Below are 72,089 nucleotides of genomic sequence, written 5' to 3'. Positions count from 1 at the left end.
GTTCCCACCTCAAAGATCTTGTCCTCTCCTCATTGACCTTCCCAGGTCCAAATAGCTATACAAACATTGATGTATGTATAGCTTCCAAGTTTATGGCCGATTCCACAACTTTAGTGTGCATATCTAATACGAATATGTCTTGCGATCCAAAAAGAAACATAAATCAAATATGACCATGTAGTTACATCAAGTGGACTTCTAGTATAATTTACACTTTTATTCTAGGATATAGACACTTAACTTGATCGTGGAATTTTGTTATATTTGAGTCTCAAATCACCCTTTTTGGTTAACCAACAAGAATGTAACACTTGCTACCTTCTTATAACGAACACTAGTGTTCATTAGGTCATGTACTCATATGCCCTGAATTTCTATAAGTTCATCCATGCTTCCTTTATTTCGCCTCCATGAGTTAATACAATTATACAAACACACCTTAAGTCCAAAGTGAAATGTTCATCTCGTGACACCAAGCGGGCATTCTCGTATGAATGAGCCATTATGTCGTTGTCTTGAAAATTTCATGCATATTCATATACCGTATGCATATCAATACATCATTTCAATCATCTTAATGACATTGTGAGTCCACTGTATATTAATCTGAACCCAAACTCCACCCGACATCAAGGCTATGTTAACCTGTTGTGCCATTGCTTCTATGTACACCTTTTGAATTTAAAGCATAAAACACCCATCACAATTAGTTCCTTGTTATTAAACGTATAATAATATATGAATATGTCAATGACTAATGTCTACATCAAACTATAATTCACCCTAATTCCACATTATATAAAACCAAGAGTGCTAGTTAAAGACTAACTAATAATTTCTAAATTTTTAAAAACATAATTTAACTGAAATATAAAATATTGACACTCCTCTTTTATTACTGTCTAATATATTCAAGATCCCTGGCACAATTCCATTGTCGTCCAGCGGTTAGGATATCTGGCTTTCACCCAGGAGACCCGGGTTCGATTCCCGGCAATGGAACATTTTTTGCCAAATTCTAAGAAAAATATTTTAAAATTAAACAATTAATATTCAGTGTTTTTTGGATAATCAGTTTTTCCTTATAACCCTGGATAATCGGTTTTTTCTTATAAACCATAATATAACAGCTTGTCAGCTTATAACAAATGTTTTATATGAATTGTACAGCATCGATTATAGAGCACATTGTGATCCAGCCTAAAAACATTTTCCAAACGGCGAGCAAACTACATCACTCGAGCTCACTTAAACGCGCATGATCTGAAATCCTGAATCGAATCCCACCTTCAAAAAACAAGAAAGAGATTCACTGTTACAATCTGTAAGTGACCTTTTTGTTGGTAAAACCCGTCTAGAGAGTATACAACTGACCTGCAAAGGGTCAAGTATTAGCAAATGAATATCTGATAATCAGGCTCTGCAGCTCCTACATTTAGGTAGTTAACATCAACTACCGTCTCTCCAAAATACTCTACCAAAAATATAAAGAAACATGTATCATTATACTAGTAATTATATAATAGTACTTTAAGAAACGCGCAAAACAGGTAGCCAAAGTCAACAATCAGTAATGTAAACTTCAAACCTTCATATATAGTTCTTGCATAGTTTGCATATTCAGGTATTATATCACGGTAAATGATTCCTCCGGGACGTGCATCTAATACCACTAGTACCCCTGTCATTAACATAATCAACAAGTCAAAAACAAAACTGTCGAGTTGATATATTTTTTGTAATCATATTTTCTACATCTAATAACTATAAAAGTAAAAAAAAATGGGTTAGATGAGGTACCAGGTGCAGACCAATCGCTCGTTGAGTTACTTGGCAAAGGGGCTAACCACAAAATGTTGCGCAGATTCATCGAGTCATCATACGTCACATTAGAACCTGAAGAAAAAAAAGCATAATGAGAGATGGAAGCAAAAAAACTGCTTCGTGTGTTGTTAGTTATTCTTTTGGATTACTTTTGGCATAACCTGCTTAATTAAACGAATCATGTTCGGGTTCACCTGTTGAACTAAACAACTGTCAACTCGTTAAAAAATAGAATTATTATATACATTTATAAGGATATTATTATGACAAAAAATTACAGAACGATTTAAAGTGTAGTCAGATTAAGCATGTTGTATGCGGGGCAAAGAATATAATACTGTAAAAGTTAAGCAAATAACATAACATTGTAAAAGTTAAAGTTTATACATTTTTGGCAATAACCCATGTTATATGGAAACACCTCTTTATCATATGCTGGATATTCTTTAGCATGGAACCTGCCAATATATAACCTATAATTGTTACGCCTTGATGAAACAATGGTATGGAAAAACTATATGCTGCTTATGATCATACAATATTTGGAAACTGTAACTCATGCTTATAACTTACAATATACCAACTCGCCCATTTGCAGTAATGAAAAGATGACCGTGAAAGAAGTCATATCGGTTCAGTGATACATTTAACCCAACTTCGGGGCCGCGATCAACAATAAGTTTGAACAAAAACTCCATGTATGAATTCAGTTCCTGTAATATATATTTAACCAATTACATCAACTTTGGGGCCGCGATCAACAATATATATTTACATGACGTCAATCCAATTACACAAAAATAATCCAGCACTCATTTGGTACAAACCTCGTTTACAAATCGCCTTCCGTAAGGAGTTCTAGTAAGCTCGCATCTATCTTCATTTGAGCCTTCCACATCAGGCACCTTAATAACAATGGATTAAAAGTATGAACATTTCAAATGAAAACTTTCTAATAACAATTAAGAACTCACATAGATGATTGTTGGATCCAGGGTGCGTTGGATAGAACTCGGGTCACCAGCGGAATCGAAAGCGAGGCGGGCGATGTCGAATATCGGTGCGGGTGGCGACCACAGGAGCTCGTTCTCGCGAATAACAGCAGGGGTTTTGGAATGAAGCATCCGACGTGAAGTAGAAGTAGTTGTTGGGGTTAAAGGAACGAGGAATTTGAAGCATGATTTGAGTTGGGCTGCAATTTGAGGGTTAACTGATGAGGCTTGTTGAGGTGTGGATAAAAGTGAGAGTATGTCTCCGGCGGTGGCTGACGGTGGTGCTGTGGAGGGTGGTTTCAATTGGCGAATTGGGTGGAGTTTGGAATTGGAAGAAGAAGCGGTGAGAGAGAAGGAGAGGATGAAGGCCAATTTGAGTGGGAGTGATGATAGTGGTGGATTCACCATGGCTCACCAAACAAACATTTCATCTGCTCTTTCTGTTTATATATTATTACTAGCTTATATCCCGTGTTACAGGAAAAAAATTATTTTATATAAACTTGTGAACTCACCAACCTTGTGTTGACACTTTTAGTATGTTATTCTCAGGTAGCCGAGGCGGGCGCGCGGTTTAGGATCATGCATTGCTTGAAACACTTTTAATAATGCAAACTTATTTTAAACTGTTATCATTGGGTTTTAAGTCGTCCTGCGTGACGCAACATTGGTTTCTATGGTTTTTACGCTTCCGCATTTAATTACTCGTAAACGTTTTCATGGTTTTGAAACTTTGTTTTATGGTTTGATTATAACTAATGAATCCGATCCTGTTAGTTCACACCCTCCGACGGTAAAACTCCGTTAGTGGATTTTGAGGGTGTGACAGATTACTATCTGAGCCATTGGTTATAGCGAACTAGAAGCTGCATGCATACTAGACTATAACCGCGACGACCCATTAGTTATAATGATACGCACTGCATAGATTTGTGTAGTCTTTGTTATCTTATCTCTTTACCTCTTTCACTCATTCGCGCGCGCATACACGGCTTACCTGTAGGAATGTCGACACCGCCATCATCATCATCATCCGATCCGATGACTCATGCTCACGGGAAGGAACCGCAGTTACCTACCGCATCGCCACCCCGTGTAGTCCTGGAACTCGAAGCTCCCGCACCGAAGAGGTACCGCTTATCCGGAGGCATGTACGAAAACGAAGTTAGCTGGGATTGGTACCCTAATATGATCAGACGTATGGTCTATCGCGAACAAGTTCCCCCGTTACCTCACCCGAGCCACCCTGCTTATCCCAACACCCTACCACCCATAGCCTAACCTGTAGAGCGAGTTCTCGCAGCTGTCGTTTTTTGTTTGGAGCGTGACGTGGGTTACATACGCTATACGAGAACTAACGTTTCTGGACTGTTAAAAGACGGAACCGAGACTAAGAAGGAAATTGCCCGCATGACAGTGGCAATGAAGGAAATGCAAGAGGCTAGTGATCAACAGATGAAGATTATAAGAAAGATGCAAGCCGAGATGATAGACTTGCAAGAGCAACTCCAAGTAGCAAGAACCCGAACCGAGATAGCTTTAGAGCGTTGCGATATCTTACAAATGCAAATTACTCAGAACGCAGCCGAACCTGAGGCAGAGCCCGAAGAGGAACCCGAAGAAGATCCCAAAGAGGAGCCTGAGGAGGATCCCGAGGAAGATCCCGAGGAGGAACCCGAAGAGGAACCAGAGGAAGAACCGGCTGAGCCAGAGGCACACTCAGAGGTGTCCTCAGACAACGTGCAAATGTGCAAATTCTTGGATTGGAACTGGCTAACTCTATGAACTGAGAGGAGTTCAAAAACATGATGCGAGAAGAGTACTGTCCGAGAGAAGAGATTGCAAAGTTAGAGTCAGAATTTTGGTCATTGAAGATGGTGGGCTCAGAAATCGAAGCTTACACTACCCGTTCTCACGAGTTAGCGGTGCTGTGTCCGCGGATGGTAGATCCGCCGAGTAAGAGGATTGAAATGTATATTGATGGGTTAGCACCGCAAATTCAGGGCATGGTGACGTCTTCCAGACCAGCCACGATTCAACAAGCGATCCGTTTAGCTCACAAACTGACGGATCAAGCTGTGACCCAAGGTGCGTTACCACCTAGGGGTTCAACCGCTAAAGCCCGTGACAACCCGAGTAATGACAACAACAGCAACAGTAACCCGAGCAGCGGAAAGAGAAAGTTTGACAACACCAGATCCTCATCCTCGAACCTCCCACAGCAACAACACTACCGTAAGCCCGAATTCACTCGGATCTTCAACAATCAGAGTCACAACAACAATAACAACGGTAGCGGGCAGGGTTCGGGCGGATATGCTGGGAAATATCCGAAGTGCAATAGGTGCAACTACCATCATGCTGGCCCGTGTGACCGTGTCAAGTGTCAGAGATGCGGAAAGATGGGTCACCAGGCAAAGGAATGTAGAGGAGACCTTGCGGCAAAGGGTGCTCCTAAACCACCTATGACGACGAAGGGATGTTTCGAATGTGAGCAGGAAGGTCATTTCAGGAAAGATTGTCCCAAGCTGAAACAGAACGACAACAATGGAGGTAATGGAAGTGGCAGTAGTGGTGGAAACAATGGTAAAGGAAGAGCTTTTGTTATTGGGTCGGGTCAAGCCCGCAATGATCCGTACGTGGTGACTGGTAAGTTCCCTGTGAACGATTGTTTTGCTTCTATATTGTTTGACACTGGAGCTGATAGGAGTTTTGTGTCGAAAGCCTTTAGTCAACTCTTAGACTTAACTCCAACTCCGTTAGATGCTAAGTTTCCTGTTGAATTAGCTGACGGTAAGACTATAGTAACGACTCATGTACTTGCGGGATGTAAGTTAAAACTGTCAGGTCATGTTTTCGATATTGACCTTATTCCTTTTTCGCTTAGTAGTTTCGATGTCGTGGTCGGCATGGACTGGTTATCCGAGAACCGAGCGGAGATTATATGTCACGACAAGATAGTCCACATCACTACCCCTTCCGGCGAGATCATTTCGATCCGATGTGAGAGAAGCGGCATGACCACCAGCGTCATTACCCTCATGAAGGCGCAGAAGTACCTACGAAAGGGTCATCCGGCAATTTTGGCCCAGATTGTTGAGAAACCCGCGGAGGAGAAGCGAATTGAAGATATACCGATTGTGCGGGATTTTCCGGAAGTTTTCCCGGAGGATTTGCCTGGACTCCCTCCTATATGACAAGTCGAATTCCAAATCGAGTTGACACCCGGTGCAGCACCCATAGCACGAGCCCCATATCGGCTCGCACCGGCGGAGCTTCAGGAGTTGTCCACTCAGTTGCAGGATTTATTGGATAAAGGTTTTATCCGACCTAGCTCATCACCATGGGGAGCCCCTGTCTTATTTGTCCGAAAGAAAGACGGGACTTTCCGCATGTGCATCGACTACCGGGAGTTGAACAAGGTGACGGTCAAGAACCGTTATCCTTTACCCCGAATTGATGATTTGTTTGACCAGCTTCAAGGATCGAGTTATTACTCGAAGATCGATCTGCGATCTAGTTACCACCAACTAAGAGTGCGCGAAGAAGATATCTCAAAGACGGCTTTGAGAACACGGTATGGTCACTACGAGTTTTCGGTTATGCCTTTTGGCCTAACCAACGCACCAGCCGTATTTATGGATCTCATGAATCGAGTATGCAAGGCGTACCTCGACAAGTTTGTAATTGTTTTCATTGATGATATTCTCGTCTACTCCAAGGACGAAGCTGACCATGGAGAACACTTAAGGGTAATTCTGGAATTATTGAAGAAGGAACAACTGTATGCTAAACTCTCGAAATGTGAGTTTTGGCTTCGCGAGGTTCACTTTTTAGGACATGTGATCAACGAGAATGGTATCCATGTCGATCCCGGTAAGGTAGAGGCCATCAAAAACTGGGAAGCACCTAAGACTCCGACTGAGGTACGGAAATTCCTAGGACTGGCCGGCTACTACCGACGTTTCATCGAGGGATTTTCAAAGATTGCTCAACCCCTCACCGCTTTGACTCACAAAGGCACTAAGTACAATTGGGGTGACGCGCAAGAATCCGCTTTTCAACTGTTGAAAACCAAACTCTGTAGCGCCCCTATCCTAGCCCTCCCCGAGGGAACGGAAAATTTCGAGGTACACTGTGACGCATCAATACAAGGTCTCGGTTGTGTGCTGATGCAACTCGAGAAGGTTATAGCTTATGCCTCTCGACAACTACGGGTTCACGAGAAGAACTACACGACCCATGATTTGGAACTCGGAGCTATGGTGTTTGCCCTTAAGATATGGAGGCATTACTTGTACGGTACCAAGTTTACCATTTACACCGACCACAAGAGTCTCCAGCATATCTACGATCAGAAGGAGCTGAACATGCGACAGCGTCGTTGGGTCGAGCTGCTTAAGGATTATGATTGTGCCATCAAGTACCACCCTGGCAAGGCCAATTGTAGTGGTCGACGCCCTCAGTAGAAAAGAAACAGATAAACCCAGGCGAGTGCGAGCATTGCAACTCACTATTCATGCAAACTTACCCGACCAGATTCGCGATGCGCAACTCGAAGCTTTGAAAGATGATAATCTTCCATCAGAACTCATGCGGGGCATGAACAAGCAACTTGAAACCATATCGGACGGGGTCCGATATTTTGAGAACCGGATTTGGGTTCCACGGTTCGGAGAGTTGAGAACTCTGGTAATGGACGAAGCACACAAGTCCAGATATTCTATCCACCCTGGCTCAGATAAAATGTATCATGATTTAAAGGCACTTTACTGGTGGCCGAACATGAAAGCCGACATTGCCACCTACGTGAGCAAGTGCTTGACTTGTGCCAGAGTCAAAATAGAATACCAGAAACCATCTGGTCTACTGCAACAACCGGAACTCCCAATGTGGAAATGGGAACACATCTCAATGGATTTTATCACGGGTTTACCTAAGACACCGACGGGATGCGATACCATCTGGGTGATCGTTGACCGGTTGACTAAGTCTGCACACTTCTTAGCGATTAAGGAATCGGACAAAATGGAAAGATTGACTCGCGTTTACATGAAAGAAGTGATGTCTAGGCACGGAGTGCCTGTCTCAATCATTTTTGATCGAGATTCCCGTTTCACTTCGCACTTTTGGAAGTCGCTACAAAGCGCACTAGGCACCCGTCTTGATATGAGCACAGCATACCATCCTCAGACGGATGGGCAAAGTGAACGAACTATTCAGACCTTAGAGGACATGTTGCGTGCATGTGTATTGGATTTCGGAAAAAGTTGGGAACCTCACTTACCTTTGGTAGAGTTTTCGTATAATAACAGCTACCACGCAAGTATTAAAGCAGCGCCGTTTGAAGCGCTGTACAGACGGAAGTGTCGATCACCACTCTGCTGGGCAGAGGTGGGTGACAGCCAAATCACTGGTCCAGAACTGGTACTCGAAACTTCGGAAAAGATTGTTCAAATCCGAAATCGCATGGCAGCAGCACGAGATCGCCAAAAGAGTTACGCCGACAAGCGCCGAAAACCTCTCGAATTTCAAGTGAACGATCGAGTGTTACTCAAAGTCACACCTTGGAAAGGTGTGGTTCGCTTTGGAAAGCGAAACAAACTCAACCCACGATATGTTGGACCCTATCGAATAACTGAGCGCATTGGTCCGGTGGCGTACTGACTGGACCTACCAACGGAACTCAGTGGCGTACACAATGTATTCCACGTATCCAATTTGAAGAAATGCCTATCTGATGAAACCCAAGTAGTCCCTTTGGAGGAACTGCAAGTTGATGAACAGTTACGTTTCATTGAAGAACCAGTCGAGGTTTTTGATTGGGAAACCAAAACGCTCAAGCACAGCAAAATTCCAATCGTTAAGGTTCGTTGGAACTCGAGACGTGGACCGGAGTTCACGTGGGAACGCGAGGATCAAATGATGAAAAAGTATCCTCACCTTTTTGAAGGGCTGACCAAACACAGAAAACCGCGAAATCCGGCAAACCGTCAAAAATCACCGGAGGTATGAATTAAATTTCGGGACGAAATTTCTTTCTACTAGGGGATGATATGACAAACTGAAAATTTTTCTTACTTTTTCAGCCACTCATCACGACTTGACTCAAATTTTCGGGACGAAAATTCTTTAACATGGGAATGATGTGACAATCGTCAATTTCAGGTTAACTCCGTTAACTCAACTCCGTCAATTCAAACTTAAGATCACTGAATCTATAACGCACACCTCATTACATTTAAACTAGGGTTTAAATGACGCTTAACACTTACTACATGTGTAGTCTTTCGGGAATTGCACCGAAACGCAAACGAGTTGACGCAAACGATTGGTGAATAAACGAAAAACGTCAAAACAATAATTAGTGATAATTAGGTGTTAGACTTATGTTTTATGTGATAATATTGGTTAAAACACTAACTCAAGATGTAAACAAGTTAGTTTAAGCTAGATAAGTAATACTTAGAAGTGGAGGAGCCAAGGTGTAACATATTATTATTTATAATATGTTAACCCTAACTCTTTCCTCCTCCCCAAACAATCCGATCGGCCCCCCCTTGGCTCCCTTGGCTGCCGTCGACATACACACACATACATACAATCAATTTCAAGCTTTTGATTGAAGATTAAGGTGCTAGGAAGGTATAAACGACTATCCTATGCATCCTTTATACTTAATCTTGACTTTTATTGGGTTAATTACAAACCCTAGATTCCGATTTTTACATGTTATTGTGTTCATATGAGTTTGTTTGATTTGATGATGTATTGATGATGAATTGATAACTAGAATTGATATTGCTACATGTTAATTGTTGTGTCTTTGATTTGAGTTCAAACAAAAACCCTAATCATGTATGTAATGTGTAATTGATGTGCATGGATAGTGATTATGGAGTCTAGAGTGTTATATGAATGAATTATGGTTCATAGATAGTTAATATGTTGAGTTTGGATGCAAACAGTTTCTGGACAGATTGTGTTATTGATGTTTAATTGACTTTAAAGGGGTGTAAAGTTGAAAATTGGTTGAGATTATTGATACTACAGTAAACTAGATTGAGTCTAGTTTCTAAAGAATATAAATTTGCAATTTTTGGACGTGTAAAAGTTAACTTTTATGATTTTACAAAAACGTTGTGCAAAGCTGAGTTGTTAGACCTGCTGTTAGGTTGTTTTGTAAATATTATATCTCATGAACTACGAGACCAATTGGGTTGGTTCCACTTCTGGAAGTTGACTTATTGAGTTAGGAACCTAACCCAAGTGGTCTTGCATTTATTGGATTTTTCGTTTAACGGGAATTTCAAATAACATTCTGTTGCGCATGAATTTGACTGTTATGAGTTTGCTGTAATGTTTTGATCATTATGAGAAATCTATGTGGAATAAAAATAAAATAAAATATGTTCTGAAAACCTAACACATATATGCTTTTGTGATGATTTTTGGTAAATTAATTGAGATGCTATGATCGGTGGAATAGTACAATCTTTCAAGTAGAATTTCTGTCTCGGTGAAACTAGCTGCTGAATTTTGTGAAAATGCATGAAACATGATACTTGCTATATAATTGTTATGTTTTGACCAAATTGCCCTTACGGGGAGTAATTGCTAGTGATGTACATTATAAATACATGACACATAAATAATTGCTCACACATGTAACGTATCACAAATACACTTGTTCAAGTCACACACGATTCACAAGAGTAAACACGAAACATGTTGTGTGCATAGGTATTATGTGCCGGGTCTAGAGACTCGATAAATTTCCGACACTTAGAAAAATCTCTTTGTTGTTTTAGAACGCTAGAGAGAGTTTTTCTGTGACGCGCAGCTTGGTGAATTATTTTGGGAATACTTCGCAAACAGTGAGTTTCACTTTCCCCTTTTTAAACTGTTTTCAAACGCTTTTCAATTGGGGGAGATAACATACTCCGAAAACGCATTTAAGATTTTGTTAATATAGATTATATATCACTTGTAAAGACTAAGTGGCAAACGCAATAACTAAAGTCCTTCATTCACATCGAACCGTTTAATATTGGATAATAGCGAGTCATTGTTGAGTAGTACTACTGGGTTTGACAAACCCCACCCAACGCTAAACTCGACTGGAGGTCGAGTGGGTGTAATCTTGGCTAAACACATACCATGGTCGGGATAGACCTGGTGGCAAGGCAAATGATAAACAGTCAGTTTCGGTGTCGAACACTTAGTGATACTTGTTTTATAGGCTAGCTACCTATAGATATATAATTGACATAACACTATCTGGTAAAGCAAAACGCTGTAACGCAAAATGCTGTAACGCAAAACGCTGAACGCAAATGCTAAACGCTTTATTTTATATAAACTTGTGAACTCACCAACCTTGTGTTGATACTTTTACTATAAACGTTTTTATGGTTTTGAAACTTTGTTTTATGGTTAGATTATAACTAATGAATCCGATCCTGTTAGTTCACACCCTCCGACGGTAAAACTCCGTTAGTGGATTTTGAGGGTGTGACATCTTGAAAGTTGGACACAAGCTTGGCGAGTGTTCTTCAAGCAAAAGGAGATTAGCTCTTTCACTAAAATAGTTTGACACAAACCTGCAATTCATAAAATCAAAAGTAAGACCTTCGTGATCAAGCGAGCGAGCTGGCACACTAGGTTAGCTTGACCACAACCTTCACACTGTAAACCCTGCTTAGGTCCATATATTACCATCCCATTTTCCACACTCAAATCCCTTCTCTATACATACTCTCGATTAACTATATACTTACCAGGGATTAACTCTCTAAAAGATCATATTAACTTAATCTCACGCCGGAAGTTGATCAGAAGAGACTCCCTCCTCCACTGAGCTAACGGTTGTTCGTGTTTATACGAATTTATCAAGCTATCAACATCTGAATCCGTGTATACCATCTTTAACCTACTTATTTGTTGTAGCAACAGTTAATAAAATAGAGTTTTGAGAGACTTTAAACGATCTCTCTTTGAATTATACCCCAAAGTCGTAGCTCCTTTCGTCGGAGTCATAGCCTACTATCACTATAGCCCTGTTGGCGTGTCCCACTCCGACTACGAGAAGTATTAGAGGGAATATATTATTAGTTTATAATACTGTTGCCATGTTTAGGAGAGAGATTTAAATACGATAATTAATGGGAAAATTCCCAAAATAATCCCATAGAGGAGAGAGATTTTCAAAATAGTCCAAAAGTTTTTAAATTACCAAAATAGTCCATGAAAACCTATCTGCAGTGTGACATTGGTATTCGTGACTTGAGATTTGAATAGCCAATCACATTCTGACACGTGTAAAGGAACGTGAAAGTTTCAACGAAATCTGTTTTCGCCGAGAGTTTTCAACCCAAAATCATTTTCTTAGAAATTCATCTCATCCGACGCATTTCAGGTAAATTTCGTCTCCTAAGAGAAATTTCAAAAAAGTTACGAAAAAAACGATATTTTTCCAATGAATTTAGTCTTGTTAGATGATTTTCAAAAAAGTTTCAAAAAAAAAAGTAATTTTCCAATGATGGCGGTGGGTGGTGGTGGTGGATGATGGCGGTGGGTGGTGGTGGTGGTGGATGATGGCGGTGGGTGGTGGTGGTGGATGATGGTGGTGGGTGGTGGTGGTGGATGATAGCGGTGGGTGGTGGTGGTTGATGATGGCGGTGGGCGGGGGTGGTGGTGGTGGATATGATTTTCAAAAAAGTTTTATAGAATACTATTCTTTTTTTGCAAAAAAAGATAATTTTCATCTAAAAACCATCTTTTCTGACAACTATTCTTTTTATGCAAAAAAGAAGAAATTCACCTGAAATGCGTCGTAAGAGATGAATTTCTGAGAAAATAATTTTGGGTTGAATCCTCTAGACGAAGACATATTTCGTTGAAACTTTCACGTTCCTTTACACGTGTCAAATTGTGATTGGCTACTCATATTTCGTTGAAACTTTCCCTTCACGAATACCAATGTCACGCTGCAGATAGGTTTCCATGAACTATTCTGATAATTTAAAAACTTTTAGACTATTTTGGGAATCTCTCTCCTCTATAGGACTATTTTGGAAATTTTCCCATAATTAATTCATTAAAAAAATAACATCTTTTTACTAGCCATCACACTATTCTTCATAACAGCATCATTACCATAGCATACTCAGCATCATTACCATAGCATACTCTGTCACCCCAAAAAAGGAGCATAGTTTTGAGACGGATGATATAGATGAAACCAAACATAGCATAGTATCAAACCTTTAAACTGTACATACGATAGACCGTTCTGTTTTCAATGATCACAAAAGTACCTTGAACATAGTTTCATACCACTTCAAATAACCCAAACAAAGAAAAAATGAAAAAGAACATTTTCATGACATCAAATTTTAATTTCCAACTTGTGCCTCAGAGGAGTTAAACACCTTAGCAATCTTTTCAGTTGGCACCAACGGCAGATACGAAGAAACCTTATACCCTTTCACAGCACTCTGCTTCACAGTCTGATTATATCTTTCAGAGTAATAAGCCGCTCTCGGCACCACCACATTAGCCACCTTAGGAAAAAGTGGCAGCCGGTTCAGACCATGCCAAGCCGAAACCGCATAGTGCTCTGCCACCGGCTCCAGCCTGGTGTACGCAGTCTTAGCCAGCCCAGACGCAGTTTCCACCACACCAGCAGCCTTAACCTCTGTGGACACATTCTTCACAAATGGCGGCATTCGGCTATCGAATTTGTTAACCGACTCGTCTACCTTTCGGTCAACAAACTTTAGGACCTCAACAGGGACATCATGGAACTTATTATATGCTGGACCCACAACAGTCTTTAGTGTACCCTCTATCGTCTCCACGCCCGGTTTGAGAGGGCCCGAGTTGTTCTTAGCATAACCATAGAACTTTGATGCATAAAGAACTACATGAAGCGCTGCCACCTGTACAAATTCTAGGTATTTTAACCGATCTTCTTCAGTCTCAACCTTCTGTACCAAATCAATTCACAACTTAACATATTAGCCTTGTAATGAAGAAACAATTTACAAGCAGAAATAAGAATATTCAAAAAAACAAGAAACCAAAAAGTGATGTGCATGAAACCAATCAAAAATTGATTAAAGTGAAAAACCAAACCAAAATAAAAATGACGGTTTAGTTTTATGCTTTCAAAGAAACCAAAATTTCAATTCAGTTTGGTTTGCATGTAGTTAAAACAAAAAAAACAAACCGAACTTACATATTTCAAATTTTTATTTTGAAGTTTATGTGATTTATAATAATTTAATATATAGTTTAACCCAAATATTTTAGCCCAAATGTACAATAATATATTAACGAACAAAGTAGTTTAGCCAAAAATTTATTAATTTTGTGCAACTTGTTTCTTTTGGCCTAAAATTTTCAAGCTTAAACGGAAAAGGCTAAAAAACCGAAACTGAACCAAACTCAAACAAAAACACCGTCCGCTTATCAAAAGCTCATAAACCGAAATTCCGGTTATTGATTCTGGTTTAGCCAAAACCGACACATGTACACACCTAGTCTAAACACATAATAGCAAGTATGCAATCATATTCAGAGAACTTTCATATATAATATATAATTACGTTAATTCACAAAGTCATCATCCAGAAAAAAAATAATATATTTCAAATAGATAAATCAATTACAATTAGAAACTTGTTGGATAAGATCCCGAGAAATGATTCCCCCAAAATTATTTAGGGTTTGTAATTCTGAAACGATCGAAACAATTAAGAGAAAATTAATCTAATCAACAAATTATATCTTCTTACACAGCAAATCAACATCAATGCGGAGTAAACGAAAACGATGATTAAACATAAGAAGAGACGTACCTGTGGCTGATTGCTAACAGGAACATCGTTTTCCGCCATGATCAATCAACAAGTATGATTCAGAATCCGAGAGTTTGCGACTGCGTTGTGTTGTGTATCGATTCGATGATCAATAATAATAATAATAATAATAATCGGAATTTAGGTCTAGAGTAGACTGCAATTTAAAGAGGGTAAATGTGTTATTTGGGCCCTTATTCTTTTAAATTTTGTCAAACTAACCTCTACACTTTTCAAAGCTAGTTCGCTTTCGGTTTCAAAACGGAGACGTGAACTTTAACAAGAATAGATTAGGGTTTATCGGTTTAGATATCGGGTCAATTAGACGGTTACATAGGTTGGCAATGAGATAAGTGTTTAATGGGTGGTTTAATTGGAAAACCATAACGAATATATGTAATTTAGGTTTCTTGGTTTTAACTGAATTGATTTTTTTTACCGGATATGTAATTTGATTTAGCTTTAAATGGTTTTGGTTCGGTTTAGTTTGCTTGAAAGCGAATGCTGAGCACACAATAAGATATTTCAAAAGTGAATATTTTGAACACGCTCGATGTAACGGGTCCAATACAAAATATTATTATAATACAAATTACATACTATAAGAAAATTTTGAATTATTGAATTAAGAAATCAATGAAAGAGAGACGAAAAATGTTACTGTTTTGGATAAAAATTAGCTAAGGATGATGTATCCAAATTCGTAAAAGTGAGGTATAGTGCTATGCTAGTTACAATGATTGTATGAACGAAAATGGAATGAACACCGTGATTTGTTGTGAGGAAAAACCCTTTGATCTTGTTCAGATCAAAAGAAAAAAACCCCGGGTGTGACAACTCGTCGATCACCAATTTATTAATATCAAAAAAGGGTTACAATGGTTGTGGAGATTAGATCAATGTTACAGTAGTTGCTAATGTGTATAGAGAGAATAGTGAGTTCTGCTCTAAGAGTGTGTGAGTACAAGTGATATATCTAATCGATCATATCTCGATGTTTATAAAGAAAATAAATACAACAATAAGTCATATCTATCTGCCAATATTCAACTAGTCTTCTAACGTTTATTGACCACGTGCTGGTAGCTTCCAGTAGCGAAATTTAAGCTGGACCAAATCACTTAGTCGTTACTTCTGTTGAACAATAACCTACACACATGAAACAATTATTAATTATATTAACCTCTGAGGATCCTTGATCTTCGACATGGTTCTAGAGCTCTTCGGGAGGATAACTGATCCAGACATATATTCAAGGATAATATATCCTCAGCAGAGAAAGTATCAGTCCTAACAATTGCCCCCAAAATGGCGCGTGATAGCGAAACACAGCTGTCATTTTGAAATTCAAAAATTCTACGAAAATTGGATGATGAGACGGTTTGCCAGATATATTTACCATTTGGCCCCTGAGATAATCATAACCGCCTATATATGCCGCCCTATATCTTTCTTATAATCACATATCCAAGCGACGCATCAGGTATCCATCTCTTTCTTCTCTTATTTTCTTTGTCTCTGTAATAATGTCTACTGTTTCGTCGTCTTCTTCCCCTTCACGCCATTTCGAACAAGCGTCCGACGAGTCTGGATTGTCTGAGATGCGACCACAAAACCTGATTGCAAACCCTTCTATCGAAATCTGCAAACTAACAGACCCCGAAGTAGACGAACTTCGAGCATTGTTTCCGTCGGGAACGGAATTTCGTCCATACGATGCCAGAATCCGATGCGACGTTTACTCTCAGATCTGGGTCTGTATGCCGGCTTGTCCTTTCTTGATCGGTTATCACTATCCATTCCCTGCCTTTACCTAAAGCGTTTTTGATTCCACGGGCATATCCTATATTCAGGCTATGCCTATGGTGTGGCGAGTTCTCAGCACTATAGAAAGAATCATCGAGGAACAAAAGATCGACTTCGGTCTTCCAGAGCCACGGTCCTGCCCGATTCATCTTGAAATCCAAGCCTCGACAACCCCACCCGATCTTGAAAGTCACATTAAATGATTTCTTCTGGAGGAATCAGTTTTTCTTTGTAAAACGTGACTCCATACCTGGAGGGATTGACCTTCATTCAAAGTGGGTTAGAAAGGGTAGGATCCTGGATTTTTAAAACATAGTAGGATCCTTGATGCTTTAACTTTAACTCTGAACTTCTATTTGTTTGCAGTGGACAACTTTGCTTCTTTGGGTAAATTACCTGGTACAGAAGAGAAAACAAAACGGTTCCTTGCATTGGATACCGAGGTTAGAACCTTTCAAGCCCGTTTCGTTGAAGCTTTCTGTGAAATCTCCTCGGGTTCCAGTATGTCAAGTAAGTCTACTATAGTAATTTTAAGGTAAATAAAATTAGTTAGCAAGTTTTCCTTAGAAGACATTGATTGTATGGTCACCTCCCTGTACATCAAGAAAGAAGCTTTGAAGGCAGCAACCAGTTCCGAGCCCAAGACTGCAATGACCAGAGCTAAGTCCGCTGCTTCTAAAAGAAAGAGGTCCTCCGATCCCAAAACCCATTATGACACAGTCCTATCTGTAAGTATCCTGTATCCTGATATTTCGAATTTTAGGATCCAATATCCTTCTAACCCTGATTACATGGTTGTATACAGGCTATGAATGCTTTCAAAGAGCACTATGAAAAGGTCATCAGCCAGATGAGTGAGAAGCTGTTAGGGCTAGGGAAAGCCGTGGATGCCAAGGACAAAGCCATGATCCAACTCTCCAAGGACAAAAAACAGTTGGAGGATCAGCTATCCTTAGCGGAAACCCAACATCAAGAGGCAGTGAAGCAGGCTACAGACGAGGCTAAGATGTGAGCCGCTAGGTCGGTGTTCCAAGCACAGATTAAGATGGTGAAGGAGGCCGGTGATCCTGCTTTCGATAAGACGACCTGGGACGTGAAAAAGTGGAAGACTGCCCTGGAGGCTCTTGGTGGCTAAGATGATGAGGACATGGCTGAGGAAAACGAGGCTGGGATTAGTGGTGTCAAGGAGGTGGCTGAAGCCGGTGATGGAGAAGGTGTTGCAGAGGGTGAAGATGCAGCTTAAGTGGGCGATGAAGGATACAAAAGACAAGGCCCGAGCCCACTTTTTTGTTTGTGTCAATGTTTTTTAAGGATAATTTGGTTTGTAATAAACAATAGTAAGTAGGGTTTAAGGATCACTGATCCTCAAGACAATTCTCAGGGGTACTGAAGGTGGATGGATCCTCTGTTTGTGGGGATGAAACCTTTGGTGCCTCTAACTTTTATTTTCCTGCACTTAAGGACAATTAGTAACATCTGTTTAACTCGGGTGGATGGTCCATCTTTTGCATGGTGAAATCCGGGTTAAAAATTTTGTTAAGTCCAGGTAACTTATGCTTAATAATATAAAACTTTTAACTATCTATTTGTTATTTGTTATTTCAAAACTTTGTTTGATATATCTTTAGCTTTGTTGAAAGTTATGAGAAATAATCTTGAGTAAAAATTTTAGGATAAAATATCCATACAAAAAATATTTAGGATAGAATATTCTTAAAGAACAAACTGTAGGACAGAGTATCCTTAAAAATTGATAAAAGTTTTTATAATAGAATATCCTTAAATGGATAACCCTTTAAATTAAAACGTTTAAAATTATTGCAACTAAGACAATGTAAATTCGTTAATAGAAATCATACCAGAAGGTCTAAGTAGACCTAAGTTATCATAAGTATTGAACCTTTGATGATCCTTGAAGAAGTAATCTAAGGATTATGAATCCATAGGACTTTGTCTTCCTGATGAACTTAAAAAATCTGTTGCAAAGAACTTATAACGAACTGGGATTAAACCCATTAAACTGGGGACATGCCCAAATAATAAACTGGGTACAAGCCCGTGCAACTGGGGACAAACCCGTGTAACTGGGGACAAGCCCGTGAACTGGGGACAAGCTCAAAAACTGGGGACAAGCACAAAACTGGTGTTAAATTGGGGACAAGCCCAAATACTGGGGACAAGCCCAAACTGGTGGCTGGCCCAAAGATACGGATGTCAACTGGGGACTCGCCCAAACCGGGATTTAGCCCAAACGTGAGATAACGTGAAAACGTTATAAACCGGTGGTATGGTACATCTACCATAAATCGTAGGATCCTCCATATAGCCGAATACAACGAAATTGCCAGCCACTAAGCGTGTACTGGTCCCGCAGCCCCGGACTATACGTTGGATAGCGTGCGCTCCAGGTGAGAGTGTAGAAACTCTAATTTATAAGAAATGTAAAAACCTTTAAACCTTAGGGGATATGACCATCGGGGATCATATCCAATCGTGGGCTAGGCCAAGGGAGATAGTATAGTGCCTTGAGTGTAAAGGAGAGGTGGCTAACCTCTTGATCATCGAACATATTACTAGAACCCTGCATTGTTACTTAAAACTTGGAAAAAATAAAACGTTAAGAATATATTATCCTTGAATTAATAATAAGTAATTGAAAAGAATAAATGATCAGATAGATATTACCAATTTTGAGATCCTCGATCCTCTAAGGATAATAGATCCTCACAGGATACTTGATCCAAATCAGAAAAAGTACTTCTTGAGGTGAATTGCATTCCATGCTGTTGGTAACCCGTTGCCTTCTATAGAAAGCAAATGATATGCCCCCTATCCTGCCTTTGACTCAATTAGATAAGGACCTTCCCATTTGGGTGCTAACTTCCCATCAGCCGCATTGGTCGTGTTTTGGAAGGCCTTCCTCAAAACTAAATCCCCTTCTTGAAATCTTCTGATCCTTATATTTTTGTTGTACGCCCCATCTACCCTTTGTTGATAGGCTGCCATTCTGATCTTGGCCATGTCTCTGAGTTCTTCAACAGTATCCAAGTCTTCAAGAAGAATTTCTTCATTGGCTTCAGGATCACGGATGCTCGTTCTTGCTGTAGGAACCACCATCTCTGTGGGGATAACTGCTTCTGATCCAAACACCAATGAGAAGGGTGTTTGGCTTGTTGCATTTTTGGGTGTTGTCATGTCGGCCCGAAGAACATATGGTAGCTCTTCGGCCCACTTGCCTTTCTTAGATCCTAGCTTCTTCTTCAAATTGTTGATGATTATTTTGTTGCTAGACTCCGCTTGGCCGTTAGCTTGAGGATGTACTGGAGTTGAGGTAATCATCTTGATGCCCCAGCTGTCACAAAAGTTAGTGGTTCTTTTCCCGATAAACTGGGAACCATTGTCAGAAATAATTTCCGAAGGGATAGCAAATCTTGTAATAATGTTTCTTTTAATGAAAGATATCACCTCTTTTTCGCATACTTGAACAAAAGCGTCTGCTTCTATCCATTTTGAAAAGTAATCCGTCATTGCAAGCATGAATACTTTTCCTCCTGGTACCTTAGGTAGTTTGCCTACAATATCCATACCCCATTTCATGAAAGGCCATGAAGAGGATATAGGATACATAGGTTCTGCTGGCTGGTGAAGGATGTTTTCATGTCTTTGACAAGCATCACATTTCTTTAAATATTCCATTGCATCTCTCTTCATTGTTGGCCAGAAGTATCCTGTTCTTAGAATCCTAGAAAACAGGGCTCTACCTCCGGTGTGATTACCACAATCACCTTCGTGAAAATCTTTGAGCACCTCTTGGATTTCAGGATCTTCGATGCACCTCAAGTATGGACCTGCAAGAGATTTCCTGTATAGCATATCATCCAATAAAATATATTGCGATACCTTGAGTTTTGAAGGATTTGGGATTCTCAGTGGTTGGAATCTCTCCTGTTTGAATGTATTTCTTGATTGGGTGGATCCATGATTCTTGATTATTCGAGGATAATAGATCCCAAAGTACAATCTCCTTGTCATTTGTTATCTCCACGACTTCTTGTTCTCATATTGTTGGCGAGAGAATATGAATGATTGGTACCTTCATGTCTTCTGGAATCTTCAAGGATGAAGCTAAATTTGCCAAGGCATCTGCCCCAACGTTTTCTTCCCTTGGTACTTGTATAATACTAAACAATTCGAAGGATTTTGCTAATTCCTTCACAATATCTAGATATTTGATTAGTTTCTCACCTTTAACAGCATATAAGCCATTAAAGTGGTTAGCAATCAATAATGAATCTATATATACTTGAAGATACCTGATCCTCATGCTTTTGGCTAATTTCAAACCTGCGATCAGTGCTTCATACTTTGCTTCATTGTTCATTGCTTGGAACTCACAGGCTATAGACTAGGGTAATATGTCCCCCTGTGGCGATTTCAGTAGGATCCTTAATCCTGTTCCTCTTACGTTGGAAGCGCCATCTGTGAAGAGTATCCAAGGATCCTTAGTTTCTTCTAGTTGTTGGACCTCCAAGTCAGCTTCTTTCTGCAAGTCGCTACTGAAATCAGCCACAAAGTCTGCGAGTGCTTGTGACTTGATGGCTGTTCTCGGCTCGTACTGAATATCATATGTATTCAGTTTTACAGCCCACTTGGCCATTCTACCTGACAACTCTGGCTTTCTAAGGACATTCTTAACAGGATGATTAGTTTTCAAAATAATAGTATGAGTTTCAAAGTAATGTCTTAATTTAGTAGAAGCCATAATAAGTGCAAGAATTAACTTCTTTTTAAATGATAATACCTGGCTTCTGCATCTGAAAGACTCTTACTTACATAATAGACGGGGTGTTGTTCACCTTCATGATCTTTCACGAGGAAAGCACTCACAGCATTACCTGAAACAGCTAGGTATAGATATAAGGATTCGCAATCCACAGGCTTTATCAGAGCTGGAGCTGAGGATAAGTAATCCTTCATGGCTTTGAGCGCAGCCTCATGCTTTTCCATCCACTCAAACTTCTTATTCTTTCTAAGAATTTCATAGAAATATTTGCACTTCTAGGAGGATCTTGAGATGAACCTGTTGAGAGCGGCTATTCTTCTAGTAAGCCTTTGGACATCCTTTGCATTTGCAGGCGACTTTAGTTTGATGATGGCTTCAATCTGTTCCGGGCTTGCTTCAATTCCTCTTTTAGTCACCATGTATCCTATAAACTTTCCAGCCTTAACACCAAAGTGGCATTTTGACGGATTTAGTTTCATGTTATACTGGTCAAGGATATTGAATGCTTCTTCAAGATCCCTAAGGTGATCCTCAGCCTTCTTTGACTTCACCACCATGTCGTCTATATAGACTTCCATGGTTTTTCCTAACTGATCTTTAAACATCATGTTGCCCAGTCTTTGATATGTTGCCCCTGCATTTCTTAGTCCAAAGGGCATAGCAATATAAACAGTATATGCCGGTAGGGGTCATGAATGTAGTATCCTCTTGATCAGATGGTTCCATCTGAATTTGTTGAAATCCAGAGGAAGCATCCATAGAGGTAAGCATTTCATGCCCTACCGTTGCATCCACCATGGAGTCTATATGTGGTAACGGGAAAGGATCCTTGGGGCATGCCTTGTTTAAATTAGTAAAATCGACACACACCCTCCACTTTCCATTCTTTTTTGAAACAACAACCACATTAGCCAACCATCGAGGATATTTAACCTTTCTGATCATACCGGCCCTAAGAAGTTTTTCAACTTCTTCTTGTATGATCTTGTTCCTCTCAGGAGCAAATTCTCTTCGTTTCTGATGGACGGGTTTAACAGATAAATCAAAGCCTAATTTATGAGTAATTACCTCCTTTGAAATACCTGTCATGTCTGAATGTTTAAAGGCAAAGGTAGATTTTCTTCGCTCTAAGAAGGATACCAAATCCTCCTCGATCTTGCTGGGGATATTGGATCCTAGGAACACCTTTACATCTAGATCCTCGGAAGTATGAAGATCCTTGAGTTTGCTAACCCATGGACCCCTGTTGAAGGATAGATGATCCTGGCTGAACCAACGAGAATCCTTGAGTTTATTGACCCATGGACCCCTGTTGAAGGATAGATGATCCTTGCGACAATCTAGCCATGGATCCTGGACTGGTGAAATCCAGCATCCTGGGCATCAGGGGAGTGTGATCCTCCGCTGGCCTCTTAGTCTTCTTGAGATCTTCTATCTCACGAAGGATCCTCTGGTTGGTCTTGTTCTGCTGCTCCATATATGCTTTAACCTACGAAAACATAGATGAAACATCATTGTTAGTATTAACCACCGGCGCAGAAGCAACGGTTTTTGAGCTCTGGAAGACTGGTAGTTGCGTTTTGCTTCCAGTAGCAGCAGGCCGTTGTGCTCCCGTGATTGGCGGAAGCATCGGTGGCAAAGTTCTTGATGAGAGAGGAGCCGATGTTGGCATGGTTGATTAAACAGAGGTGCCTGAGAGGCCATTGATAGTGATATGGGTATGAAAAAATCGAACGTTGATAGGAGTGATATGGATTATAGCACCAATTGCCCCACGGTGGGCACCAAATTGTTTTTGATAAAAATCAGCTAAGGATAATGTATCCAAATCCGTAAAAGTGAGGTATAGTTCTATGCTAGTTACAATGATTGTATGAATGAAAATGGAATGAACACCGTGATTTGTTGCGAGGAAAAACCCTTTGATCTTGTTCAGATCAAAAGAAAAAAACCCCGGGTGATGACAACTCGTCGATCACCAATTTATTAATATCAAAAAAGGGTTACAATGGTTGTGGAGATTAGATCGATGTTACAGTAGTTGCTAATGTGTATAGAGAGAATAGTGAGTTCTACTCTAAGAGTGTATGAGTACAAGTGATATATCTAATCGATCATATCTCGATGTTTATAAAGAAAATAAATACAACAATAAGTCATATCTATCCGCCAATATTCCACTAGTCTTCTAACGTTCATTGACCACGTGCTGGTAGCTTCCAGTAGCGAAATTTAAGCTGGACCAAGTCACATAGCCGTTACTTCTGTTGAACAATAACCTACACACATGAAACAATTATTAATTATATTAACCTCTGAGGATCCTTGATCTTCGACATGGTTCTGGAGCTCTTCGGGAGGATAACTGATCCAGACATATATTCAAGGATAATATATCTTCAGCAGAGAAAATATCAGTAATAACAGTTACATCATCATTTTTCAAGAGAGAAAAAACCTAGAGGGGTAAAATCAGTGTTGTAAAAGTTAGATTTCAAAGCCAACTAGTCGATCCTTGGACCCCTACCTTAGAGAATGTTTTAAGTCAACTTTGGTTAGTTGGAGGCGGTCAAAGTCGGTCTTGGCGGTCAAAAGTCAGGCCATGATTTTTTAAAAGTCAACTAAAAATCAGTCAAAACTTAGGGTGGGCGATCAAAAGCCGGCTAGGCTACCTTTTCGACATGGATTATGCTTATTTTAACATATATATAATATCAAAAAATTAATTTAATTTATATTTACCATGTCTGACTGCTCTTCGAGTACTCCCAACTTCTCAGTCAACTGTCTAAGGTCTATCTAGCGACTTATGCAACTTTGAGTAAAATTGATATGGCTTACCATTGTTTACTTTTATCAAGTTCCCTCATTTTTTAAACATCTATAACTTTTTATACGTTATTGTATTTAAAAAAATAACATTATAAAGTCAAAATATTTATTATCTTTAATTTAGGTATTCATACTATATTTAAAAAAACCAGGTTTTTTTTATAACTCAGATGCATAGTTTGTATAGCATGAATGATTTCATTCATGTAAAATAAACTCTCATACAATCTTAAAATAAATGATTATGCAAAAATAATTAAATAGAATAGAAAATAAATTCGACTATAATAATGTGTGAAGTCTAAAATCTCAAAAGTGTTCAAAATAGGTTTAAAACTATCTTTAAAAAGTTTATGTTTTAAAATTGTAAAGAAACTAGATTTTCACTCGCGCCGGGGCAATTAGTAAAACCTTAACGTTGAAACGTGGGTGTTGGTAAAGAACCTGAGTGTTGCGTCGGTAAGTTGACGCGAATTCAGTTAGTCTCGTTGGCGTTCTTTAAGTTATAGACATTATTGATAAAACATTAGCTTCCAAGAAAATATATTCGTCAAATTAACATATAAAATAATAAATTCTTAAAACTGATGTTTGTTTGGTTGGTAAACCCGGGCGGTGATAAGTGTCGTTCCCGGCAACTAAGGCGGTAACTGGACACATCGGTTTCGGCTATGTTTATTACGGTACCGGAGCTAAAAAAGGAAAAAAAAATAAAAAATGAGTTGACCAATGGGATGATATCTGTCGGTAAACTCGGACATTGGTAAAACTGAACATTGTCGGTCCCGGGCGCTGAGATGTTGAGTCTATGCGAATTCGGCAGGTTTTCGTCACGTTCGTTATGATATCGAAATTAAAACAAACGAAGAAACAAAATTGTTATTCGGTTTACTTCCGTTATATTCGTTACGGTAGGAAAAAAAGCAAAACGATATGAGCAAGTAAGGTGCTGCCAAGCGGCCCAATGGCTGCTTAGCAGCACCAAACATTCTATTTATATATATTAGATAATTGTTTGAAGTTAGTAATGCCAATCAAACTTTTTAGGTAATTGGTTTGATTTCGTAATTCAAACAAGACAGTAACACACAGAGTGAGTAAAATATTGATCCGGGGTGTAAACGAGCCTATTTGAACTCGGATACATTGATCGAGTTAGTGTTATGTATGAGAGTTTATTGTATTTAGGTTTTGAGTTAGTTTCTTTCATATAATAATACGTGAGTTCTCTATATACACGTGTGTTTTTGTTTATTCGATTGTTTGGACTTGATTGGCTTGTTTCAAGCTCTTTCTCTAAAGCTTGAGCTCAGCTATGTAGAGTGAAACTTATACATAGAAGTCCCAAAGAGGAAAAACTTAAAAATACGCAGTGCTCGTTAAGGCTCGACAAGCCTAAACGAGCTTCACACAAGCTCGATAACTAAACCATATTTATTTGTGGCTTGGACTTGGCTCAAGCTAAAAAAAGAGTGGTTTAGTAAGTTGTTTGTTAATCCGAGCTCGAGTACTTCGCGAGCGGATTAATTCGCTTGTACCCATATTTATTTATTTATCTATATTATTACATTATAATACGTATAGGCACATTTTCATCTTCTATATTCTCTCTCCATAAGACACAGTAAAATTAAATGTGTTCTTAACTCTCCGACCACTCTCCGGCAAATCCGTAATCTCCGGCGAATTTAAAGCATGCCCGTTACCAGTATATGATGAATTTAATGAATCGATAGAATACTCCGTGCGTTTCAGTTCCAACCATTGCACTTCCTTCACCTTTAACACCCCCCTCCCTTTCTCTAATTGAAGTCAGTCTATTAGGAGGTCAGTTATGCCCTAAGACAAACCTGAGCATTGTTGGTAAAACATCCACGATGTTTTATTGATGATGGTTTATTGATATGATGGACATGTATTTTGAAAAACCTGATGAATTGAAGAGTGACCTAATCTTCATTACCAGGCCTATTTTACTCACTGTAACCTACTAGATTCATTGATGAATAATTAAAATGTAAATTGTAAGCGTTTAACGTATAGAAATTGATTTATCTTATTCATTGTTCATCAGGGATTGTAGGAGAAGGATTATTATATTGAATTTGTTTTATTATTTTGGAATTGAATGTGAAATTGAGTGTTTTTGTGTTTTAGACCTTAAAATTATTTTCATGATGGGTGTGTATTCAATAATAATTTGTTGCCTAAAGAGCCAGTAGTTGTTGACTCCAATAGGTCTTCATCCAAAGTAAAAACAAACATTAATGGACATGAACATGCCTATTTTCTTAATAAGCGTACATGAGCAAAAAAATCGTTTGATGATATGTTCGAGTTCATGTTCGTTTGGTTATTTTACATACCTACGTTTAAGAGCAAGTTGAACAAATAAATAAAGAGAAAATCCTCAATAACTCCATTTATTATCTGTTACACGTATATGATTTGCAGGTTTGAATTCTTTTTACCGATAAGTAATATGTGAAAAAATTACATCGGCCAACTTTTAAGAAGTGTCTAGTAAGCATTCCGTTTTTGGCTTTATTTGATTTTTAGTGTTTTTTATTTGAAAGCTTTAATGTTTTTGTATTTATGATGAGTTTTTAATGTATTTTTCGTGCAGATCTTCATGATGCACATATTCTTTGATAGATTCATACTGCTTTATATTATTTGCTTCTAGGTTGTGAGCGGGATCATACCCGTGAAACCGTTGACTCCTTAAGAATAATTTATATTTATATATATATATATATATTCTTTATTTTCAAGTGATGATGTTTTTTGTTGAGATAAATAACAATTAGCAATAATGCTCTTTATGGTCCATTTACTATTGGAACACTCATTTTTTAGGTTGACAAAACTAGCAACACTTTTGCTAATAAGTCATGTTGTTTTTATTTTCTAATTTTGTTATTAATTTGGTGGTCCGTAAATAATTTAATTAAACGGCTCCTGAACGGGTTAATGGGTCAACTGTTTAACGAAACAACGCTAAATGGGTAGACTCATTTTAACTAAATGGGCTAAGCAGTCAGCGCAACATGCTTAAGTAGATAGGTCGACCGGATAATTTGTTTTCGGCCCATTAATACATTTTTTACAACCCAACATGGATGTAACACGTTTACAACTTGGTTATCATCCCGCCAATCCTTATTACCTGTTTTTCAGATTATAAATAGCATGATGGTATTTGCAATTTAAAATATTTTCATGGTTATGGATTTAAAGTTTTATTTTCTGCATATTCAGTGAATTCAAAGTAATGACTCTATTATACTTATAACAATTGGATAAAGTATGCCGGTCTGGTCGTTTAGTAGGTCAATTTTGGTTTGGGTCGCAACGAATTATAAGCAAAATGAGTTTGTGTTAGAAAACAATATGAGTTATGGTTCAGGTCTAAAGTGGTTAAAAGCAAAATGAGTTCGGATCAATACGTTTTTTTTATATGAATTTGTATGCTCTGAATTTTCCTAATGTTTTACACCACGCACGGCAATTTATCTTGTCATCAAACTGGTTTTTCAGGTTAGGGACAATATTTATGGATTGCATATTTGCATTGGTGTCGTACAATCAAACCTACTTTGGTGTTCAAGTGCTGAATTTAGCTAAATATAAGGTATGTTTGGCAAAACTAGTTGGTAGCTGTAGCTGGAAGCTGCTAGCCGATGGCTGGAAGCTGGTGGTTGGAAGCTGGTGCTGGTAGCTGTAGCTTTTTAGATATATTTAGATGTTTGACAGAGTAGCTGGAGCTATTAATAAAATGTATAAAATTACTAAAATGAGCATAACTAAAAACAATAATAGTAAGTTTATTTATTTTGGAAGGTTATTTATGTTAATTAAAATACTAAACGCTACTAGTAGAAGCTTTAAATTTTAAGCCTTTTCTTATGACCTAAAAGTTTCAAGCTCCTTGAACCAAACAAGGCTTTTAATTGAGTAGAAGTTTTTTCTTAAAAAGTGAATATGTTTAGTAACATAAACATTAAGGTAAAGTTTAGAGTTCATTATTATAATTATTCATTATACGTGTTCGGAGGAAAAAAAACAACTTAATTTGTTATTTGCAGTTTTGCCTGACAATTAAAATGAGCACTTATCCTCGGACGACTTTAGAGGCAGTTATTTACACAATTATTTTTTTGTATGGTTTAAAGATGGTAAAAATTATTACAGTGAGTGTAGCATTTAATATGGGTCGACCGGGGTTGACAATTTGAATGTCAAACTGATTCGAAAATATTCCATCTTCTCCGTTATATGGCTGTGAAATTTGAAATTTAAGTATATATGATAAGTTTTGGATCAGTGGAGTTCACAAGTTATCTTGAAGGTAATGCTCAATTTAATGTTTGTAATGACAAAATTAAAATAGGTTTTTATAGATATTCTTTAATGTGCCCGTTAATGTATCATACACAATATCACAAGGATTATAATGACTTGGAGGCAAGTTAAGTTGGTTAACCAAGAAAACCTTTGTATCATCATGGTTGATCTCTCTCTCTCTCTCTCTCTTTTTGTTTTTTTATACTTATGTTTTTTTTGATTTTCTGAATTTAATCAATCTAACTTACCATATTGCAGATGCATTTCCATTCTAATTTTCATGTTACCAACAATGATTAAGAAATATTCACCAAGTTAGTTTGGCTACTTTCTGGCAACTATTGTATGTTTTTCTTTTTACGCGGGTCCGTTTAGGTTAAAAACCAAAAACACGTAATTGTGTTTCATCTATTTTTTTCCCAATGTTGTATGAATTTTTATTTCTTAGTATTGCATATAGTTATCAATAGCGAATAGCAGTAAATAGCAATGAGTCATCAATATGCTACGTAGCGAATAGTAGTATATAGTGACCGCTATTTCAAGAAGTAGAATTTTTAAGCAAATAATTAAGATTTATATTCACAAAATAAGTTTTTACAGTGAAACTTGTGGAAGGTGCAGCAGTTTGGTCGATAAAGAGACCAAAATATTGTTTTCTACAGTTTTTTATGTTAAAACATAAAAAAATAAATAAAAAACCTAAATATTGCTTTAATAACACTAAATAACCGATATTTAGTATATAGCGGCCTATAGCCGTATCACAACGTGGTGCACTATAGAGCCACTATCACCGCAATTGACAACTATGATTGTAAACCACACTGAATAATTTTCTATAGCAAATTGCGGTACATAAACGAACTGACTTACTGCAGGTTAAATTCTCATTAAGTTACATTTTCTTGAGAACTTCCAATTAGTGTTTTATTGTTAACAAATCCTATTGCAACTTGGTAGTTATTGCGTGGGCACATTAAACTAATTAGGAATGAAATGAAAGACTGAAATTAAACAAAAAGACATAAATAAGGGTGTTTATTGAAAATATTGAAATTTGTTGACATAGTTAAGTTTTTCTTTTAGTATGGTCCAACTACACGTAGATCCTTACACATTAATCTACACGCCAAGCACGGGACGTAGAAATTTTAAAAACAATATAATGATCATTTATTAGTTACATAAACTATTTCATGTGTCCCCATATAAAGAACTCACACATCGCTTGGCATTAATGTTATCTCCGACCACCACCCTGCTACGGTCGGTCATCCTGGCGCTTTGGCCACTTCAGACAATGTTAAATCTTTATCAGATGGTTGTTGTTAAATAGGTGTAAATATGTAAAGTGTTGAACATGTGATGTTAGCTTTACTAATTGTTTTTGGACATTTATAACTAGCTTAAGAATGAAGAAAACAATCGGCATGTGAATCATTAAATAACCAATGACTTTGATATGATTATTGTGATCAAAGATTCAAAGTAAGATTAAATTTGTGAGGATTGTATTTAGGGGTGTTCGTGGGTCAAAGCCATACCGACCTAGACGGCTGAACCATATACACTTTAATAGTTTGATCGGAAAATAATTGGGCGGTTGGGCCGATGCTACTTAAATATTTTGATAGGGTTAGGGGAAAGTTATATCCACAATCAACAATTTCTTAAGTATGTGTATCCATACATGCTTAATAAAAACTTTCCAATAAAATGGTTTACATAATCTTATATTGACCGGTTAATAATAATTATGACATCCATGTTTTTAACTCGTTGACCGATCTTAACACTTTCTAAAAAGAAGAAAACAAATCCATTCATTCTTAAGATTTGATATCTCAATTAACCTTTTAAAATGTTTCAACATGCATACTACGCTAATTATAACTGCAGTCGATCTATTTGACCATCAAATTTGTCAAAAGTTAACATTTCAAAGCTTGATTCAAATATTTCAAACACCTATAATAGTGTTACTATACATGTTTAAGCAATAATTTGATGTCTTACACACCAATTTCTTAATATTCCAATTTAGTTGTCTTTAGACCAATTTTAACCATGTGTATATATAATAATCATGTTAGGCTTCGAAATTAAACACTGATACGAGCTTCTAAACATAGTTTGCATTTCTTTTAGCTTACTAGAAGTGACTAAAGAAGTATGGCATCACTTTTACCATAGTTGGGTCAAATGTTGGTTGATGCCTTACAAGATCTTTAATTATTTTCCATTATGTTTTAGTTAACCATACCTTCAATTTGGAGAAAAAATGGATGGATTCTTGTTGCGCCTTGAGCTAACAGTGGAAAATAGCACATAGAACTCATGAGTTTTATTTGTTGTATGTTGGGCATTGCCTCTTGGCATGGTACCAAGTGGGTCGCCCCCCATTACAAGGATCATGGGCAATATGGGTATCAACTCTTTTAACAAACCATGTTGATATATGAGTGAAATCATACCAGGTACGTTGTGATTATAGTTATACTATTTGAAGTTGTAATAACTAGATGTTTGAATATACAATTTAAATAGAACCTTATAACATATTTAACTAAGAGTTTCTCCGATGCTAACCATTTCGGGCACTCACAAACGCGCCACATCAGCTGCCATACTAGATTTGTACTCATCCTTAAAACATTTCATTTTCTCTTTAATTCCACGTTTTTTTTTCTCAAACACCCTTTGAAGGGAATTAAAGTAAATGGCTTTTTTTTAACACTCATTTGCAACTCACGAACCCAACCCACACTATCTCTCCCCTGCGGAGATGTTCCGTGAAGCACTTTCACTCATGCGACCTAAGCGCCAACTAAATGATAAGCAAGTCCACATATCTTCATTAAGGATGATCTAAAGTAACAAACAGACAGAGTTTCATTGTTAATTCATATCATCATCATGTGTTGTATCTACTCATTAGACATTATCCATGAGATTAGATTTCTTCTCATTTAACACGTGACAAGGTTACCTTGGGGCATAATGAAGATTACTTTAAAAATAACTTGGGGGTATAATGTAACCACAACCAACATAAAAAAATTATATTGAAAACATAACTAATATCAAATAGTAAAACATACACCAATACATTCACACAAGAACTAATCTCCCCTTTCATCACAACAATCTAACCACAACATCATACATTACAACCTTACTATGCCACCGACTCTGCTTGCGGTCCAACCGGGTTAAACACCTTAGAAATCCTCTCGGTCAGCACCAATGGAAGATAACTAGAAACCTTGTATCCTTTCTCAGCCGTCTGCTGCACGGTCTGGTTATACTTGTCTGAATAGTAAGCCGCAATGGGCACCACCACCTTAGCCACCTTGGGGAAGACCGGGAGCTGGTTCAAAGACTGCCAAGCCGAAGCAGCATATCGCTCAGCCACTGGCTCGTATTTCGTGTAGAGCCCTTTAGCAGCCGACTCAAGCTTTGTGTACGCGGTTTTGACCACACCAGCAGTCTTAACCTCTTCAGACAGGTTCTTGGTTTTAGCTGAAACTTGTTTCACAAAAGGATGGACTTGGGTATTGAATTTGTTGACCGATTCGTCTACCTTGCGATCAACAAACTTCAGGGCCTCAGCTGGGACATCATGGAACTTATTATATGCTGAGCCTGTTGGTTAATCATCGATCTCGCTAAAGTCCTGTTATATATTTCGTTAGTTTATTAAGGAATAGATAAACTCTGTTAGAATGTTTAGTTAGTGTAGTTAGGGTACAAAGTGTAATTAGTTGATAGTTTGTGTTAAAATTGTAAAGAATATTAGAAACGATGCGACGGCGGTTGTACTTTGGTAAACCGTCGCGACCTTTGCCGGAATAACCGTCGGTGGGTATAAATACCTCCGACCCCCATCATTGTAATCATCCATTTTCATTTACAAATCAATAATACAAGATTCGTTTATTATAATTGTAGTTATTTACGTATAATTGTTCGTTTATTCGATCCCGTGGCCCTCAATTGGTATCAGAGCGAGGCTCTAAGAAAACCCCAAATTTCGGAACCCTAATCGGTAAGAACAAAAGAGGGAACAAACCTGCAGATTAGAAGACGGAGAAGAATCACCATTTGAAAGAAGTTCCGATCAAAGTTGAATCCGATTAATTTAAAATCCGGTGATTGATGACGAGAAAGAACGGCATTCTAATTAGAAACGTCAAAAGGTGTATTGGCATATTAATTAGAAACGTGGTCAGGCAAAAGTCAATGAAACTTAAGGGGGTGTTTGGGATTCCTTATTTTTATCTTCTTTCAACTTATAACTTATGATAAGTTAAAAAAGAGTGTTTGGGTTTCCTTGTTATGAGAGAGGGGATCTTGATAAGTTACACATTTGCAACTTATGACTTCTTCTTATAAGTTATAAGGAGGTAAAAATAAGGAATCCCAAACACCCCCTAATTGTTTTTCTTAAATATTAAAAACTATATTCAAGATTTTTAAAGAAATAAAAATTTGAGTAAAAAGAAAAGAAAAGAAAATTGTTTTCTTTGAAAAGGTAGCAAATAAAAAACCGAACACGTGCGATTCAAATAGCAAGACTCCGAACCTTCGTGATTCGTTGAGAATAAGTGGCTCCGAACCTTCGTGATTCGTAGAGCAAGAGTAAGACCTGTGTGGCATCTAAGACCTGTGTGACAATCTAAGTCCTGTGTGGCAATAAGACCTATGTGGCAAACAAAGACCTGTGTGGCAAATAAATCCTGTGTGGTACAAATCCTGTGTGGTAAGAGCAAAAACCTGTGTGGTTCAATCGAGTAAGAAGTAAATATGTCTAGCAAAAAAGATTCATCAAGTGGATCAACAAAAATTCGTGAGCAAGGGAATATATCTCTTCAATGTCCAAAATTATCTGAGTCAAACTATACGACATGGGCATTATTGATGGAGACAATCTTAAAGGCTTATGGTCTTTGGGAAGCGGTAAGCTCAGAAGAAGAAGTTGATGAAAAGAAGGCATATACGACCAAGGCAATGATCCTAAAAACGTTGCCGGAAGATATTTTGATGTAAGAGGCACAACACTCGGCAACAAAAGGAGTGTGGGACGCGATAAAAGTTCGACACTTAGGAACGGATCTAGTTCAGAAAACATGCCTACAGACATTAAGGAGCGAGCTGAAGAAGTTAAAGATGAAAGAAAATGAGTCCGTGAGTGATTTCTCTGGAAAATTGGGAAGCATAAGAGCGAAATTTAAAAGTTTTGGTTCCAATCTCAAGGATAAGATAATTGTAAGAAAATTGCTCAATTCAGTTCCAAAGAAATTTCTACCAATCGTGGCATCTATCGAGCAATATTTGGAAATTGACAAAATGCCATTTGAAGATGCGGTAGGAAGAATAATAGCTTTTGAAGAACGCCTTAAAAGTCAAGACGAACCAGAAGACGATATTGAAAGAAAGCTTTTGATGGCTAGTAATCATCCTAAGAACTGGCTTCATGGAAAAGGTCGTGGTAATAGAAGCCAAGACAAAGATCAAGAAAGAGAACCTTTCAAAGAAGAAAGAAGACGTGGAAATGCGAGTCACGGAAACAAAGACAAGAGTGATGTAATGAATATGGTCACTTCGCATATGAATGCCCAAAGTGGAAAAACAAAGAAAAAGAAGATCCAGAGGCTCATCTCATACATAGTTTAACTACACTACTATGAAGACAAAGCAAGCCGTGTTGAAGATCGAGATTAAGGGGGTGATTGTTGGTTAATCATCGATCTCGTTAAAGTCCCGTTATATATTTCGTTAGTTTATTAAGGAATAGATAAACTCTGTTAGAATGTTCAGTTTGTGTAGTTAGGGTACAAAGTGTAATTAGTTGATAGTTTGTGTTAAAATTGTAATTAGAATATTAGAAATGATGCGACGGCGGTTGTACTTTGGTAAACCGTCACGACCTTTGCCGGAATAACCGTCGGTGGGTATAAATACTTTCGACCACCATCATTGTAATCATCCGTTTTCATTTACAAATCAATAATACAAGATTCGTTTATTATAATTGTTGTTATTTACGTATTATTGTTCTTTAATTCGATCCCGTGGCCCTCAAGGCCGACCGCGGTCTTTAGCTTACCCTCCATCGTCTCAACCCGCGGTTTAAGTGGACCGGAGTTGTTCTTGGCATAAGCGTAGGCTTTCGAAACGTAAAGAAGAGCATGGACTGATGCCATTTGTACAAACTGAAGGTACTTCAATCTCTGTTCTTCTTCTTCTTCCATCTCAACCTGTTTAATTAACACAAATTATAAACATATACCAAATCAACAAACAAATTTTCATCACCACACCAGACATGTAATTTAAAGTTTTCATACGATAATATATATAATACAGCATATACCCAATTTCATTTCAATTACTGTGAAAAAAAATTATATATTGCAAGAATTTATAATCCTGATTAGGTTAATTCGGTTTTGAAAGAACCCTAACAATCAATAGGATTAAGCGCAACATACGAACCTGTGATTGATTGGCAATAGGAACATTGTTTTCAGCCATTATCGAGTATATGATTTAGAAAGAACTTAAATAACAAGTGATCGCTGATTGGGTTTGAAAGTTAGTGTGGATTGGATGGATTAATCATCTGTCTATATTTATTTATACAACCCCTTTGCATTTCAACATGAACTGTATTGCAATGTATTTAATAATGAACTTGAGAAAGAGCGTTACTTTATGCATTTGAGAACCTTAGAATATCAACTTATTGTGTTAAGTTAGACATAGTTGGTGCAAAGTGACACACCCAAGATCTTTTTATCGATGTCATGTAACCATCTGATACATAGTTAATACATTAAAAACGAGTAGCCAATACTATAATACACATTTACATAAATTCTTTACTGGTATACCGTCACACCGATGTTTTATGTTTGTCTTTGCCGTTCTTGGTACAATTTATTTATTACAAATGCATATTACATGAATTTTTACCAAATTAACGACATAAGAAAAGAATTGTTCCAAGTTTGGTAATAATCCGAACTAACTGAAATCATATTAATACAAATGAAACCTTTAAATATACAAACATTCTTTTAGTCATTCTCAAACTCTCACGGTTAAGTTTATAATAATTGAAGTTGTTGACATCCTTAAGTTTACTTTTAGTGGTCCTTGTAGAGAACAAGGGAATCAAACAAAAAAAATACTTCACCGTTAATCTACGCGCACGCCGTCAAACGTATTCAGACAGTCGCCGAAGAAGTATTATATTTTATAGATACGTTAAACAAAAAGAAAAAAGAAACACCTGTTTATGCTTATAAAATATGTGAATACACTATCGTTTTCGCTAGTGTATTATGCTTTCGCCGTACAAGAGTACTGTTGGAAAATATGGACCGGTTCGTTTAGCCTAACGTGTCCGACCGAGCTATAACCCGTCAGAGTTATACCTTAGGTAACGAGCATAAAATCCGCTTAAGTAGTTAATCGGTATTGAAGAATAAAAAACTTAATTATTATTTATACTAAATATAAATAATAATATCTTAAAGTTATTTATTTGATAAATAAACATGAAGCGGATTTTTTTAATATAACACCGTATGATTTTGTTTTAAAAACTTGGATAGCAATCCAAGTTGATTATAAAACAAAATACTCAAAATACTCCATATTTCTTGGGGTGAAGATATGACCAAGTATAAAAAACGGGGAAACTCAACGGCCATATCTTGTTTTTCCATTCAATCGTATTTGGCCGCAAGAAACTTGTCCAAAACTGTCATGAGTACATCGGATCACAAGTAGCCGCTGCTACCTACTATTCTGTTCACTGCCACTACTGTTTTCAAGCACCGCCGCCACTACCGGACTTCTATAGTTTCTTCACCTAGCGTCGCTCGTTAACTCTCGATGTTTCATCGGTAGTTATAATAAATTGTTCATTTTTCCGTACAATTATGGTTTTGTAACCGAATCAAGTCGGGTTCGCTAAAGTGTTGATTACTCGTTTTTTTCCACTTCGCATATATTAGTTAATTAGATTAATTATTATTTGTCATATTTATTGAAACGGGTTTTAATAATTGACTGATCACCACAGGAAACCAACAGTGGTATCAAAGCCTTGGTTACAACATACGAGTCGCTATAGGTCTTTCAACTGAAATCAGAACACACACTCTAATTAGTTTTAAAGTATCTGATCTAATTAATTTTTATGGCAACTTTAAATTTGGTCAAATTTTATATGTATTTCTTGACCAAAAGATTGTCTGACTTTATTTATGATTCTTAATAAAATATGTAAATTTGGCCCGACCTTGTCTTGTGGATGTTTGTTTGTTTTTATTCGGTTTTCGGTTTTATGGGTTTGGTCACCTTGATGGTTCAAAGTTGTAATAGTTAGGCTTTTTCCTTTATTGTATTTCTTTTTGTAAATATTGTAATAAACGAAGACCCGAAGGCAAAAGCCGAGAAAGCTAAACATGAGTCATGAAGTCAGTGGAGTTGCTCGAGACAACTGGATGCACTGAAGTCCGTCCTTATGGTTGTTTGTGTGTTGTGACCTCGTGACTCGTTCGATCTTGTTATTAGGCTTTAGCATGATCGAACAATTTTTGGCCATATGGATTTACATATTTATCTTACTATTGTGGCTGCTCTTATCTTATAATTCTAATAACGTAACCAACCAAATACCAACATGATTTAAAAAAAGAGTTTTTGAAATATTAAAACAATCATATAAAACAAGTTCTAAAAGGGTTTTACAACTTGTCAAATTTTGTCATTAAAACAAAGTTTGTTATAAAAACAAATAATAACCAATTAAGTTTTGCAAATTAAACTAAATTTAATTTTTGAAAACTATTGACTTAATAGAATTCTATTAACTTAAAATTGGTTAAATGAATCGAGACACACTTAGTTTTCTTTAAAACTAAGAGTCCTGAAAGATGAAATGGTTCATCAATTTGTCTCGATTAAATATAGTAAAACTAGCTTTTTCTCTATTCGGTAAATATTAAAATTAAATCTCAATCTTAAAATCAACAGTCCATGCCATCATACTATAAGCTATACTTGGGGCGTACGGAGAAACTTCAAGTGTTAGGAGTCACATCACCACACTTGAATTATAGCCTATCTCTAAGGTGCAAGGGTTTCGTTGACACATCCGACCCTTCCACAAGTAGTTGTACTAGGGCGACTATTACTTTACTCTTCTGATATGTGTCACAACCATCTAAAGAGTAAGATGGGCATAGATGAGACTAAACGTATATAGTTAGACAAGATTTGTCTTAAAAGGCCTTATACCCGAGAGTGTGCTTTTTCCACAATTGGCAATCTTTTTCAGTCTGTCTAGCCCTTGATAATATTGCATGCCACAACTGCCGTTACGAACTAATATAGCCAGATTCTCAAACTCCTATTCTATTCATGCAATTGGGTCATTAATAAAAATAATTTATTCATTGAAAATACTAATAATTTATCTTCTGTTATTTAAATTGATGTCTTCTAAATACAACTATTTCTTCGTTCTCAAGTCATTCCTTGAGAAAGAAAAGCTAAATTACACCAACTTTTCGAATAACACCGCAATATGAGACTTGTTTTCAAAGTGGAAAAGAAGCTCTACATTCTCGATGGACTAGTTCCTACCGAGCCTAAAAATGGTACAGCTATTGCAAGAATGAAAAACATAACGAGGATGTCGTTGAGGTAGCCTGCATTATGCTAACTAGCATGTCTTCTGAACTCATGTAGGTGCTTATGAGATGCTTGAGCAACTAAAGAGCATGTTTCAGAACAAGCCTAGAAAGAGCGCTTCGACACCATGAAGCAACTTGTAAGCTGCAAAAGGGAACATGTATCCTATGTTAGTGCTCATGTCATTAAGATGAAAGGTAAATTGACCAATTGAACGAACTTGATTATCCCCTGTCGGATGAAATGGTAGCGGACTTCATCTTGATCTCTCTCCCCAGCTCCTATGACTAGTTCGTAATGAATTTCAATATAAATGCATGAATGAAGAAAGTGCCGGAGCTTCATGGTATGCTCAAACGACTAAGATGAATATTCCAAACAAAACTAATCAAGTTCTTAAATCCGCTGGTGTCAAGAAGGCCAACCCCAAGAATGGGGTTGCAAAATCAAGGGCAAGAAAAGGGTTATTGTTGCTAGCAAAACTGCCACAAACACTAACAAGAATGTGGTCCAATTACCACCACCACCTCCTACAGAGCACCAAGGCTATAAATGCAACAAGATGGGGCACTGGATGCATAACTGCCCTAAGCATCTGGCCGAGCTGAGAAAGAATAGGGCCAATGGTGAATGCTCCTCTAAAGGTATATCTATTTACGTTATTAAAGTTTTCACTGTTTCTAGCAACACATGGGTATTTGATACCGGATGTGTTTACCACATCATTAATGTCTTGTAGGAACCTGAAAACTAGAAGAAGTTGAAACAAGGACACATGGAGCTCACCGTTGGTGATGGGAAGAGAGTCCTAGTTCTTGCAGCTAACACATATCATTTTTTGTGTCCATCTGGCCTTGTAGTTACTTTGAATAACTGTTTATTTGCACCTAGTTAGACCAGTAACATTATTTCAGTTTCTTTACTTTTTGAACAATGATTTAATACGTTTTTAATTGTATTGCTATTTCTGTTTACTTGAACGATGTCTTTTATTTTGAGGTAAACATCGAAATGGTATTTATGAGATTAATGTTCAAAAATAGAATAACGTATATAATCTTTTTAGACGTATTAGATCTGGCATCAATAATAGATTTCTATGGCATTGCCGACTTAGCCACAAAAGCAACGCACGAATTATGAGACTCCAATCCGAAGGGATTTTTCAATCCACAGGACCGTTATGAACTTGGCCAATTTGCTATCTCGATGCTCCCAACATGGTCTCACTCCATGGGCTCTTGTTGAGAAACTTTACAACGGTTTGAACAATGAAACTAAAGCCTGACTCGATACATCAGCAGGAGGTCAACTTAGGGAGAAGAAAAATGTCAACGAATGCAATGATCTTTTCGATAGTTTTTCCAAGTCTGAGTATACACAAAAGCCACTAAACAGGAAATCTACTCCTGTCACTAGTACACCCTCATCCACTTGAGGTATGCACCAGGTCACTCTGGATACTAGTGTGGCAGTTTCTTTAGAAAAATTAACCTGGGAAAAGAAGGAGATCAAAGCTAAGGTGGATAAATGTGAGTTGTGAAGAGGTGGTCATGTTACTTTAGAGTGCCCCTTGATGAATCAGAAGAAGGTGGATTTCATAGCTGGTTAAAACATGTTCCAAAATGCATTTAGTGGTTATAATAATTCAACCTGGAACAATTATAAGAATCCGAATAAGAATAACTCAACTTGGCGTTGTCCGGTGCACCCCTTATTTCCAATCCAATTGCAATCCTAACCTGGGGCAAGTTCAGTTTTATAGTGGGGGTCAGAATGGCTAGAGTTTCAGTAATGGGCAAGTTGACATAGCCCGGCGTTTACACGAGAGACTTCCGGGTCATTTTTCAGGTTAACCTAGCCACTCAGTTAAAAGCGGTCACCAGTCATGGCGAAAGAATTTTAGGTTCCAAATTTAGAAAATAAAAGGTTGAAGTTGAAGATGAAGAAAAGTTGGTAGATGGGGAGATATAGATGGAGACATCTGGGAAAGTGCAAACCAGGCTAGGCCCATCAACTACCACACCAACCACTGAGTCCAAGTGGAAGGAAGCATCGAGAAAAGACTAGTAGAAGTTCGGCCGTCACCACTTATAGATCATTCTCGTGTTCCATATCCCACCCTCCTTAAACATAAAAAATTCACTAAGGAATCCATGCATTTTATCGACATGTTCAAACAATTCAAGATTAGTCTTCCTTTCATCTAGGCCCTCCAACACACACCCAAGTTAGGTAAGTTATTGAAAGATCTGCTTAAACGAAAAGATAGATTTGGGGAGCTTTCCATTGTTCCAATAAACAGAGATTTTCCATGGTAGTATTGAATAGGCTACCAGAAAAGTTGTCGGAACAGGGTGTTTCACGATTACATGTTTATTCGGTAGTGACACCATGAGCCAAGCGTTGGTGGATTTGGAAGCAAGTGTTAATCTCATGCCATTCTATTTATACAAAAAGTTGGATTTGGGTGAACTCACACCCACTCGCATGTATTTGTCTTTGGTCGATTGCTCGATTAAGTATTCGTGGGGGGGTCATAAAAAATCTACTCGTTAAGGTTGATAAGTTCGTTTTCCCCATGGATTTTGTTGTTCTTGATATGGAGGCCGATAAGAGGGTCCCCATAATTCTAGGTCGTCCATTTTTATGTACCGTGAAGTCACTTATCGATGTATTTGACGGGAAGAATACACTTCATGTTGGCGATGCGAACAATGCATACGATGTTTTGAGGTCTATGCAGCATCCTAGTGATCAGGACGACTTTAGTGGTCCATGTCATTCCGTTTATTTTCTTAACTTGTTTATTTCAGGTATCGATACATGTCTTGATTACATTTGTGGAGCCGATCTTGTTGGAGGTGTTGTTGTTGACGAGTTAAAGGAAAATGAGTTGCAAGAGATTTCAGGGTTACTTGAGGTGATGGGGGTGAGTGAGGTTATTTAAGAGAAAGATGCATTTCCGGTTAAAATACCCCTTCCATTAGAGCCTGAAGTCCGTCCTTCGCATTTGGAGTATGTCTGTCTTGGTGAGGGTTCTAATTTGCCCGTCATTGTTTCTTCTAAGTTGACGGAGGAAGATAAGTAAAAGTTTCTTGAGGTTTTAAGGTTGCATAAGGGGGCGACTGCATGGAGACTTTTAGATATTCAGGGCATTAGCCCGCCTATAGTACTCATCAGATTTTGTTGGAGGATGAATATACACCGGTGGTGCCACCCCAAAGGCATCTTAATCCGAACATGCCGGAAGTGGTAAAGAAAGTGGTTTTGAAGTTGATAAATGTCGGGATGATCTACCATATTTCTAATTCTCGTTGGGTAAGCCTTACCCAAGTATTCTCGAAGAAAATGGGTATGACCATTGTGATGAACAAGAAAAACGAGCTTATTCCTTCAGTACGGTCACCGTTTGGCTTGTGTGCATCGATTATCATAAATTGAACGATGCCACCCGGAAAGACCATTTTCCTCTACCGTTAATCGATAAGAAGTTGGAGCGCCTAGCGAGGCAACATTTTTATTGTTTCATCGATGGGAGGTTACTTTTAGATTCCCATCGCACCAGAAGATCAAGTAAAGAAAACTTTTACATGCCCTTACGACACTTATGTATACCCTCGCATGCCGTTTGGGTTATGTAATTCTCTAGCTACCTTTCAGTGTTGCATGGTTGTCATATTTCAGGATATGATATAGACGTCCATGGAGTTTTTTATGGATGATTTTTAGGTTTATGGTAATTCTTTCGATCATTGTTTGTCTAATCTTGAGAGGATGTTGAAGAGGTGTGTTGAGAAGAAGTTGATGTTTAATTCAAAGAGGTGTTAATTTATGGAGACGTAAGAGATTGTGCTTGGTCATAAGATATATAGGGATGGTATAGAGGTGGATCGGGAGAATATTGTAAGTCCTTGGAACGGATCTTTCAATGTGATATCACACTAACTTGTGATTATGCGGAAACTAACACAAGGTGATTCAAGATTATATAAACAAACACACTAAGAACACAACAAATATGCTTAAAACACACGTATATTAAACGTCAAGTGCTTAAGCACAACTTATTACACCAACACACCGATATATCTTTCTCTATCTTATGAACGACCAACCTATCATAAACCTAGATACATTGTTTGTATAGGCACTACACATAAGCCCAAAACAACCCAAAAGCCCACAGAGATCCAAGAGATCTCGGTTTACAATTTAAGCCCAATATCAAGTACAAACCACACTAATACTAGCCCAACAATCTCCACCTTGGCTTGTATCTTCAACGTCAATCGTGCTCAACGATATTAGCGTCCGTTTCCTTGTAAGCACCAACCCATAGACCTATTCTGATAATCGATCCCACCATCCCTGTTTACTCTTTAGCAGCAGGCTCGTACAGTGGTTCAGCCATAATTTGAAAGTTGCTAAGAGTTTTAATATCCTTTTTGCCAGACTTCAATAAATCACGTGGGTCGACAAAACGAAATTTCCCTTTTAATAGATGGACAATTACCGTTTCCATCTCACCGTCATGCGTCCAAAACTTCATCTTATCTAAAGCGCCATCCGAAATTTTAGTAGACAGAGGAATATGACCCACCTTCTTAGTTGCTGGCCACATTACATTTACCATTGTCTTTCCCGTCTTTGAAACTCTTACCCCTTTTTCTTTCTTCAAAAATGATTCTTTAGTACTCATATTTGGGAACCCCCGATCAACTTGACTGCTTAAAAAGTTCCAGAAATGAATAGCACTTTTGTCGTTGTTGGGGTTGTGGAAAGGGGCATTGATTAAGTCACTAAGATCTACCTTCGTCCACGAACCAAAATCCTTCATTTTCCTGTAATATTCGGTACTCCCAGACCTTCTTTTGACCCACCACATGGATTTATCAATATCAAAACCCCAAGACACGACGCCTGATCAATCACCATACTTATCAGAAAAACCATTTTGAAGTTCAAGAATAAAATTATCAGGGTGATCAGAAGACTCCACATTTTGGTTTGAATTTTTCAAAATCATAATCTTCTTTTAACTTCTTTCACTTTGCTCGATTGTCTTTTGCGGGGCAGCAAGGTATTGTTCCAGTGTTTCAGAAGCGTCAATGTTTTAGCAGGACGCGCACTAGAACTACCACCTTGACTGTCAGCAGGAGCCTTTGCAGTAACATCTTCACCACACTTGAACTCATCTCCAAATTTCAGAACAAGCTTTTGTGGGAGATCCAGGTATAAAGTAGTGAGGCCACCCATATTAGCTTGAAGTTCATTGATCTTCAAATCCTTATTAGAGTTGCTTGCTTCAATCTCTTGAATTCGTACATCCTTCACAACTGAGTCTTGTTCAAGTTCAAAGACTCGTCGTTGTAAGGACTGTACATCAACAGATTCGGTATCAATTAGTGATCCCCTTGCCTTTATCTTGCAGGAACTTGTCTTGCATTGCCAGAATGTGCGCAATCTTGTCAGTGGCGCTTGAACTTGATTGACCAATCGGGTTAGACGATGCCAATGGCTCGTATGCGGACTGAATATTGGCTTCAAACTCGAACTCGTGAGCAATGTCATCAAATATTTGATCTTGAGTTCGAGGCTCAACAGTGGACGAACTAGTATCAATTTGAGCTTCAATGGTTTCAGGCTCAGGTTCTGTGTGTTGACTGGTTGGTGTAGTTTCTGTAACCAGCACACCCGGTCTCGGATATTTTGTTTGAACACGTTAATCCAATACACAGATCTCAGATCTGATATATATAATTAACCCTTAATACGGATCTAGTTCATAATTACGCTTGATTGTATGTTATACGTTATATTAATTGCATGTATGTGTATAATATTAGTATTGAAGCTTTGAGAGAGTAATTCGGCAGAGGTTTGTTAAAGTTAACTCAAAACTTAAATAAACAGAGGTGAACACCTCTATAAATAGAAGATGAATCTAGTTCATTACACAACCCGTAACGAACTAGCTTCCACTTCGTTACATACATTAAATAAGATAAACTTAATGAATCATCCCCTGATTCGTTAAACATCCTTAACGAATAAGGAGGATACTTAACTTAAATCTAGTTCGTTAAATATCCTTAACGAACTAGACTCTAATCTTAACGAATAACAATAATAACTTAATATTTATTACATAAATAAAACCAAAGATACATTAACGATAGATATAAAGACTCGAGACGCTAAACTGTGTACTAACAGACACCCCCTCGTCTTGAGCTCTTTGTCTTTTACTTTACTTGAAGCGCTTGGACTGCCAATCTCTGCAACTATGAATCCCGTTCTCATAACATACACGCACGACGCGTTGGAACTGCATAGCCAGATCATAGTCTTCATTGCGCTCGAACAATATCTTATTCTTATGTAGCACGTCGTTTTCGGTCTCAGTTAAGTTAACAAGCCACATTGGATCGATGATCTTGATCAGCTCTATCTTTAAACCTTTACCCAAGTCAATGACGGCCTCGCCAGTTCTGTTGTCGTAGTACCAGAGGTTGAATAATGACGACATGTGTTGATTCAATGTCTTCACCGGCACACGCTTCATGGTCTTTGGCAGCTTTACCTTAAGAATCAACTTTCTCCAACCCGTCCTTGGATCAATTTCATCTATACATTTTCGGGTTGGGACCTGAGGCTTTAGGAAATTGAATCCCGAGTTGACTTCAAACAACAATTGTTGATGAAACCAATCAGCTATTCGATTACCCCCTCGGTTGATAAATGGTCGACATGCGAGGGTCCGAACATCCCAACGCGGTAGTGTGAGAACATCAGTGATCTTCTCATAATACTGAATCCCTTTTTCCCATTTAACAATGCATACTTTTAAATCAGAATCAAATAACCAAGAGATAATATGACCTTGAACCTTTGACACAGTCTTGAATGAAGTCATCTGATTGGCTCTAGCACGAGTAGCAGCATCATCTTTCTGTTCTTGATCCACGTACCGATAAGCCTCAATAACTTTACGTTATTTCTTGCTTCTATAACCAAACCACCTTTCAATGTCAGCATTAGTCGGTTTCTCAATCGAATTAAATCTTGTATCCACCACACTTTTACCCTTTAATACCTTATCCAGATTATCCTCAGCTGCTTTAAACGTTTCCTTAGTAAATACTGGAGCACCTTGATCAACATTTGTGTGTTGAGACAGATCAGGATACTCCTCAGCTATAACATCTTCAACCTCAACCTCCTCATCTTCATAAATGAAAGCTGTATTCATTTGAATAGTCGGATCATTTAAGATCTCTTCATCGTTCTCGACCTCAACATCTGGCTCAACTTCTAACACGGTCAATTGATCATCATTTAAATCAAGCAGTAACGAAATATGCTCTCGTGTTAGAGACTTATCCACAAACTTTCCCACCTCAATCTCATTTCTATTCACCACGCTTCTGACCACCCCCGATCCGTCAACAAAAATAACTGTATCAGCTTCAATCATCTCAATTGGTTTGGCAGCAGTCGTATTGTGATAAACAGTAATATGCTTGCCAGAGTCACTAGCACCACTTGTACCTACACCTGAGAATGAACCGCGAGCTTGTTTCGGCTCACTACCTGCACCAGATTCATCAGGATCTTCTTCATTATTCTTGAGCTTTTTAAGTGCATCATCCTTGCAAGTTAATTGTAGAATAAGTTCTTCCTGTTCCTTGATCTTCACCCCCTGAGACGTAACAATCTCACGGAGGGCTTTTGTTTCCTTTTGGAAAAAAGAAACATATCCCATCAGCCGCCTTTGATTTTCCATCAAACGCTCTTGAGCTTGGCGATCAGCAGCCATTTGATTTTCATAAAGATGAAGAAGGCTCAAGAGCATGTCTGTTTGATGGTGTGCTGTCATATTATAAAGAGAAGGGTGAACTGGCTGGATTGGTCCCTGAGGTTTTGTAATACTCATAAATGTAATGTCAAGAGGTTGATTAGGCCTCATGGACGGTGTTGGAGGAACAGTTGAGGAAGTAACATGAGGCCTTGGTATCTCAGCTAAAGCAGTTTGAGAAATCATACCAAGCCTGTCATGAGGGACCATCGTCGTCGTCAATGTTAAAGCCGAAGTGCCAGTAGTTAGCAGCACCGCCGGTTGTTGAGAAGCAGACGAACGAGGAGGTTGAACTCCAAATGAAATGCCAGCACCAGTCGTCACACGTCTCTTGGACGACCCTTCACCAGCTATTTCTTTTCCCTTACGCTTGCGTTGAGCAACTATTGTAGCTGCTAAAGCTGCTTCAACCGCTGCTTGTTGTTCAATGATAGTAGCATCTTCGTCACCATCATTACCACCATTATCACCATCATCACCACCGTCATTCCCACCTGGTCCCTCCTCACGCTCCGAATCCGAATCGTCATGGATCCAGCGATCATTGTCAGGACATACATACTTTGGATTTATCAAATGACCAATTAAACGTTTGGTTTGGGGAGGATCCTTCCTATAAACCTTCATACGTCGTACAGTGTCAGCCGTCATGTGATCAAGTGATAACAGATCATTTACCACGGCCCGATCAATAACCAGATTGGGAAGCAGGTCTTCGATACTTAACTGGAGAAAACGTGGATACATTAAGAACTTCTTCTTTTGAACAGTCTGAAGACACTGTTCTTTAAGATGATAAAAGAGCATCTCTGAAAAGTTGAACGGCTTGTTGAGAATCAATGCAACAAATGCTGACTGTAACAAGATTCGGCACTCATCAAAACCACCCTTACGACCTCCTAAGAAATGGATCAATACATGTAATAAATACTTGTAGGTCGGGCATAAACCATTCTTGTTGTACATCAAATCCTCAATGTTACCTCCATAGTAAACCCGTCTAAACAAACCCTTGATCAATTTCTTGTCAAATTCACATGGATTGTCAATGTTTTCTCCAAAACGAAGAACACGTCTAATCACATCGGTATCCACAGTGATAGCTGTTCCATTGATCGTAGCAGTAATATGGTTGTCGGCTTCAACATAATGAGCGGTGTTCCAAAATTGTCGAACAATACTCAGATAGACGTTTGGCCTTGCAGTTACAGCATAATGTATCACCGAACGTCTCAGAAAAGCTAACAAGTCCCTAAATAAAGCCTCGTCTGCAAAGTTTGTACCGACAAAGGCACAAATATTATGCTTGTTATCATAAGGAAGCAATGGCAGATTCTGGTGTTGTTGCTGCTGTTGTTGTTGTTGTGCAGCAACAGGAGGATCTTGTTCCAAATTATCATCCATAGTTCTAAATAAATAACAAAAAAAATCAGTAATATTCGAAGTTTTAGAAATCTAACTTTGTAAATTTTGAAAATTATCAATGTAAGGAGTAAATTAATTTAAAAAAAATGCCATTCATTAAAATAGACTGATTCGTTACATTATTATAACGAATCACCTATTTCTCTATCAAGTAAATAAATAACGAATTGGGAATTAGCGAATTACTATGAAAAGGTAACGAATTTTCGGATTATGTAACGAATTAACCAGATAGTTCGTTATAATTAACGAATATCAATCTGATTCGATAAGAAAATTGATCCGCTTATTCTAATTCGTTTGAATTGCTTAATGAATTGGACACGAATCAGTTCCAATTCGCTATGCGTAACGAATGGCCATAAATAGCTTAATCTTTGACTCAAAAATAGTCAAGGTCAAAATTAACCAAGAACTTATCAAAAGTCAAATATACAATCGGACACCTGATACACCCATAATCATCAACATAAAGCAAGATCAAAGACCATGATGGATCTCAGAAACTCATTCCGATTACAATGGTATCAAAATGATGGTTCTTAACATGGTATAAGTCACACAGATTAAGGTTTATATAAACCTCAAAAACACGGTAACAAATTTGCATAATTAACCTAGCAAATCATTATCATTTTTGACGAAAAACACGAAGGTTTGATCTTCTATACCTAAGGATCTCAAATATATAATCAAAACACTAAAAATCGAAGATTGAAAAATCAGTGAAAAATTTGGCAGCGTAACAGTACACAAGAAAGAAGAAGATGAATAGTGAGGCGGTTCGTATGCACGCCATCCTATATACACTGACACAACACGATTCCCAAGGTAATGAATCAGATGATTCGTTTGAATTTTGAACTAACGAATCAGGTGATTCGTTAAGTTAAATTAACACGTGTCATAACGAAGTAGATTCAATTCGTGTCTAATTCGTTAAATATGTATAACGAGTTAAATGTCATTCGTTACAGAGTGCGGAAGCGAATTAAGATAACGAATTAGAGTATAATTCGTTAAGAATGACCTAATTCGTTATTCATAATTAACGAAGTATCATTTATTTAATTTTAAATGAATAAACAAATTAATAAATGAATTAATGAATTAAATAATTATATAAATTTAAGAATTTAAATAATGCAAATATTAAGTTAAATTTTTTTTTAAATGGATTACCGAGATCCCATACCTCAATAATCGAATACCTTAAAACGTTTCACGGTTTTGAAACCCATAATTTAAGTTAAATAAGTATAAACTCAAATGTTAGTGCACGGAATTATTGTCCGTAGCGATCGAATAACTAAAAAAAAAATTTGTTACTAATATGTAAAATATTTACAGAAAAATTATCCGAAAATAAAAACATAGAATAAAAACATGTTTTTGTGTTTTTGTATGAATTTTTCAAAAGCAGTACATATTTTTGGTGAGTTTGAGCAGGGAATCATATTGACCGAATTGCCCTTCCATCACAGTTTTATATTTCAGCGGTATTGTGACTGGCGTTAAGTCGGTCATTGATATTGTTGTCCACTTAAATCTTATAACAAGTCTTCAAGTGTTTTTGTGATACGATTAACGGTTCAATTAGCGCACAGAATATCAGAAACTATCAGCCTCTAATCTCGGTTCAAGTTTAATTTGATTTTTGCCAAATCACCCCAACTTTACTTAAACCATTATAGTGTTGATCAAAATTTTGATTTATAGAACACTTTTGAGCAATGCATCTAGTTTCCTTTACTGTGAGTGAATATGCACGAGTCCATCTGTCAGCTTACATACATTGTATGTCAGCTTACATACATTGTATCCCCTGGGGTCCATTTCTTATTGGTATTAAGACGCTCGTAAGGGAGGAACAATTGTATGACTAACAGCGGATTTTGATCAAGTTAGTAGTTTAGATTGTACGAAGTACAGCAGTGATCAAGTTTAATGACTTTGGGTTTGCTCTAAAAGCGAGTGAAATATTCATGTTTATGAATACCCAGATGATTAAGCCGCATAAGACTCACAGTGTCCAGAATCCTAACGTTTGTTATTTGCTTTATTATAGTTTTTGGTGATCAACAACCATAAGGCTTGAGTATGACAGGTTATTACATTTCTGCCATCCTCACCGAGATTTTTGCTATAGACTAACACCTCTTTCAATTTGGCTTTTCTTTATGTTTATATCACATACTTTACTCTAATAACTTGTTTAAGACCTATCAATGCACCAATGCAATTAAGCACTCAGTCTTTTAAGCTTATTTCTTGCTGGATTTGGGGTCAATCAATCAATGTACTATCATTTTCTCTTTTTGCTTCAAAAACTCAAAATTTTGAGGAGCATAGAACAAAAATGCATTTAATCGCCCTGGTCACTTTCAGTCCATAGATTAATGGCTATCCTATTAATCTACAAGTAGCTAACAGGACCAATACATGCAAGCATGCTCCACAAATAACTGACATAGTTTTTAGTGGAAAATTAAGTAACAACGCATAACAAACGCCCCAAATACTTTTCATTGTTAGGTAAATGGCTATCCCGAATATTTACACAAAATTATTAGGACCAAACATATATAAGTATATGTCCTTCAAATCGAAGTAATTGACATAATTTTCAGCGAACATAAACAAAAATCTTTTTGGTTTTTCTCTTTACATACTTAAAACACAATCTTTTTGCCTTTTTCGGATTTTTCTGTACAAACAAGAAATTCACAATCTTTTTGTATATTCAGATTTTCTAATGTTTTTGAATTTTTGATTTTTTTTTAAAAAATTTAAACAATATTAAAGACATGAAATCATACTATTTTTAATTTTTAAATTTTCTTAATGTTTTTGGGTTTAATCTATAGAAACGAAAAGCACAATCTTTTTGTATTTTCTACTTTCACCCCCTAAAATCCAAAACCAAAATAAAATTTAAAGGAATAAATAAACTTGAAAATAAAGATTGTTAACCTAGTTTCAGGATATCAGCAAGGGTTTTTAAGCCATTTAAACCAAGCAAAAATTGAAAACGCGTTTTGTCAAATGCTTTGGTAAATAAATCAGTTTTTTGAAAATCGGTATGTACTTTCTCAAGGTCAATTAATTTGTTTTCAAAGCAATCCCGTATGAAATGATATCGAATTTCGATATGTTTCGTTTTGGAGTGTTGTACGGGATTCTCGGTGATGCTAATGGCAGTAAAATTATCAATTAAAATGGGAGTAGTAAGAAACTTCAAACCGTAGTCGCGAAGATGTTGTATCCACAAAACCTGGGAACAACAAATCGAGGCTGCAACATACTCAGCTTCAGCGGTTGAAGTGGAGACCGTTGTCCGCTTCTTACACTGCTAGGAAAAAAGACGGCTTCCTAAAAATTGACATCCTGCGGTGGTAGACTTGAAATTAATCTTGCATCCTCCGTAGTCTGAGTCAGAATAAGCGGTAAGATCAAAAGTATCGTCCTTGGGGTACCATAACCCGGTGTCTGGATTGCCCCTCAGATATTGAAGAATACACTTGACCGCTGCTAGGTGAGTCACTCGGGGACTAGCTTGGTACCTAGCACATAAACAAACAACAAACATTATGTTGGGTCGAGAAGCAGTAAGATACATTAGATAACCAATCATAGCTCGATAGAGGGTCGGATCGACGGTATCCTCCAATTCATGCGGTGATATATTATGACCCACGAGTAGAGGAGCAGAAGGGGTTTTTCTGGCTGTAATCTTGAATCGGCTCAAGACGTCGTTCACATATTTAGTCTGGTGAATGAAGATTCCTTTCGCAGACTGATGAACCTGCAACCCTAAAAAGAAGTTCATCTCTCCCATCGAACTCATATCAAACTTGGTTTGCATTGACTTCTCAAATTCCTTACACAATGTATCGTTTGTTGACCTAAAGATAATGTCATCGACATAAATCTGAACAAGGAGAAGAGCATCACCAATGTTTTTGTAAAATAAAATGTAGTCAACAGTTCCACGTTTGAATCCATTATCCGTCAAATGGTCGGCGAGTGTGCCATACCAAGCTCTCGGGGCTTGATGTAGACCATATAATGCCTTGTTTAAACGGTAAACACGGTCAGGATAGTCAGGATCTTCAAAACCTGGAGGCTGTAACACAAACACTTCCTCGTGTAATTCACCATTGAGAAAAGCACTTTTAACATCCATTTGATAGACTTTTATGTTCTTGTAAGCTGCATAGGCCAGAAAGATTCAGTGTAGTCAATACCCTCTTGCTGATGGAAACCTTGCACCACTAATCGTGCCTTGTTTCTCACGATCACTCCACAATCCTCTTTTTTACATTTAAATACCCACTTAGTCAGAATCGGCTTCTTGACTCTAGCAGGTTTATCAATAAGATCTCAAACACCCAAACGTGCAAATTGTTGTAATTATTCTTGCATGGCTTCTACCCAAGAAGGATCTTGAAGTGCCATACGAGGATTCGTTGGCTCAACTTGGGATAGAAAGCAAGTGAATTTAGCAAGATTTACAATTCCAGATGAATGCAAATCTGCATAAGCACAGAATACATTACTTTCACTTGACGGAGCAACTTGATGACGTGTTTGAACCACCATATCAAGATCTCCAATAATGTTTTCTTTTGGATGATAATTATGAATCCTAAGAGTAGGATTCTCAGGAACCTCAACATTTTCAAATAAACTAGTGTAATGTTCTGCCAGTTCGTGAGATGAAGCATCCCTATCAAGTACAATAACTTGATCAACAACTGGAATATCATCAGACGAAGTAGACACAACATCAAAGAGAACTGGAGAGTCATCATCAGGATCTTCAGTTGGAGCATTGATTGGAGCTTCAACATCATTAGAACTTGAAAATCTTGGAATTACCAGTTGTTCTTCGAAGTAAGCACGAACCAAGTCTTCATCTGGTTGATCAGTTGTAGGAGTAAATGAGTTAGATAAGCCATCATAGTCAAACATCCAGTCGGGACCTTTCCCTTGAGGAGGTGTGGTGTACTTTTGACAATCCACATGATACCATTCCTCAACACAACCATACGTGAAGTTAAATACCCGTTTCTTAGGAGAAGCATACTCTAAGAAATACCCTTCAATGGATTTTTCATCAAATTTACCCACATCCTTCTTCAACATCATACAAGGGCACCCAAATGGTTCAAAGTACTTTAAATTAGGCTTACGATTATTCAACAACTCATAACTCGTCTTCTTGAGTCTCTTAATAGTTAGAACTCGATTAAGTTTATAACAAGCAGTATTCACCGCCTCTTTCCATAATTGGACATGAAGCTTTGAATCAGCAAGCATAGTTCAAGCAGCTTCAATCAACGTTTTATTTTTTCGCTCAGCTACACCGTTTTGTTGTGGTACGTATGGGGCACTGCATTCTCAATGAATTTCCTTTTGTAAACAAAAGAAATCCAATACAATATTTTTAAATTCAGTACCATTGTCACTTTGAATTCTCCTCACTTTTTGTTTGTATAATGATTCGATCTTAGTGATTAAATTCTGAACAAGAACAGGTGTTTGATCTTTCGAACTCATAAATAAGACCCATGAGTATCTTGAATAATCATCAGTAACTACCAAACAATACCAATCTCCAGAGATACTAGCACGATTCACTGGACCAAAAAGATCCATATGAAGTCGCTCAAGAGGAGTATCAATGGAATTCAATAACTTAGAAGGATGCGACTTTTTCTTTTGTTTGCCCTTTTTGTAAGCAATACAGTGGTCGAATAACTTAAAATTCTTCAAAGACACACCTTCAACAAGGTCATTTGCCATTAGATAGTTCATCTTACGAACATGAATGTGACCCATTCTACGATGCCATAGAATAGAATCTTTCTCAGTTGCCTTCGAGACAAAACATGTTTCGATAGATGTTGATACTTTAGAACTCATATTTAAGACATAAATATCATTCGATCGAGGTGATATCATGACAACCATGTCCTCGGGAATCACATATCCTGGTTTCAGAATCAAACATTCTTTATCAGTAAATACGGTAGTGAACTTTTAGTCACAGATCTGAGAAACGCTCAATAAGTTATGGTCTACCTTGTCACAGTAGTTGACTTTTTCAAAAGTAATATGCCCATTCGAAACATCACCTCTTGTGTAATCATACCCCCAGAATTCCTAGAAAACGCCACATAACCCCCTTGAATATTTCTCCCATTTGGTAAGAGGTCGAGATTTCAAGTAATATGATTAGAACATCCACTATCCATAATCCAGTTTTCACCAGAAATGGTCTTGGATGAACCCTACACACAAAAGAAAACGATTAGTTCAAAAAAGCAGCCCAGGCCTCAGTCTTGGGCACCTTTTGATTTCCATGAGTAACATTAAACTTGGTTGAATTCAATTGTTGTTCAGCAACTTGCGAATAAGTTACTGGATTCTTAGACTTTCGTTTTAGATAAGCAGCTTGAACTACATTTGAGTTCATATTCTTGCATAATGGCTCTGTTGGAACAAACTTTGGTTTAACTTGTCCATAAGTTTCATTTACATGAATTATCTTTCGAGGATTCATGTTTGAGAACATGATGTGAGTCTCATCATCATACGAAACAGGTCGTTTCAAAATCTCCTTAATCAAAGGAACCGGTTTAGATTGGTCCTTGATAAATGGATGAAGATTCTGAGAACTCTTCTGTCCACAGTTTCTCACAACATGACTTCGTTGACCGCAAAGAAAGCAGCTTCGCATGTCCGCATGGTAGTTTTGATATTTAGCGGTAACATATGACACAGAAGGATGATGACTCATATTCTTGGTAAAACTCTTAGCTAAATCATCAGATGACCCCGATTTCTTTTTCAAATAAAAATCTAGGTTAGAACAGTTTGAAAAACTTTGCAAAGTATCGGTTCCAGTCGATTTTACAAATTGAACTTTCTTAGCATGTTTTAAAACTTGCTTAGCTTTAGTCAAGGGGTCAGATGAAACTGATGTTTTAGCTTGAGCATACTAACGTTCAAGATCTCGAATCTTGGAAGTTTCATTGTGAAACACACTCTCGATCAGTTCTGGTTTAATGATACTAATCGGGATGTCTTTCTGAGTGAACATCGTGTCAATCCCTTTTAACTTAAACACACGAGCAGTTGATGGCTTTGAGGCATTAGGATTTATAAAACGCAATAAATCCTCATCAGAAATTTTAGGCTTTTCTGATTTCTTAACCTTCACTGGTGTAACCTTAACATGATTTTCTTGTTTCACCTGAGTTGTGTATGAACCATACACAGCCTCCTCAAATTCATGAGGTTCACAAAGAATGTGGTTAGAACTTGGAATGTTCTTGTTCTTGTGTATTATTTCAAGTTTTAACACATCCTCAATTATGACTTTATCAACATTCTCAAGAAAGACTTTGTTGCTTTGAACATGAGGTTTTTGACTTGTAGATTGAACTTTAACAGTTTTAGGCTTTACTGGTTTTACTTGAAGTTGGGATTGTTGTTGTTGTTGAAGTTGTTGTTTCTGTTCTGATTCTGCTGATAATTTTGTTGGTATTGCATTTGGTTTCTAGGCTGTTGATTTTGAAACTGATTAGCTTGAAAGTTTCTGGGCTGGTTACACTCCCTAGAAAAATGTCCAGGTTGTTGGCTTTTTTTGAAATCACAGGTTCTTTAACAATTACATCCTCTTCTTTTCGAGCAACAGGATTTGGTTTATAATCACTAAGAAACGGTGGTGGAATTTCAACAAAACCTATTCCTTTCTTTGAATCTTTTTGCTTACCAGATACTTCAATTATGTCACTTAGCAAAAAGGAAGAGTTTCTAAATTTGACCAATTTGTTCTTTAACTCAAGAACCTCATTTTCAAGCTCGGTTATCTTTAATCTATGTTTCAAAATTTCTTGAAACTTTTGATCATTGATAGTCATTTTAAGAGATAACTCAGCTTTTAGATCATAATTACTTGTCGACAATGCTTCAATCTTTTCACGAGATCTCGTTTGAGATTCCAAAGATTGTCGATAAGTATCCTTTAGTGAAGCAATATCTTTCACTAAACAGTCATTGTGATTTTTCAAGAAATCTAACTTAGGCTTGTTTTTCTCACATTCAACGTAAGAAATAAAAGAACTAACCTCATTGATTTTAGCCATGCATGCAAAAGTAGTTGGAAGCTTTGCACATGAGTCATCAGATGCAGACTCAGAGTCATTGTCAGAAGATAGTTCGCTTCTACTTGCATCTTAAAAATTCCAGTAAATCCAAACATTGCCAGATTTTCTTGATTGTTATTGCACAACAACCTCTGTGACCAGTCATCCCCATCTAAGTTAGACAACATTGCTTGTGATCTAGAAGATGAAGGTTTAGTTCCAGAAGACTTTCCCGCATCATTTCCACTTTTACCAGATGAACTCTGATCTTGCTTTCTGAGACCAGTGTATTCCTTCTTTGGCTTATCACATTCTTTAGCAAAATGCCCAAATTCTTGACAATTATAGCATTTGACCTTTAATTTATCAAATCCAAATTTCTTGTTCAAAGATGGAAGATCTTTACCCGTTCTTTGCATAAACCTTTTCACTTTCCTGACTATCATAGCCATATTCCACTTCAAGTCCATCAGTTCCAAATCATCAGGATCAATTTGATCGTAGTCTTCATTAGTCAAATCGCTTGTTGCAATCTTACTACTAACCAAATTCTCATATGAAGTCATGAAAGCAGACAAGAAAGCAAAATTTTGTTCGGCTTCCCTCATGTTCACATTTGATTGGGAAGGGAATTGATTTGAGGATGATGAGTTTTCAGATCTACCAGAAATACCAGATGACCCAGCATTTCCAGCTGTGTAGAAGCAAGCACGTGGATCACTATAGATAGTTGCAGCATTATCACTTGCATGTTGTGTAAGAAATCCAGTGATAGGAGAAATGGCTGAACTCAATGGCTTACTTCCACCATAAAATGCAGGATCTTGATTATCTTTTGAAGCTTCTGACATTTCAGATCGTATTCTCGTGCTTCAGTCTTTTGCATGAATTCAGATGCTGTCAGATCTTCATTGTTAAAGTAATTATTTTCTTTCAAAACCATCAAGAAAGTCGAGTAAGAACTCGACAAAGTACTTTTAATGGTGTCAATCTTATCAACTTCAGATGTTTCCAACTTCATCTTATCCATCTCAGCTATCAAGTGATTAAACATTGTTGTCATTTCTTCAACAGTCTCTCCCTTAAGCAAATTAAAGTTTCTAAACTGAAACTTAAGAATAACCTTTTTACTTTCAGCGGTATTACCCCTACTTCTCATACGAATATGTTGGAACAATGAAGCACATATCTTTATGCTACCAACCTGGTGAAAGATGTTTTCGGGTAAAGCCATTGTGAGAGTAGAATAAGATTTTGTTTCAATCTTCAACGCTTTCTTTTCTTCTTGAGAATACTAAGAGATAGCCTTAGGTGTAAACCCAATAGTTTCATCTCCAAGAATTGGAACGGTGTAAACCTCATCCAAGCAATACGAACAATCAGGATAAACTGACCCTAGATGAGCACGGAAACGGGGTTCCCATTTAGCAAAATTGCTAAATTTCATTAAACGTGGACATTTTGAATGAGAACCAATCTCAGTATCCAGTTGCAAAATTTGTTGCATTAACATATTTTGGGAGGCTAATTCATACATACCAGCCATGTTTGCTAAATAATCAATTTTATCAAACTCCAAATGTTAAAATTGAAAATTATTGTAACGAACTGTGAACAGTAGAAGTAACGAACTGTGAACAGTAAAATTAACGAACTGTGAATAATAGGTAACGAATCACAACTTAACTAAGTTAATATTGTTCAGGTAACGAATTAGAACTGATGTTAACGAATCTGAAACAGTGACTTTGACGAATCTGAAATAGATTATAACGAATTGGTCCACGAATTAAGTAACGAAACAGGTTGTTTCCTTTAACGAATCACTAAGTGTAATCTTAGCGCCTCAAGTAACGAATTAGCTACAGTTGATAGCGAATCAACTAATTGTGAATCAGTTAGTTACAACGGTTGTAACAAACTTCTGACAACAATTTCCACCTGGCAAAAGTTGTTATAATAACAATTAACGAGGTGAAACACGTGTCACACGAATTAGTTTACACGAATTAAAATAAGTAACGAATTGGTTCACGAATCAGCTAATAACCATAACGAATTAGCCAGGAGTGTTAACGAATTTGCTAGAAAAGTTAACGAATTAGCTTGAATCTTCAAATCTTCAAACACATATTTACAGATTTCTGGAAACGTATGAACATTCAAACAAATACCAAATCTGTAATACACACTCGATACACAACCAAATCGCACAATCAACCTACCAAAACACTCGGAAACACATCGCGAATCGTTCGCATCATCCCGTAACTCAATTAACCATATAGCACAACCAATTTGACTAAAACTCTTACCCTGTTTTCGACCAAAACCAAACCAAACCAACTCAATCCAAACAAATCCAAAATCCAATTCCTTACCACCAAAACTTACCAATACCTTACCAATATCAAATCCAATTCACTCAAACCATATCCAATTCCGAATCACACTCAATTTGATCTAAATTCAACTCGGAGATAAACTTAACACAAAATTACCAATAAACAATCTAATAATATCAATTAACACCCAAATCAAGAGTAAACGAGCACCGAAAACTCTGATACCACTTGTTTGAACACGTTAAGCCAATACACCGATCTCAGATCTGATATATATATATATATATATATATATATAATTAACCCTTAATATGGATCTAGTTCATAATTACGCTTGATTGTATGTTATACGTTATATTAATTGTATTTATGTGTATAATATTAGTATTGAAGCTTTGAGAGAGTAATTCGGCTGAGGTTTGTTAAAGTTAACTCAAAACTTAAATAAACAGAGGTTAACACCTCTATAAATAGAATATGGATCTAGTTCGTTACACAACCCGTAACGAACTAGCTTCCACTTCGTTACATACATTAAATAAGATAAACTTAACGAATCATCCCCTGATTCCTTAAACATCCTTAACGAATCAGGAGGAAACTTAACTTAAATCTAGTTCGTTAAACATCCTTAACGAACTAGACTCTAATCTTAACGAATTACAATAATAACTTAATATTTATTACATAAATAAAACCAAAGATACATTAACGATAGATACAACGACTCGAGACGTTAAACTGTGTACTAACATCTTTCTTTCTCCTTTTTCTTGGAATGAGATTGGTGGCTGGTTCTTTAGGAATATCTTCTTCTTTTGTCGCAGTGACTGACTAAGGAGGTTTCAATGCAGTCGACTGGAGCTGATCTATAACATTTCAAAGTCTTTCGGCTGATCAACAGTAGTTACAGTCTATTCTTCTTGGTGTTCAGTCTCCATGTGTTGTGATGGAGAACTATTTGGCTCATCATCATCAGAAATAGTCTCATACGATGCAGTGAACCTCTGAGCAGGTGTCACATGCTCATCAGCAATCGAGGCACTCACACTGGCATGAGCAGCCTCATTTTCAGCAAACCTTCCAAACTTGACAAGTTTGTGAAGACCTTTGTATACTAATTTCTCCCCCTTTAGTGATTGCTTCATTAACCCAAATGTGTTGGGACCATAGCCTTTAAATCGAGCATTTCTACAGATTTGACAAGATCAGGGTAGTGTGATTCAAATATCATCTGCAGAAACCTCGGGTACATCATAAAAATCTCTTTCTTCTTCCCCTTGAGGTTGCTAATCATCTCATCGAACACATACTTGGTGTAGCTGTAATTCCAGTCCATGATCAAAGCAACCACAACCGACATCTGAAAGTGGCTGATCTCTTCTGAACCCCCTTTCCGTCACGAGACACACGTGAAGAACGTGTGAATCAAGAACCTCTAGTGAGGATGAAAAAGTTTCTTGATGGCTGGAGGGTAGGATCCTTCATATCCCATCCTTAAAGCGACTTCAGCAACAACATTAGTGGGGTATTCAGTTGGGTTGATCACCGAACAGTAGAACCAAACACGAATAATAGCCTCTAAAATGACAACAGGCTTCTTTTGAATCTTTGAATCAATTGTTACAGCTCCCCCAGCACCCCGTTGGTTAATGGAAGCGTTGTTCCAGAACTCCGTCATCATCTTTTTGCAAATAACAAGAGTTTCTCGTATAGCATGAGAAATCATGCACATGTTGAGCCCCACTATCATGGACTTGAATTCTTTGTGTACAAGAAGTGGATCATTTAAGCATCCAGAAATATTGTGAGTATCTACAAACTTCAATGGTGCTTGATCACCCATGACTGCAACAAACGAATCAAGTTAATTGTGTATTCACTTAATTGCACAATCACTCAGTATTATAAAGATAAATGACAATTTGGCTAAAGAACAGGGACCAAGAATGCAAATTTAGATAATATTGGTCACTAATTTTAAATTAATGTCAATTTTAATATAAAATAATATGTTTTCGGTCCAAAATTGAGTTTTCTGTCCATAAACTTGGTTTTCGGTCCATTATCTGAATTCTCTGTCTAACAGAGTTCAAGATAAGTCCAATATCATTGAGAACATGAGTTCTCTATCAACCAGAGCTAGTACTCAGTCAAAATTTGACCTAGAACCCTTGATATTTCAAAGAATATGAGTAGTTCTCTGTTTGACCAATGATTTTCGGTCAAATAACCTCGAGAACCCTAGATCCCGAGATCTATGAGGATATCGGCTCAGAAACTATTAAAAAACCATTGGGTTACATCTTGAAATACGTGTTATCTTCCCCAAACCACTAAGAACTACATTGACGAGGAACCTACAACATCTAAGTTTTATAATACAACGGAAGACACAATAATCAATTTTCCACATCACAATCATACATAGCAGTTTTTTATCACAATCAGGTGTCTTAGATAAAACATCCACTTAAGCTAACAATTCTTATGAATTCCAGATGATGTTTAACATTAACTCAAGAACCTTTGTCAAGGTTTCAAATACCTTTTAATATCAACGATGTGAAGAGACTAAAATGGTTTTGATGATAAGAAAGGTGAAAAAGTCAGAAACTTAGGCTTTTCGGCTAGAGAGAAATTAGAAAATTTGAGATTCAAGTTGATGAAACCAATAATGCAGATTTTCTGCCTTTTAAACTTCAAAACATTAAGTTAGGGCTGAAAACCCTGGTGGGCCGAAAACGATTGATGAACATTGGCCAGTCCGTCAAATTCATATTACATTCATTCAAACTTTAATGGGCCACAAAGACATGAGCTGAGAACAATTTTCAAACCCAAACATGGGCTTGATCCATGGTTTTAAAACCGATCTTTTATAGGTATCATTTTGACAACAGTAATTAAGAGGTAAAAATAAAATTAATAACGAAAATGTTAAGAAAAATAATTAAAATAACATAAAAGAATTAAACACTCGGTTTTCTAGAAATATAGCAAATTTTTTGGGATCAGATTTCAGTTTAGACAAACACGCAACCTCTTAAGATAAGATCCAAACATGGAATCATATTGCTTAAGATGCTTTCACAATGATTCATTTTCAGCATTATTAATACATAGAGAAACAAGTTGATAGGAGGTATTAAGATACTTAGCATGATTTTCATTGCGTCAGTGATACGAGTTATGTTCAATTATGCATAAATCTTAGATGGACATCACTTATGGACCTGTGATGCCTCCTATCTTTTCTCAAAGCTTATTTAGCTTTCCCCAGATCACCCAATTTGACTCCAATCCCCTAGTGCTTGATCAAAATAATTTCTTTATACAAACAAAATTTTAAGCTTCAAGGTTGAACGTTGGACTTACATGCCATCCGGACTTACAAGCCTTTCATTCAGGATGTTCAGAACTTATTTGAATGCCCCACCCTTGTAGTTCTAGTTTGACCCTTTAAGCCTTTTGAAAAACGGATTTTAATAACACAATAGTATATAATTTTTTTTATTATATATATAACTTAGAGACATAATATTTTTGATGATCAAGACACTAACGGGCTCGTGTATGATTGGGTAATTGCTTTTCTGCCTATCATTCGGAGAGATGCATTTGGAAATATGCACACATCTTCAAAATGACTCTTCACAGTAAGTTTAGCAGATTTAGTGTATATCACTTCAACTTTTACGCATTATGGAAAGCTACCATACAAATCAATGACCGTTCAAAAGCCTTTTTAGCTTAGTAACTTCACATGTTAGGCACACATAAACAATTTATCTATCATTTTCCAAAGGTTGGATCAAATTTCCATTTGAAATTATTTTGAGCTTCTATAAAGCTTTTAACTGAATAATCATATCACTTCCTAGAATAGTCACAGAAGAAATTTTTTCAATTTAGTCGCCCCAGTCACTTTCGGTTTTAAGGTATATGGATATCCCGTATTTCTACAAGTAGATAACAGGACCAAACACATATGAAAAATACATGTCCCTCGAACTTTGAGCAACCAACATAATTTTAAGCGAAGGAATTAAAACAAAACACACCACAATCGCCCCAGTTGCTTTCAGTCTTTAGGTGAATAGCTCTCCTGTATATCTATAAATAGATGACAGGGCCAAACATATACAAGTATATGTCCTTCAAACTTGAGCAACCGACGTAACTTTAAGCGAATGTGTAAATTTTTTTATAATAATAAAACACACATACACTCTTTTTGATTTTTTTTAATCCCCCCCCCCCATCCCCACACTAAATTTGTGCAAAAATTTTAAAGAGAAGGAAAACATTTATGTACAAGTTTAACCTAAAAAAAACTCAATCATCGAAACGAAGCACTTTAAGAAACCTCACAAGCACATTAAATCTGGCTGTTCCGACCAGTTTTTAAATAAGTCCGCCACATTATTATCAGTGTGAACTTGTTCAAGATGAATCAATTTACGGTCGTAACAGTCACGAATGAAATTAAATTTGATGTCAATGTGCTTGGTTTTTGAATGCTGAAAAGGATTTCTAACAATAGCAATAACATCATCATTATCACAAAAGATTGGGGTGTCAAGAAATTCCAAACCGTAATCCAGCAATTGATGTTGCATCCAGATAACCTGTGAACAACAGGTTAACGCAGCCACATACTCAGCCTCGGTAGTGGACGTAGACACCGATTGTTGTTTCTTGCACTGCCATGAAATGAGTCGATCACCCAAGAATTGACATTCAACAGACGTAGATTTCCTGTCAATATCATCTCCACCAAAATATCTATAAGAAAATGCATATAAATCAAAATCTAAGTTGTTGGGATACCAAAGACCCAACATCGGTTGCCCTTTCAAATATCTAAAAATACGTTTAACATCAACTAAATGAGAGAGTTTAGGATTAGCTTGGAAACGGGCGCATTGACAGACTGCAAACATGATGTCAGGGCGACTGGCGGTGAGATACATCATAGATCCGATCATCGACGGATAAAAAGTTTGATTTACGGAATTCACTTCAGGATCAGAAGAAAGGGGAGGTCTTTAAGCCGTAGGAGTTGTCGCGCTCTTAGAATCTTGAAATTCAAACTTTTCAAGCATGTCTTCGACATATTTTCCTTGATGTAGCAAAATTCCCGTAGAACTCTGACGAACTTGTAATCCCAAAAACGTTGTCATCTCCCCCTATGAACTCATTTCAAATATTTTCTTCATCACTTATTCAAATTCAGAACATAGTGCTGAATTGGTAGACTCGAAGATGATGCCATCCACATAATCTGAACAAGGATTAAATCTTTCCCAACAGTTTTAAGGAACAATGTTTGATCAATGGTTCCTCTCTTGTAGCCATGCCCTAGTAGGTGCGCCGTCAAAGTTGCATACCACGCCCGGGGCACTTGGTGAAGACCGTACAGGGCTTTATCTAACTTGTACACACGATTTGGATGCTTTGAATCAACAAAACCTGGTGGCTGATCCTCTTAAATCTCTTCCTTGACTTCTCCATACAAAAACGCTGTATTGACATTCATCTGATAAACCGTGAATCCCATGTAGGAAGCATATTCTAGAAGAATCCGAATAGCCTCAAGTCGAGCCACAGGAGCATACACTTCAGTGTAGTCTAAGCCTTCAAGTTGATGAAAACCACGAACAACAATCCGTGCTTTGTTTCGAACAATCACTCTCGTATCATCCTGCTTGTTACGGAATACCCATCTAGTATCTAACGCTTTCTTTCTGACTGGAAATTCAACCAATCTACAAACCTTGAGTTTATCGAATTGATTCAGTTCCTCATGCATGGAATCCACCCATCTTGTTTCTTGTAACGCCATTTCAATTGACTTAGGCTCAATATGAGAAATGAAACAGGAAAATAAACAACTGTTGATGTGTCCTGTATGACTTCTGGTTGACACACCTGTTTCCAGAGGACCTACGATATTGTCAATTGGATGATCTCATTGAATTCTTATCGAACTTGATATATCTGAAATAGAACTGGTGGAGGGCAAATTAGTTGGATCTTCAAGAATTTCAGATAGTGGATTCTTCCATCCAGATGTTTCCGTACTGTGTGAGTATGAAGTACTGCCAATGCATTCATTTGGTATGACATCTGGGAATAGTGTACTTCCAAATATTTGACGAATCATACTCTCCCCATAAACTGATGGAGCATCGACTGTAGGTGTTGGTGAAGATACAGTTTTGGTAACATTTTATTGTTGACTAGCGGACAATGACTGAGTGGTATTCAATGATTATGAAGGATCAATACCCAACACTGGAGACATATGAGAGTCAACATGTATGTCTTCTTCTTCTTCTTCAACAAAATTTGAAGCACCGGCGGTCGAAATTTCTGAATCGACAACTGGAAATACATTAAAAGGCTTGAAAAGTTTAGTGTAATCAAATAACCAGTCCGGACCGACACGAGCATCAGTCTCTTCCTCTTCTAGCCAGCGCACGTCATAAGATTCCATTATCTGCTTCGTTGATTTGTTGTAAACTCTGTAGGCGGTACAACCAGCATATCCAACGAAATAACAGTCGTTAGCTTTGGCCCCAAATTTTGGAGTCGTTTCAAGATTCATCAGAGTACAAGGACACCCGAAAGCCTGAAAATGTGCAACCATGGGGTTGTGACCGTAAACAATCTCATAATCTGAGATTATTGATCAGCACTCGATTTTGGACATAACATGCCGTGTTAACAGCCTCTTCCCAGAAGAACAAAGGCAGCTTTGAATCACACAACATAGTTCTTGGCGCCTCGATAAGGGTCTTGTTCCTTCTTCCAGCAATTCCATTCTGTTGCGGTGTCCAAGCTGAATTGTACTATCGAAGCACCCCTTTTCAGCAGAAAAATAATTTAGTGTTGAGTTCTTAAATTCCGTGTCGTTGTCACAACGAATACCCTTCAGCTTTAAGTTGAGTTGATTCTCCATGAGCACAATGAAGTGTTTTATCAATTCTGCAGTCTCACTCTTATTAGACAGAAAAACACCCAAGTGAAACGTGAGTGATTATCAGTAATAACTAGATAATAAGAGCTGCAAGAAAGACTCAAAATGTGAACTAGACCGAACAAATCTATATGCAGCAATTGAAAAACTGATGAAATGGTATTAACAAGTTTTGGCTTGTGAGATTTACGATTGTGTTTCACCAAAGCACATGCCACACATTCTTCAATAGTAACAAAATCTTTGACGTGTAAACCTCGCACCAAGTTGTTTTTAGCAAGACTATTTAGATTTTTAATGTTTGCATGACCAAGACGACGATGCCAAAGCATGGCGTTATATTCTGAAACTTTTGAAAACAGACAGGTGATTTCATCAGGAACATTTTTGTTCATGTCGATCACATAAGCATTGTATTTTCTCTATGATCGAACCAGAACCCAATCTTCTGGTATGATGATACCAGGTTATAAGATCAAACATTCTTTGTTAGTAAAATGAGTTGAAAAACCTTGATCACAAATCTGCGAAACACTAAGCAGACTGTGCTTCAACTCAGGAACAAAATTAACATTTTCAAAGTTGAGAACACCATTACTTACAGTACCCTTTTGTGTAATCTTCCCCTTTTCTGCTCCCGCAAAGAAAACATACCCACCGTTAAAGATTTGAATGTCGTGTAGTTGGGAGATGCCTCCTGTCATGTGCCTGGAACAAGATGATATTCCTCCATAGATGTTCCTGCACGATGTGCGAGATCAGTTAGGTTTTGGTACCCAGTCCATAGTAAAACTAGGTAAACCTAATTTATCCAAACTTGTCACGGGCTGCCATGACATGTCTTCCCTATTATCTAAGATGGAACTTGATAGTTTGATTTTCGGAGATTTAGGCAACCATTCATATCTTGTTTTAGAAGTTTTGTCATTCGTATGAATGGATGACTTAATCTCTGGTTTGTGAGTGGGAGACATAAATATCTTTGACTTATGACCTTGTTTTGGTCCAGAAACCGACTTAGTTATTAGGAGCAAAGCAAGGTTTCTATCATTATTTTGGAACGTGTTAGGCTTGGTATGATAAGAACTAAACCTGTCAGCCTTGTTTCTTTTCCAATCACCGTCAGAGGGATTTGCCTTATTATTCCTTGATTCCTTTTGAGGGGTATTTTGAGGCATATATCTCTGATAATATCCATAATATGGGACATATGGAAGGTGTGGATAGTTTCTAGCATTATAACCAAGAATGCCACAATTAAAACATGTTTGACGTTTTATGTAGAATTCATTGTGGTCTACTCCTGGTCTGGACCTGTTGTGTGAGCTAATTTACTTTACCCGACGTTTACCACCTAACTTATTACTAGATTTATCACCATTTTGACCATCTGAACTTCCTTCTTTGACAAATTTAGGTGATGAGTATTTATTAGAACCCTTATTTTTATCACATTTATTAAAAAAAACACCACCAGATTTCAAAGGTATAGAGGAATCAATCAAACAATTTTCTTTGCTCTTAAATACAGAGCCCACATAAACTGTTGTAGTCACAGAATTCAAAGCAGGTAAATTTGAAGAAATATAAGAATTAATGTCTTTATTATTCAAAACAAACAAATCATCATCCTCATCAGTCCAATCCTCAATAATTACTTCATCTGCACGTGAAGTAAACACATTAGTATCATTCACCCCTGAGGTTGATTCAGTAGCTTTTACTGAACCAGGGGCACTTTTGCAATTTTATGCTGATTTACCATACTGCATGGCTTTGACCTTTTCTTCCTGCTCCTTGGTGAGAGGAAGACCAGTGTAGTTTTCATTGTATGGAGGGGGTACGACACTGTACCCTATACCCTCACCTGAGTTTTCTTTCCACCATAACTGATTTTCAATCATGGAGTTAACAACAATACTGGAGTCATCAAATTTCTTAAAGTCTAATTCAGCTCTTTCAAATTTTTTATTTAAATTTATGATCTCTAACTTAGAGGCTTCCAGTTCAAAAATTAATTTAGTAATTTTCTGTTTGGCATCTAAGTGATGACAACATTTTATGCTAAAATCATATTGAAGTTTAGAGAAAATTCCTTTTCTATGCCTCAATTTTATCTTTGAAAGATTTCTCAGTTTTCTTAAGAGTAAAAATTTCAGATCTTATTCCTTCAATTTCTCTAAGCAATTACTATTGTGGGATTTGTATAAATCTAGTCTATTAATACACAAGATTTGGAAGGAGTGAAGGCCATGAATGAAAATTGAAGTTCCTTCACCTTTTCCTCGAAAAAATTCTCTTCTTCAGTAACTTCAATTTGGGAAAAATTTGCAGTCTGATTATTGATGCTGAGAGCGGTCATATGATCATTCCAAGAGAATTGTTGAGCTACCAAACCTCGCTCACCTTCACCCATACCTGCAACATTTTCTCCTCTAACATTTCCCACTAGGACTAGTGCCCTTTCTTTGTTTCCTTCCTTAGCTGGGTTAGTGCACTCACGAGCAACATGACCCAACCCGTGATAGTTGTAGCACCTTAGAGTATCTTTGTTGAATCCCTCCTTCTGATTAGCACATTCCAGTTGTTTCTGCTCGTTCTTTTTGTAAATTTCTTCGCATGAAAAACTGCCATGGCAATTTGCCAAAAGATATCCACATCCTCCACATCATTAGGATGGATTTGATCTAACTCAGCAGCTACAACTGGTTGAACCAGATAACCAGCAAGAAATGTGTTGTAGCAATTCATGAATCCTGCCATTAGGGCGATGTTTTCTTGAACCTTCTTTGAGATAGAAGGAATCTGATTTGGAGACTGACTGGAAGATACATCATATGGCAGGGACTTTGCAGCTGAAGCAGTTTGTTGAGCATGTTGAGGAAAGAACACAGGAGTTGGTTATGGTGGTGCCTGTGAGAATTGACCCTGAGCAGACTTAAACATAGAAAAGTTATTTTGGGATTGCGGAGTGTACTGCCGTTGAGAAGATTTAAACATTGAGAAGTTGTCTAGCGAGATGAGGGCATTGTTAGAAGAAACACTATAGCCGGCTGCATTGTAGGAGTTTGCATGATTTATAGCACGCTGCTTGTCATCCTTGTCACAAGCTTTGATGATTGTCATGACTTCTAACAGAGTTAACATATTTAGATCCTTCATCTTCTAAATCACTGCAACATTCATATCCTAGCTCTGTGGTAGGGAATTGACTAGTTTATTATTTGTCTCAGCAGTGGTCAGATTCATATTTGCAGATCTCATCTCAATTTCTAAAGATATAAATCTCTACAGTTGTGTTTCCAGTGACTCTCCCAGAACATGATTGAACATATTGAACTTCTGTCGTAAGAGATCTTGACGGCTTCTCCTCATGTCCTCATTACCCTCATACACCTCCATCAGGGCTTCCCACAATGCCTTAGCAGACTGTAATTCTCTAAATCCCAAGAAAATTTTGGCAGAAAGTGCCATGGTTAAAGTAGCAACAGCCTTGTCGCCCTCTTCAACCTTTTCAAAATATGCATCGTCATACAGTTCAACGGGCTTCACAGCCACTTCTTCAGAGTTTTCACGTTGATAAGTGATAGCTTGAGGACCTCGAATAATACTTCTACAAATTCTTGGCGTCTTTCATCTTCACATACTTTTCAAATCTAAACTTCCACTCGGCAAACCCCTCATGAGACAACAAACGGGGTACACGAGTAGCAGTTCCCATTATGGAATTCAGTTCTTGATGAAGTGAAACATTTGATGAGTTATTGGTTATTTGGTCCATTTTGAATAAAAGGTTAATGGTTTGGTCCATAATTCAAGTCCAACTAATATTTCAGTTATCTTAAATCCCAATAAGATTAGGCCTAGATGCACAGTGGTGACCGAGATCAGTGATCGTTGACCGAAAACACTATTAGTTAGCCGAGAACGCTATGGGTTGACCGAGAACTCTCAAGAGTCAATAACGATCAAATACTATCGAAAACACTTGAATTTGGCCGGGAACACACAAATTTCACTGAGAACCAAAATAATTCACTGAAAACAACCAGGATATGGCCAAAAACGATGAAGATTTCCCGAGAACTTCCAAAAATGCCAAACAAGCTTTGACCAGGTAACTTTGGTAACAAACCAAATCCCGAAATCTCTGGGATTTGAATTTCAAAAAATTTAAATCAGTCTTCAAACCAATAAAACCTCTACCCTTCTCCGACGATAGTATCACCGGAAAAACTACCACTGCGGCCCCAAAAACAACCAGAATAATATAATACTTGAATCTATGATATCACAACCGAGCTTAGAATAGGTCAATAGGCTCTAATACCAATTGTAAGTTCTTGGAACAGATCTTTCAATGTGATATCAGACTAACTTATGATTATGCGGAAACTAACACAAGGTGATTCAAGATTATATAAACAGACACAATAAGAACACAACAAATATGCTTCAAAACACACGTATATTAAACGTCAAGTACTTAAGCACAACTTGTTACACCAACACACAGATATATCTTTCTCTCTCTTATGAACGGCCAACCTATTGTAAACCTAGATACATTGTTTGTATAGGCACTACACATAAGCCCAAAACAACTCAAAAGCTCACCGAGAACCAAAAGATCTCGGTTTACAATATAAGCCCAATATCATGTACAAATCACACTAATACTAGCCCAACAAATATAGATACCATTAATAGACTCCCTCCGCCGACGAGTGTTAAATCTATTCATAGTTTTCTTGGTCATGCAGGTTTCTATAGGAGTTTCATTAAGGATTTTTCCCATATTACCCGCCCCATGACCCAATCGCTTAAGAAAGATGTTCATTTTGTTTTTGATGAAGCGCTCAAGTATTTGAAAGATAAACTCCTAAGTGCCCCCATTCTTGTCTCGCCCGATTGGAATTTACCCATTGAGATCATGTGGGATGCTAGCGACTACAAAATTAGAGTAGTTTTGGGGCAAAGAAGCGAAATAATTGCATCCAATTTATTATGCTAGCAAGACACTTAATGACACTCAATAGAACTACGCCACCACCGATAAGAACCACTTAGCAGTTTTGTTTGCATTTGATAAGTTCCGTTCCTATCTCATGCTCTAAAAAAAACCGTGTACACTGATCATGCCGTGTTGCGATTTCTCTTCTAAAATAAAGACGAAAAACCTGGTCTCATATGGTGGATTCTCCTTCCTTTCGAGTTTGACAGTTAGATTAATGATTAGAAAGGAACGGAGAATGTTGTGACATATCATCTTTTCTGTCTAGAAGACTCGAAGAGGGAGGATATTCATGAGGAGCCATAGGAGATACATTAGCTCATGAGTTGATTGTCTTTTGTGGACATGGAAAAGCAAGGTATGCCATGGTTCACCGATTTTGATAGTTATTTGGCTAATAGAGTTGTTTTGAAGGGGATGACTACTCAGCAGAAGAAGTTATTCTGGGATGTTCATAGGTATGTGTGGGATGATCCATTTTTTTAAGAGCGGTGATCGAATTCTTAGTAGGTGTATGATGAGAGAAGAAGGTTTAGAGATCCGTAGGCATGTTCATGAAGGTTTAACAGGAGGTCACCATTGTGCTCATGCCACTGCATAGAAAGTTTTTTACTATGATTTTTATTGGCCTATGATTGCGAAGGATACTCTAGGGTTTTCTAAGAGGTGCGATGCTTGCTAAGTACCGGTAATACTTCCTCCAAAAAAACGAGATGCCCAAAACCCAATCCAATCTCTTGAAATATTTGATGTTTCGGGCATTGATTTCATGGGACCATTTCCTAACTCTAATGGGAATCGGTACATACTTGTGGATATTACTATGTTTCTAAGTGGGTTGAAGCCCAATCATTACCCACTAACGATGCCCGAGTTGTCGTGAAGTTTTTAAAAGGTTGTTCACTTGTTTCGGTACATCATGAGCTATCATTAGTGACTGCGATACTTACTTTTGCAACGCCATCATGAAAAGGCGTTAGCATGCTACTGGGTCACTCATAGAATTTCCACCACGTACCAACCTCAAACGAACGGTCAAGTTGAAAATGCTAATAGAACCAGTGAAGAGGATTTTGGAGAAGACCGCGGGGACGAGTTGAAAGGATTAGTCAGATAAGTTAGATGATGGGTTGTGGGCATTCTGAACCGCATTTAAAACACCTTTAGGACCACACCCTTCATGTTTGTTTATGGTAAAAATTGTTATCTCCCCATGAATTCGGCAAATTTTCTCATCCCTGCAGCCAAGAATGTTCAACATCATGCTCTTTGGGCCTTGAAAACTTTTTAATTTAGACCTTACCCAAGTGGCAAGGGAGATATATTTTCAGATTTATGAGCTGGAAGAGCTTTGGGATGCGGCGTATACTTGGTCTTTGAACATTAAAGAGACAAAGATTTTGCATGACTAGAAGTTGTAGGGAGGTAAGGAGTTTAAAAATGGAGATAAGGTTTTGTTATTTAATTCCCGTTTGAAGTTGCTTGCAGGTAAGTTGAAGTCTAAGTGGACGGGTCTGTACTTGTTTAAAGAAGTTTTTCCATATGGTGTGGGTGAGTTAGAGAATCCGGAAGACGGAAATGTATGGAAGGTGGATGACCATCGTTTGAAGCACTATCTAGGAGGGCCGGTATATTCGATTGAGATGGAGGTAACTCCTATTGAACCATCAGCTGATACCACCTAATAGACTCTTCAGTGATAACTCAAGTGTAGAGTTTGTCTTTTTGTATTATTTTTATTTTAGTTTTGTCGGGTCACTAATATTATGTTTTTTGTAGTTTTGTATTTTGTGTCTTTGAGTCTTTTGCAAGAAAGCATCACCATCATGGACAAGGAATCATCGAGAACACAGAGTTCCAAGTAAGTCCCATAGTTAGGTTTGGTTTGCAAAATGTTTGGGGAGGCTTGTAAAATTTTGTTAAAATTTTCTAAGGCATTAAGGCTCAAAGTTTTCAAAACTTTCTGGAAAAATTCCCTCCTCGCTTCCCGTGGGAAGGGTAAGCTTCCCTGGCCGCGTGACACCTACTAAATCAACTAAACAACCGATCAAAATAAGCAAGTCGCGTCGCGCGACATGTTTGATGTACCTCACTGTGTTACACAACGTTTGCTAATCCGAACCAGCCCTAACAAGTAAGCC

At 37.5% G+C, this 72,089-nt stretch overlaps 4 protein-coding genes and 1 non-coding gene across 6 annotated transcripts; 1 reads left to right on the top strand and 4 right to left on the bottom strand.

Annotated features, from left to right (window-relative positions):
- The first annotated feature begins 930 nt into the window (after positions 1–930).
- TRNAE-UUC (transfer RNA glutamic acid (anticodon UUC)) lies at positions 931–1,002 on the top strand. Its single transcript has one exon. It is a non-coding gene; the product is annotated as a tRNA-Glu (tRNA).
- A 93-nt stretch (positions 1,003–1,095) lies between these two features.
- On the bottom strand, positions 1,096–3,234 carry LOC143592821 (uncharacterized). The gene is made up of 8 exons (XM_077072640.1): positions 2,799–3,234; positions 2,652–2,729; positions 2,398–2,537; positions 2,212–2,282; positions 1,801–1,896; positions 1,589–1,681; positions 1,375–1,474; positions 1,096–1,287 (listed from the first exon to the last, which is right to left on the bottom strand). Exons 1-7 carry the CDS (start codon positions 3,222–3,224, stop codon positions 1,392–1,394), a joined length of 987 nt encoding a protein of 328 aa, XP_076928755.1. The 5' UTR covers positions 3,225–3,234; the 3' UTR covers positions 1,096–1,287; positions 1,375–1,391.
- A 9,816-nt stretch (positions 3,235–13,050) lies between these two features.
- Positions 13,051–14,928, bottom strand: LOC143592823 (stress-related protein-like). Of its 2 annotated transcripts, none has more exons than XM_077072642.1 (2): positions 14,681–14,928; positions 13,051–13,804 (listed from the first exon to the last, which is right to left on the bottom strand). In XM_077072642.1, exons 1-2 carry the CDS (start codon positions 14,717–14,719, stop codon positions 13,214–13,216), a joined length of 630 nt encoding a protein of 209 aa, XP_076928757.1. In that variant the 5' UTR covers positions 14,720–14,928; the 3' UTR covers positions 13,051–13,213. The 2 variants fall into 2 exon arrangements, with proteins under 2 accessions (XP_076928757.1, XP_076928756.1); XM_077072641.1 differs by having other exon boundaries at positions 13,051–13,807; positions 14,681–14,924.
- A 16,683-nt stretch (positions 14,929–31,611) lies between these two features.
- LOC143592819 (stress-related protein-like) lies at positions 31,612–34,988 on the bottom strand. Its single transcript, XM_077072638.1, has 4 exons — positions 34,950–34,988; positions 34,500–34,711; positions 33,760–33,848; positions 31,612–32,096 (listed from the first exon to the last, which is right to left on the bottom strand). The coding sequence occupies exons 1-4, from the start codon at positions 34,986–34,988 to the stop codon at positions 31,630–31,632; spliced, it is 807 nt and encodes a 268-aa protein (XP_076928753.1). The 3' UTR covers positions 31,612–31,629.
- Positions 34,989–63,440: 28,452 nt separating this feature from the next.
- On the bottom strand, positions 63,441–63,797 carry LOC143592818 (putative mitochondrial protein AtMg00820). The gene has a single exon (XM_077072637.1). The coding sequence runs from the start codon at positions 63,795–63,797 to the stop codon at positions 63,441–63,443; it is 357 nt and encodes a 118-aa protein (XP_076928752.1).
- Positions 63,798–72,089: the final 8,292 nt, after the last annotated feature.

The sequence above is a fragment of the Bidens hawaiensis genome, unplaced genomic scaffold (genome assembly GCF_021521415.1).
Source record: "Bidens hawaiensis isolate Kalapana, Puna unplaced genomic scaffold, B.hawaiensis_p1.1 tig00041264_1, whole genome shotgun sequence".
In the NCBI taxonomy this organism is placed as follows: Eukaryota; Viridiplantae; Streptophyta; class Magnoliopsida; order Asterales; family Asteraceae; genus Bidens; species Bidens hawaiensis.
Note: the sequence above shows the minus strand (reverse complement) of the source record. Positions and strands in the feature narration are given on the sequence as shown.

Coding starts and splice junctions, on each gene's coding strand:
- LOC143592821 (XM_077072640.1), bottom strand. CDS start 3,224: ATGGTGAATCCACCACTATCATCACTCCCACTCAAATTGGCCTTCATC. Junction 2,730..2,798: donor TGGATCCAACAATCATCTAT/GTGAGTTCTTAA, acceptor ATTGTTATTAAG/GTGCCTGATGTGGAAGGCTC. Junction 2,538..2,651: donor GAAGGCGATTTGTAAACGAG/GTTTGTACCAAA, acceptor TATATATTACAG/GAACTGAATTCATACATGGA.
- LOC143592823 (XM_077072641.1), bottom strand. CDS start 14,719: ATGGCGGAAAACGATGTTCCTGTTAGCAATCAGCCACAG. Junction 13,808..14,680: donor CTGTTAGCAATCAGCCACAG/GTACGTCTCTTC, acceptor GATTTGGTACAG/AAGGTTGAGACTGAAGAAGA.
- LOC143592819 (XM_077072638.1), bottom strand. CDS start 34,988: ATGGCTGAAAACAATGTTCCTATTGCCAATCAATCACAG. Junction 34,712..34,949: donor CTATTGCCAATCAATCACAG/GTTCGTATGTTG, acceptor TTAATTAAACAG/GTTGAGATGGAAGAAGAAGA. Junction 32,097..33,759: donor CTCGATAGATGCCACGATTG/GTAGAAATTTCT, acceptor ATTAACCAACAG/GCTCAGCATATAATAAGTTC.
- LOC143592818 (XM_077072637.1), bottom strand. CDS start 63,797: ATGGCGTTACAAGAAACAAGATGGGTGGATTCCATGCATGAGGAACTG.